The sequence below is a fragment of the Vanellus vanellus genome (genome assembly GCF_965231255.1).
Source record: "Vanellus vanellus genome assembly, chromosome: 11".
Classification (NCBI taxonomy): Eukaryota; Metazoa; Chordata; class Aves; order Charadriiformes; family Charadriidae; genus Vanellus; species Vanellus vanellus.
The window spans coordinates 13,332,974-13,405,062 of NC_138916.1; the positions used below are offsets into that span (position 1 = coordinate 13,332,974).

At 35.7% G+C, this 72,089-nt stretch overlaps 3 protein-coding genes across 5 annotated transcripts in view; 2 read left to right on the plus strand and 1 right to left on the minus strand.

Moving 5' to 3' along the window:
* The first annotated feature begins 9,631 nt into the window (after positions 1–9,631).
* On the plus strand, positions 9,632–39,328 carry FGF7 (fibroblast growth factor 7). The gene is made up of 3 exons (XM_082488985.1): positions 9,632–10,030; positions 37,788–37,891; positions 38,293–39,328. The coding sequence occupies exons 1-3, from the start codon at positions 9,745–9,747 to the stop codon at positions 38,485–38,487; spliced, it is 585 nt and encodes a 194-aa protein (XP_082345111.1). The 5' UTR covers positions 9,632–9,744; the 3' UTR covers positions 38,488–39,328.
* Positions 39,329–49,908: 10,580 nt separating this feature from the next.
* Positions 49,909–53,779, minus strand: FAM227B (family with sequence similarity 227 member B; the record flags this gene model as incomplete). The annotated part of the gene is made up of 4 exons (XM_082488959.1): positions 49,909–50,004; positions 50,669–50,773; positions 52,214–52,287; positions 53,719–53,779. The coding sequence occupies 4 exons, from the start codon at positions 53,777–53,779 to the stop codon at positions 49,909–49,911; spliced, it is 336 nt and encodes a 111-aa protein (XP_082345085.1).
* A 4,135-nt stretch (positions 53,780–57,914) lies between these two features.
* Positions 57,915–72,089, plus strand: part of DTWD1 (DTW domain containing 1) — a 15,615-nt gene continuing 1,440 nt past the window's right edge. For 2 of the 3 annotated variants that reach the window (XM_082488897.1, XM_082488898.1), the window contains exons 1-5: positions 57,915–58,008; positions 60,437–60,718; positions 61,792–61,935; positions 63,191–63,467; positions 68,619–68,863. In XM_082488897.1, coding sequence (XP_082345023.1) covers positions 60,443–60,718; positions 61,792–61,935; positions 63,191–63,467; positions 68,619–68,848 — 927 coding nt within the window. In that variant the 5' untranslated portion in view covers positions 57,915–58,008; positions 60,437–60,442 and the 3' untranslated portion in view covers positions 68,849–68,863. Of the gene's footprint in view, positions 58,009–60,436; positions 60,719–61,791; positions 61,936–63,190; positions 63,468–68,618; positions 68,864–70,301; positions 70,427–72,089 lie in introns of those variants that run through there. The other variant, XM_082488899.1, reaches the window with a different exon arrangement.

The window sequence follows — 72,089 nt, forward strand, 5'->3', positions numbered from 1 at the left end:
TCTTCCCCAGCCTTCTCAATCAAGAAGAGAGATAAAAAGTTTTAGTTGCCAACAGGAGCAATCATGAAGAGCACAGCCCATTTACTCAAGCAGAAAAACTAATCTGTAACTCAAGATTATAGAATACATGTTAAATTTGATAAACTATTCACCAGAGACTTTTTAGAGACCAAGAATTCATCCCAGGCACTGCCAATGTATTGTTCATGTCTAACAATGCTATCAAACAAACAAATAAACAATGGCATGATCTTCAGAGAGGAATTTTATTCAAGTGTGGTTAACTAGCAAAAAACTGCTTGTTAAAATCCTTAAAAAAGGCTTTTCAGTAACTTTCTTAAATATTTATATCTTCTTATTCTGCGGTTTTCAGTCAACTGTATTAAAAAATAAACTTGTTCAGCTGACTGCCATGTTCTGTACCTCAACATGATGTAGTTCAACACAGTAGCTTCAGCACTGGAGCTGATACACCTACTTGCTGTGGAAAAAAAAGTTCTCACAAAAGCTTTTGTTTCTGGGGGAAAAAGGGGTTTGGACTTTTGGTGACTTTTTTTTTTTTCATTTAGAAAGTATCTGGAAAAATCAACCTTGTGTATGTATATTTATGGAATAGATATGAAAAGCAATTTTCTGGGTACTGGTTACTTATGAATTGTTTTATGGACTTACTATTTGTGGTCAATAGCCTCCAAAATCACCTTATTTCTACTGCCTAAGTGAACAACTAGCATTCTTAGGAACAGCTATTCCTCAAACTTGTTCTTCACACATATGCCACAGTTTTTCACCCATAATGCACAGGGCAAGGCAATCTGTACCGTTTGAGTCCTTGGAGCAAAAGGGTTGTATTCGTACAGTCTGATGACAAAGTCAGGTCAGAAAAAGTTTTCCACTACAGAAAAGGTCTCTGCTGCAGTAACACACTGTCAAGTACGGCAGAGCCAACAGAGATGTAAGAGGTACAAACTAGACAGATGTTGCAGATACACTCAACCCAATATCATAAAAAGCTGAAAAAGAAAAGTTACCACTACACTAGACAAATTCCTATCACGGAATCAAGTTTTCCCTCCTCTTTTATAGGATTAAAAAGTTGTCTGCCATGGGGAAGAAGGGAATACGCAGATCCCTTAGCCCTAGCTTTCCCCCCTACCCCCCTCCCTTCCTCTCTATCATCTCCCAAATGTTCTGCATTCCAGCTTCACATAACAGTAATGTTTAGGTTTGGGTGGAGAATATTTTAGTTGCAATGGACAGTCTTTGTCAAAAGTACGTGTGAAAAACTAGCAACCAGAATTAATGGTTAATCTACTAAAAGAGTAGAAATTATTCTAGTAACGTGATAGATACCATAAGCAAAGTAAGCCAGAAGTAGAAGCAGATCGGAACAACATCAGTTCCGATTAAGATCTGTTTCAAAGCCTGACCTTCATCAGTTGCTGACAAAATTCAATTCTTGCTGATGCCACGAGCCAGGCAAATAACCTTCTAACAGAGCAACAGCTGCACCGGGAGACATTTAAACTCTTGGAAGTACAGCTGTTCACAGATAGAAGAGATCACTCCTTCAGTCTACAGAACTACATGTACAGAGGAGCAGGATGGGGCTATTTACTTGCAATATAAACTATCTGGTAATCCTCAGTCTAGGCATCTTTAAATTACAGTCAGTTTGAAATCAATAGCATCCCATCTTGCCTAACTCTCTTGCGGGAGCTCTGAAAGAAATTCTGCAGTTTTAACGCAGTCTCATTTTGCCCTGCTACTTCGAATGCAAAGGTATTGTCACGCCTTCTTTTCTTCTTTTTATAATTAGAAGAAGCTGGCTCACCAGTCTGCGCCCACACTAGATGCCTCAGGAATGATGCCGACATGTGCTTGTTCTAACCCTGCGCTCCTTACGGTGAACTGCATGCAGATCCCCAGCACTTTACATCCTCCTTTCACACCCTTACTAGATTATCAAGTGACTATTCTGGCCTGAATTTACATAGATTTAGTAGGATATCATGGACTTCCTTATCAGTAAGTGAGGGAATGGAAAAAGTGAGGAAATGTGGTGGAGCTCACTTTGTAAACCAATTACTAACACAGATTCTCTAGTAAAGACACCCTCTTATTAGATTCCCTCAGTTCAGCAAATGCTTATCTACCATTCAAATGGTAAACAGTGGAAAACCTTACATTTTTGTGACTAAGTGGTGTCCCTGTCTCTGACAGATGGGTAATAAATAGTGCAATCATTACAGAGAATTGCTTTTGTTCCGAATCTATTGGTGAGTTTTTAACTCTCTGCAAACAGCACAGCTTTGCAGGGGAACAGGGCACTTTTTCCCTACATTGTTTTGCTTTCAGAACTCGTGTAATAATAGGCCATATAACGACCTGAAGGTTAGGAAAGGTTTTACTCCAGCTGTTTCCTAGAATCAAATATTAGATACACAGTAGTAATCCAGTAGCATTTCTGCCATATAGTCTCACATTTTGTTATTTTGCATTTGTACTGATTGTACTAACCTGCTTTATTGCCACTGAAAAAAGATGTGGTTAAATCTAATGACATAAGACACTTGCTAATAACAGAATGATGAAGAAAGAATCTACGTTAAATCTCAGGTGAAATCCTGGACTTGCCAAAGAATACGGAGATGCCAAGAGCTTGCTTTGACAACATTGGTTTGTTTGTGTCTGTGAGTATGTACTATGATACAGACTTTAATTTTTATCATCATTCTTTTCTTCACAAGTTCCCTCCCTGGTTTAGTGCACGAGATGGGTAACTAGTATTTTGTGCTTTTTGAGTATTTTACTTCACAGCGTTAATAATGTTTCAATGTGGAGTGTGTACGTGTGTGAGCATAGGTTTTTAAAATTCCATCACAGGAGCATTTTTACACCTCCGGTATGCAATAGGGGCAGTATGGATTGGATCTATCATGCTGATTTAATTGGAGAAACTCACAGCTGTAGAAAGCGGCTGTAAGCACCCAGAGGCACCTGATGTTCTGGGCCATGCCAGAAGATTTGCAATGTAGGCCCGTGGGCAGCCAAAGAAATTGCTTCTCTGTAAAGCTTCATTTCACTTGAGGATTTTGGAAGTGTTCCCGTTTTATTTTCCTTGTCTAGTGACTCTCAACCTGCATACTTAGGTCCCTGTACCTTCCTTAAATTTCCCCAGTTCCCTTTCCGAACTTTCTCTCTTCAGTGCTGGCCTCTCTTTTTCTCTGCACGCTCCTGGGAGTGCCCGGTCCCAATCTCCTGACTAAATCCTAGGGCTTTCCCACCCAAAGCATTTTTCCCCAAATTCTGACCAATCGCTCTCTCTTCTCTTTGCACAGCCAGCTCACTTTCAGTAATACGTGTAAGGTTACCTACTACTAAGCGATATTGCAAGCCCTTCCGTTACATACAGGTATATACCTATGTAAGATGTTAAGTCACGTGCCATTATACTTGCCGTACATTTTTACTAATCCTTTGGTAGCATCTTTATCGGAAAATGCAGTGCTTGGTGCACTGCCGTCTAACTAGATGCCAACGGGTAGTTACTGGAAGTCTACTAATAATTTCAGCTCTATTGTGGTTTAATCAAGGAGTGCAACTTGTGGTGCAAATCAAAGAGAGGACCATGTAATTTGCACAATCTAGTTCTTTTCCATGACTAGATTTTAATTAGAGATGTAAAGAAATATTTGAGTAAGAGGATAATTTTCCATTCTTATTCTCAATCAACCTTTGTTCAATGAGGTACATAGGTAGTATAAGCAGATCAATGAAGCCACAGTTTCAAAACTATAAAAAACCAAAAAAGGTTGAAAACTCTCCTCCAAAATCTGCCTTCAGGTAGACTCCAATTAGAAGGAACTAAAATTGTTTTCTAAGATTAAAAGAGCAGCAGATAGACAGGATAATAATGGATATATATTATCATGGCAACAAAGCTTTATTCTTGCTTTAGATGTTATTCATAAATTACTTTTATATGGTCCATAAAACGTTTAACCACCACGTAAATTACAATAATAGCTATGCTATATACGGACCTATGTGAAGGGTTAAAAATGGCTAGCTTGTTTGACCACTTAAAAATTAAAAAACAGAAGTAATTTGCATAATCCAGTCTTGAATTATATGCAATAGTCATAGGTAGGTATAGCTACAATGAGTTAAAATGAAAGCATGAATACCTTATTTTATATTTATTGCTACTAATGTAAAATTTAATGATTACATCTAAAGTCATAGGAACAATAGTTTTCTGCAAGTTTTTAAGACGATACTTCAGCAAAATGCCACAAATCTAGGTCTTAAAGCTGATTCTTATGCAATGACCTGTGTATATAAAAAGACACTATTTTTTTTTTAAGAATATATTTAAAATCAGTCAGAAAAAATGACTACATGGGAAGTATTTTGGTAAAAGGAAAATCTGAATAAAAACATATGGATCAGTTCAGAGAGAAAGAGCTCTGAACTTCATACCTGGTAACAAATAAGATAAACCAAACGGTTCTCCTCACTATTTTATCATATCGGTTCTATATTTTTTTTGTATCTCCACCAAAATTTTACTGTTACAATTCAAGTCTGCAACAACATCTTAGGTTATGATAATCACACGATAATCACATGGATAATCTGAGTGTCCTGATGTCATCGCAAATAGGGATTCCCTGAAGTGGAGGGTTTTCAAGCTAAGAATAACAAGGAGACCAATCATAACCATATACTGCGCAAGCTCCATTCAGAAAGGAAGGATTCATCTGACTGCCATCACATTCCTTTTTTTATTCTATCCCCTTCAAAGTCAGTATCGTGATATTCCATTGCCCTAGTGAAAAAAGCCTGGATGGCTCTACCTTTAGAGTTTATTACTGACTGAGCTAAGGTATTCCCAGCCTTTGTTTTCCCTAAAATAAGCAATATAAAAAACATTTGCTGTAGCTAATTGACAAAAAAAGGAAGTTGTTTATATAGTTGTCAACTGTTTGATAGTTTGGACTTTTTTAGTATCTACTGCATCCCATTTCCAGTTTTCCTTTAGATTTAAATCAGCTCAATATGATCTGGATGAATAGGAGGAAACAAAGAAATGAATTATGTTTAAGGGATCTGTTTTGAAAATTAGTAGGAAAAAATGATTGTTGTCTTTTCAATACGATTTTAATAACCCATACCAGTTACCAAAAACAAAAGGACATTCTTATAGTCAGGCAGACGAAGGATTCATAATTATGGCTTTTAATCTTAAGTTTACACTTAAGCTTACAACCTGAAAAGATAAACCTAACAAGTGCTATATTCCTCATCTCTCTTTTGTTTTTACTGCCTTGTTAAATGAGTTTATTTTGCATGCACGTTGCAGCGTTTCTCAGATCTCAATGTTGACAGAAGATTTGCACAAACAGTAGCACTTTTCTTGTATCTTTTGCATGTAGCAAAAGTCAACGTTGATCTTATCCCGATTTCTGCGATCAAGGAACTAAGCATAAGGATTTAACCATGAGAACATTTAGCACCTTCACATAGGTGGAATTTTTTCCATAGGACCTTCCAATCCCACTTTAGCTGTTGCTGCAGGGCATTAAAACCTATCTCAGGTTTTAAGTCTGATACAGAGATTTTTATCTTCCTACTGTCTTAAATTCTGAAGGTTCTGGAAGATGTTCTAAGGCAAATTTGAAATGGAGCAGGGAACAAGGAGCAGCAGAAGGACAGTTTCTTAGCAGGTATGTGTAGCCCTGAGGGCAAGCTGGATGAAATGGAGTTGTTTTTTTTTTTAAAAAAAAAAGTCGCATTCATGACCCAGTGCCAAACCTGAGCAGTACGTATTACAACAGGCCAGCCTGGAGATGAGGAAAGCATGGATCCCCATAGTCATGTTTTCATCTAAAAGGACAAAAAGTAATTTCCTATGTGAGGGAAAAGGGAATAGACTTTATTAAGCTGTTTGTATTTGAACCGGAGGCCTATGCACAAGATTGGAAGCAAAGTGCTTGCAGTTAGCTTCCACTTTTTTCTTTTCAGTGTATGCACTGTAGCAATGCTGTGGACAACTGTCTATCAACTGGGAAGCCGGAACCAATGCATGGATTAACGTAAACGTGGACAATTTCTATATATCATTACAGACTTGCCTGGGATTGGATTTACCCCGAGCATGCACATTTGTAAGAAGACAGAGGAAGAAATGCCAGTCAAGCTAAATTTTCCGTAAAACTAAACCAGTTCAATTTGAGAGAGAGATTAGCTATGGTTGGTTTAAAAAAAAGTGGGTTGGATCATTCAAGGGATCAGATTTATGCAAAGAATCCTGACTTGTATATGCAGATCAAGATGGCATCCTTTCATTAAAAGATATGTAGTTGTACTTGTAGTATAGCAAGACATAGAACTGTGCGATTAAACAAAACTGCAGTTAAAGCATTGTGGAAAAAAGTTATTCTACAATCAGAAAATGTGAGGATATGAATGTTATTAGCAGTAATTAAAGATTAACTGCATTGCTTACTGACTAAACTTACAGCTAGTGCCTTATTTAAACTGCTTTTCATTTATTCTAAATACAGAACTTCACGAAGATCTGAACTGAAGCAGCACTTAAAATCACACTTGCAGCAAGTGATTTAATTTTTCAAAGCCAACAGAAATACATGCCTATGCCTGGAGCAGGAGTAGCTCCAGCTTTCTGGAACCAAAACCTCAGGTATGTATTTTTTCTGCTGTTACTAACTGTCAGAAATAATACGTTAGCAAGGAAAAAGAAAAATTAGAAAGAGTATGGATCCGAAAGTGAAAGTTGGTACTGCACATAAAAGACCCAGAATATTTACAAAAACATTTCTACTTGCATCCTACTTTGCTGAGTAAAACACAGATTACCTTTTATCCTCAATTGCTTTCTTTATAATACACAACAGATAAGCCTTTTGAATACCACAAATTTTTTTCATTGCTATCATTCTGAATACAGACTGTGGAATGGATCAGAGAACATACTGATATAAATCCAGCAAATGTACTGGCAAAAGCCACGACTGGCATAAATCATTTCAGTCCCCACTTCTTTTCAGAACGGTGGTCGTGGGTTGACAAGATACAAGTGAAACTGGAAATCGCTGTAATCACAGTTTACGAGGGTTAACTTAACGAAGGCCACTTCTTTGTGTATCTACTGCAGGCATCCAGCCTTTGAAAGCGCGAAGCGCCATACCTTTCATATCGTAAAGGTGCATATACTGAGCCTTTTGCTGAACTAGGAAAGTTAGACTGAGCCACAGGATGTAGGGAACAGCCCAATATGCTGAAATGGAGATAATGACAAGAAAAGTTGATCATCTTCAGGCTTTGAGTGAAAATGGTTGAAAAAAGAATGTAAAGTGAGTCACAAATGGGATTAATCCAAGTGAGTGCTGAGAAGGAAGCTGGGGATGCTAAGGAAGGAAATGACTCATTCTCTGTGCTTGTGTATAGGAAAGGCTGAGTAATACAAGGTCGCCTGGTGCCATACACCTTTATGCTTATTTTGGATCACCCCAGTGAAAAAACCCAATTTACTTATGTCCCCCTCACCACAAGGTGGCACATATGTACTCCCTATGATTTTTAACTGCCTCTACAGTTCACTTCATTTTTAAAAATGAACTGTTATCCATTTCTACACTGCATTATATTATCAAGTATAGACAACTGAAGGTAAGAAAACTATTCTTAATACGTGGATTAATTCCAAACTTTCCTCGTTACTATTATTTACTGAAGAGTCTGAGGTGTATTCACATCAACTGTGCGGAAATCAAACAGGATAGGGAGCTATTGAAAACTTAGCTTCAGTATGTTTTACAAACACATTCACCAGAAACTTAACAGAATATAAGGGTGAAATGGCACATGGTCTTTGCGTAGCAGACTGGTGCCAAAGATAGAAATAAGCATACAGAAGCAGAAAACCAGGCAAATCCACCCAGTATTTTGATTATCTGTATTTTAAGCCTGCTGCTCACCCATTGGCTGGTATGCAGTATAAGGGGTTTTCTTGCATTGCCACCACTTTTCCTTCTTGTGTTGTGAGTTTCAAGAACTAATAACTACATATGCTAAGGAAGGCTGTTCCCTAGTAGTAATTTCTCCTTCATGCTGATAAAGGTTGTGTTTGAATGTCAGCCTTTGAAACATCCAAATATACGTTCCCTTTTTCACCTAGTCGCTGATCAAATAAAAGTCTCAGTGCATTTGTTCCTCTTTGCAAGCCCACGATATAAAAATACACTGCATGATCTATAATGGCCTCAGCACACCCTTCTCCACGGTACATAATGGACCCACATGTTTCACATATCCATCAGAAAGGCACTAAGCAGCCTATGAATCCACCAAACTGCAGAAGAGATTTGAAAGCAAACTGAGATAAGCGTGCGAGTACAAAAGAGAGAAGGAGGAATTTTTTAAGGACAGAAAAATACTGACCTAAATCAAAGCACAGAAACACTAGCTAGCATGCAAAGCGATTCTACCCACACACCACGGAATATATGTTTTTAGAGAGTAGATTCTTGGAGATTTAAAGCATAAACTATGTACATAGCTCCCTCTGATGACCATTGGACACGATACAATGCAAGTCTCCTTTTATTTTTGTTCGTGCATTCAACTGACAGCTGACTGGTTAAATTCTAATTGCTTCCAAGTGAGGTCAGCAAAGGTATTTATCGAAAAGGACTGAACAACAGGCTCAACACACACATGCACGCGCACGCATAAGCACATACACACCATCTCTCCAGCGTGTTGATTTATGGAAACAATTATAATTCTGGTGGAGTCTCTCTGAGCTGAGAAAGTTTGTAGCTACAGTAGAGTGTCTCATGTTGCAAAAAGCAGACAACAGAAATGGAATACTGGGGTATCCAGCTCTTGTCAACAGGAACAAGTAAGTTCTGTCCTTTACAAGAACATTCAACGGTTTCTAATAGCTAATAACTTTTATCTTCGTTTGTATATGCTAGACGCTAGAAAAGCATTAAGAAAACTATGTCTATTAATAAACTGAAAAGGGTAGGAGTATAAATACAGGGCTAAGACTATTAGGTCTGTTTTGAAATTCGAACTAGAGAAAAGTTATCGGATAATTGTGCTATTAGTGAATATATAGGCACAAAGTACTCAGCGGAATTTTACCATGCATGAGTAAGTAGTTCAACTGAATCAATAAGGGATTTTTGGAAGGACTTAATACTGAAGACAGAACTATGTTTACAATCAGTTTAAATGTCTGTTTATGTAAAAAGTTGTTTGAGTGATATCTATTGTATTTACATTTGCATATTTTTAAAAATCAGCTTATGTCATACATTTATGTATAGTACTTTTTAGTAGCATAATGTATCCTTGCATGTTTGTAACAATTGAGCATAAAGACTTATACATGCACCTTTTCTCGCAGATCTTTTACTTTCAGTGCCAGCAGCAAATTCAAGTAGTACAGAAGGTCATGACAACAAAGGTTTTTATAACTTGTGTCTTTAAAGGATATTCTGACTGAAGAGATATTTAAGAAGCTCTTCTATTTCGCCATTAACTATTAAGGAATAACGATCAGAATTCTAGAAGAGGGAACAATCCCATTTAAATGAATCTGTAACTCGTAAAGACAGAAGGCAGGTCGGTGACCTAAGAGCAACAGCCTACTTGAGATTTAATTTTCATTATGTTGTTCATGAACACCCAGAACACTGCACTATAATGCACAAATGGATACTGACATGGATCCTGCCAATTTTGCTCTACAGATCATACTTTTACATTATCTTTCTAATGGGCACTATATCTTTAGCTTGCAATGACATGACTCCAGAGCAAATGGCTACAAATGTGAACTGTTCCAGCCCTGAGCGACATACCAGAAGCTATGATTATATGGAAGGGGGGGATGTAAGAGTGAGAAGACTTTTCTGTCGAACTCAGTGGTATATGAGGATTGATAAACGAGGCAAAGTAAAAGGGACAAGAGAAGCAAACAACAACTACAGTAAGTAATATTTTTGCTTTTCTTATTTCTAAGTTTTTAGAAATTTACACATTATTGTTTCCTATTCCTTGTTTTATAGTAATTTCAAAAGAATTTTGTATAGTGTAATGACCATTGTATAAGACAAGTTTTCCAATTAATCCTACAGCAGGACATTTGTTATTGATTTTGAAATGCGTCACTTTAAATACTACATTGTAGATCTGCTAATGTATTAGTTTCAGCTGGTAACTATTAGCAAACAGAGAGCCTATTTTAACAAGTGAATTAAGGTTGTAAGTATGAAAACGTATAACCACAAACTCTGCTCATAAAATACTTATGAAACATTAAACCACATTTATGTAGTCCACAAACTACCTAAAAGTTTGGTGTGTTTGAGTTAACAATTAAAATGTATGCAATACTAGAAAGTTCAATGGAAAGAATTATGTAAACTCTCTTGCAAAATCTTTTAGATAGTTTGCCAAGCCAGGAACAAAATCTATTATAGTTTCTGCAGTTCATTATTACAATGATCATGATGTTGAAAAAAATACTCTCTCCCCTTTCTTCCAAAAACATGACTCATCTAGAGAGAATGGACATATTATATTTTGCAAAACTGTACCAAATACAATTTTTGAACTGGCAAAAGAACTGTTGTACTAATCTGTATTTTTCACATAAATACCTATATATCTTCCATTTACACTTGAAGGCATCGATTTCACAGTCACTGTTTTTGCCACTTTGGGATTCTTGTTATTACAAACATATTGTTTATATAGAGAATTATTGCATCTACTAGAAAAGACGTTACTTTATTAAGATACCACAGGGAAATATAAAGGATTATATTGCATATTTCAAAACAAAATTATAAGGAAAAGGGGCCAGAGACACGCTGGTCTAGTGTTTATAGTCAACTGAAAGGACAAATGTATTTCCAACAATGCTATTAAATATAGTTGCAATGTAGGTTGTACATATTACTGTGCTTTTTGCAACAGCAGCAACAAAAGAAATCAATACATCAAACTTCCAGAACTGTTAGTGTGATTCAGCTTTCAACTGAAGTCGACTGCTTATTTTCTATAAGAAGAGCACTTTTGCATGCTATGCGCCTGGCTAGTTGGCTTCATAATTTATTTCTTTACTTCATGACTACATTAAGTGCTTGGCAACTTGCGTGGTTACAACTTCATTGACTAATGTTACTGTTTCTTTTAAAATTTGTTTCCATATGTCTCCTTTCTTCCTACACTATTACGCAGTGAACACCCATATTCCTCTAAAAGACAACACATGGCCAGCAGCCAAATAAATTATTTGGTCCATATTCAAGAAGACTCCCATTGAGTTTCAGGAGGACATTGCTACAATAGAGATCCACAGGGCTAGTTCCAAAGTGAAATGTTGCTCCCATAAAAATCACTGGGAAAAACTGTTACTGACTGTTGAAATAGTTTCTTTCAAATTTTTGCAGATAAGTGAGTACCCACTGTACCAAATTTCTTCTGTTATTTACAAACACTTTAAAGAGATTATGACAGCATATAGAGCTGAATAATTATATACATTTGCCTTTTTTACGTCCACGCTGCTTAAGCAAACCCTTTGTTAGTAATTTAGCATTACTTCAGATTCAAGTAAAGGCTATCAATGGTGAGAGAGAGGTTAGCCTAAACCACGACAATGGTCTGCAGGATCCCATGCTGCTGAAGCACACTAATGACACCCTGAAACGTTCTGTAGCGAAGCCATTGGAGAATATCAGATCATCTTGTGCCAAAGCCAATCCATTTTCTTGTAGTTTTCTGTAGTGATGGTAACTAAATATTACAAATTACAGAAAGGCATCCTTGAGTTGTTTGGCCCTTACGTTTACATTGCAGTGAAAAAAAATCTGAATTCTTTTTCTGGTAAATGCAACAAGTATCAGGCAAAAAACCAATCAATACTTGAATGGTTTATCTGGTAACTGACGGGCGATATGATGAACTGTCTCCACTAAATTTAACAAAAGTATGTGGGATGTCTTCCACCATCTTAAGTTTAAGTCTCTTGCTGTAATTTATCTATTGTACACTAGGAAATAATATCTGAACGTGTTTGTTGGACAAGTAGAATAGGGAAACACAGACAAGGACTGCAAAAATGTAAACGTTGATAACTTAGATTTTCTGAGAAACTAAAAAAAACAGTATTGTGAAAAACTTCTTTTATGTCATACCAACAGAATATGTAAGAAGCCTTTTGAAGATGTGTTTATGGCTCTATACTAAAATATCCATAAAGAAAATAATATCACATGAGGGGGAAAAACAAAACAAAACAAAAACCCGAAAAATTCCCACCTGGACAAATACACTTTCTCTAAGAAAATATTTTTAGCATTAGAAGACTAAACAGGCTATTTTTATCCAGGGCCTCTGAAAAGCATCATTTTAAAATCACACCCATTACAAAGACGTACTAATCTGGGTGTTCAAATATTCTTGGTCTGTGATTTCTAGTTCTGAGAGTTACTAAAAGGTAAATCAGACCTGTTTCTCAGGATGGAATTCCAGAACAGTTGCAGCCAAATTAATCAATGGGTACGAAAAGTGCTTCTCCGAGATGCAGCTTCTTATTTTATACTAATTTTCCACTTACATAATAAATAAAAGGAATCTTTTTCCCCTTTGAATCACTACCATGTGCAACTAAAATGAAAACAAGAAAAGAATTCCTATTTTAAGCTATCATAACTCAGCTTCATAAAGGCAGCTGCATTGACAGTTTTGCAGACAGAGTCAACTACTTGTTTTCAGTCCGTGAACTGTGAAGCGTGAATAATGTGAAGAGCAATCTTCACATTGAGAAGTATCTGTAGAATGATAACTTCATCATAACTTTGGCAAGTGCCAAAATTCACAGAGCTTCTCTCATCAGTTGAGACGATAAATGTAAGAATGCCAAGACCGTTAGGAATGAGGGTCTTTGTATTTCAAACTTCTCTGGTAAATTACAGAAGAAAATATATATACACATCCTCTGAAAGTAACAGCAAAAATGTTAAAATTTCCTAAGATTTCGATTCAAAAGCCACTGTATTAAGTGTATGTGGGCTGAAATTCCATGACAAAATTAAATACTGAACCAAATCCTCATTCACCAATTGTAATTAGTCTGTGTTTACCCTTCACTTGTTTCTAAACGCCTTAGAAGTTACCTGCTTAGTCCAAGAAAAACGTGTGTACTGTTCCAGTGAAAGCAAATTGTTGAATCCTGTTTACAACTGTGAGGAGTTTGTTACGTACCCAAAGAATATTATTCTGTGCACATTTCTGAAAGCAGTAGAGCCTTCTGGTGGACATAGAGGTGATAACTCAAGAGTAAACTAAGCGAATCAGGGGACAGTGATCTCCACTGAGCAGAGGAAATCACTGTGCACCTGACAGCTTTGCTTTCATTGTTAAAACTAAAAGGCAGAGTGAGAACTGACGGTCACATATTGAAAAACTAAAGCAAGAATTAGGAAGCAGCCAAGAGATGAGGTCACCCAGAAAAATCTGTCATTATTCATAAAAAATTTTCTCCTTGACAATTACTTCTTATACCTTGTCTAAGCTCAATTATATATAAACTATATATATATAAACTATATAGTTGGAAATAAATTTTCTATCTTGTTCATCTAAAACAATCTAAGTGGGCACATAAAGCAGACTTTTTGAATTTGCTATTGTAAAAAGTGAGAGTGACTGAACAAATCTTGGAGATAATATGGCAATTTGTTAACTCTTTATCTTTGATAGAAAATAAATCTCTCCTCATTACTGCTTAATCCTTCTTTCATTTCAGTTTCTGTTTATGAATTTTGCCAGATTTTATTTGATTTTCTTCAGAAAAAAAGGCAGCAAAAATCAGAGTTTATTTTGACTCTATCCAAGAGGATTTACAACTACGACTGGATGATGCTTTAGGACTTTCCACGCTCTGTTGCCTTTGGAATCTCATTTTAAAGACTTCAAAGGGTCTCTTAGTTACTAAAAAAGCCTTCCTGGAACCTGAATCCTAAGATGTCTGATCCTATCATATTCTGTGCATGCTCGAAACCCAGAAAATGCCTATTTCCTCTTCTTTTCAGTGGATAAAGCCAACAACAAAAAAGAAAAGAAAAGAAAAGGATAGCCTAGTGAGATCTTGACACAAAACGGCTGAAATCTTGATTAAAATTTGTTTCTTGGAAAACAACTATTTTGATCAAAATCCAACAAGTCATAGTTTTTAGCAATATTAAGTGAACTCCTAATCAGTTTTGTTCAGACCTAACCACTAACTGATGACAAAATACACTTTATATGCACCTTAGTGGTTAAATACTCAAACTTGCTTAGTAATCAAAATTATTTCCAATAGTATTTTATATATGCTTCTCAGGGTAAATCAAATATTGGACTATGTATGCTGTGCCACTATATAAATTTTATTTCTGTTGCTTAAATACATATTACATAGAGTAGTAAGAAGATTCAGTATCTAAAAATCAGGTATTTCAAGGCAGATATTGATGTACCGGATTCAGTTAAGGGTTATGTATTCAACCAAACAGAAAGTTTGTCTTTGCAATTGCATTCTTGATTTTTCAAGTGGTTGTCGGTTCAACCAGTATGTTGATGTCAGGAGAAGACAAACCTTCACTAATGTGAAAGTGCTTTTGCTTCACGTTAGTACTCTGCTAATCTTCTAAGTTATAACAAAAAGAGATTTAATTTGCACGGCAATATATGTGCATCCTCTCAAAACTTATCCTACGGTGCCAAGGATGACATTCTCTCCTACAGTGATTAACCAGATCTAAATATAACAGATTTTCCTGCTCCCTCTCTAGCTCTTTGTCTAGTACTGGTGGTAGATACCACCCCCTAAGTTTCAACCAGCAGAAGAGACTCTATACCTATACCTTAGCCTACACCTTATCACAAATCCCAGCTTTTCACCATCAACTGCTGCTGAAGATAGGTTTTAGCAAAGATGCAGATAACAGAAGCAGCTGAGTTATGCCTGTCTTACAGCTTCTATTGACTTTTCAATAAGAGTACCCTTTGGGGGAAGCGAGAAGAAAGGAGCGAGTAAAGTCTTGAACCATTGCAACAAGAGTCTTCAGATCTCATGCATCAATGTCCAGATCCGTGACCAACTGACACAGTATGACAGAGGTGCCACAAAACACAATTAAAATTGTTCATCACTTCTCAGTTTACCTCCCCAATCTTCATCACCTTGTCTATTCTGTGGTATTTACCAGCTGAAAAACATGTGTAAAGTCAGAATGGTAGCAGTTTATATTCACTTTCTTCTCGCTCTGAACACAAAGCGATTGCATAAGCTCTGTGAGGGGGGAACCAAACCTCTGGGCTTAGGCACAGGCAGCAGCTTCACAAGTCAACGTACACCAACAGGGCTACACCTGCCTCTGTGTGCTTCAGAACTGGGGTATGGGCAGTGAAAAATATCTAAGCTGAATCTATACGCATTGTGCTTAAACCGCTTCATTTGACCTTGACACACCTTTGTAATTCAGCTGTGACTGGGCAGTTTTTCTGACTCTCTCAATGTTGAGATTTATCAGAAATGAGTCATGTTACATTTTTATGGAACCATCAATCAAGTTTAGCAGCTGACTGCAGAAGCAGTTACAGGATACATTTAGAGTGATAAATTGCAGCCCCTTCTCCCCCACAGCTTTTTTCCCCCCACTGTTTACAATTTCTGAATGTACAAAAAATTCAGTATTGTATCATTAAGCATGTTATTGCTCCATCCTGAAGAAAATGTGCTGAAGTGGCCCTGACCTGAGACTCAAGAGACTTGAGGCTAATCCAAACTTTTAAGCAACTTCTTACAGACTTTGGGAAAATTCTTCAAACTCGCTGTGCCTCAATGAGAAAGAATTATTCACCTCTGTGTAAAAAGCTGTAAAAGTTACTAGTGAAAAAACTTCCAAACCTATGAAATAATTGTGTGTCAATGTTATAGATATTAAATAGTTTTATTATAGAATATTAATTAAAATAAATGAAGTCAGTAGCTAGACAGAAAAATACAGAGCTCAGATGAATCTTAAGCAAGCAATTTACCATACAGGCAAATAGAATTTGGCCGAAAATTTAATTCCTTATACAGTCAGTCTTGCAAAACAAAACCAAAATCCAGATACCTCCCTTCACAGCTTCCAGCTTTCTGTATTGTTTGAGTATCTGAAAGTGATTTTTTTTAGATTTCTAGGATCCCAGAATACAGAACAAAGCTGCTTTTCCCCTCCATCTTCCTTAAAGCTCAGGAAGATCAAGACACCCTAAAGCCTATAATTATACTGTTCCACACAACAAGATGTATCAACTAGTAGTATATTTTGGAACACTTTCCTCATCAAAACAGAATAAGCTTAGGCCAATGAAGGCTGTTACTCTTCTTGGGTGGCACATTGCTTTCATTGCATAATTGACTGTCTATGACTATATTTGGCAACTGTATTTCAATTGTCTTCTTTGACCTTTGACTTTATTTTTAATTTTTAATTCTGGATATGAGCTGACAGAAAGGTCAAGTTAGCCTTCTGGTGTATGTAGTTTAGAAACATTATTAAAAAAAGTTAACAGTGAAAATTCCTATGGCAATAACATAATAGAGGTTAACAATCATAGCACTGACTTGTCACACTTTAAAACTTTCATAACACATGACATCATTTATACAAATGGAAAAAATTCTTTGTAACAATTGGTGCTGAAAAGTTGGAAGTGGATATTCACAGATGTGGCCCACAACTTCATGAAAACACACCAAAAAAGCAATAAAAATACCAATGCAATCAATACGCTCTCTTGACTGTTATTTAGCTTTTGAAACAAAGAACAAAATGAGGATTAAATTGGAACATTTTTGTTGGTGTTTTTTTTTTTTACAGTATGCACACACTGCCTATGACGTGAATCTAGTACCTGCACAGCTTATCAACAGAAAACTACAATATTCTAAACAGGCCGAATCAGATGATCAGACAGGTAAAGCCAGGTTAACATCAGCAAAGCTGTGTCAATTTATTCCAACTGAGCATTTGCTCTTTTAAAGTTATAGTGTGATCTGACAATTCAAAAACAGGATGAAATGATTAAAAAGTCTAGATATTCAGTTAAAAACACTGAAATTTTCCTTCAGCATGCAATCTTTCAAATTTAAGCATAGTCAGAACAATGATAGCTCAACGCAAAACCATAAACAGAACCACAGAAAACTCAAGCATTTCATAGCATTTATAACCACAATAACTTCAACAGGAAGTAAAAAACACTGCTCATCTCCATCACTTCAATCAAAACACTTTTTGAAAATCCTTATTACCTGTGGGGTTTTTTGAAGGAGTTTCCTAGCGTTAGTACTTCAACCTTTGACAGCATACATGCCGCACTTTACTTCCATTTTTGGTAAGCTGGCTTGCTTTCTTTTAAACGTGTTAATACACACTGGCAGGTGCTATAGACTATATGAAGCAGCTGATCAGACTTGTCCTTGGCCATTTTCATACCTTGGAATTTTGATATTTGTCTAACTAGAAGGTAATGTATTTCAAAACAGAAGAAACCCCACCTGCTAACAAGAAGCATATTTTCATTACTAACCTGTGCTAATTTCATAAGATTTTATTATGACCTTTAAATGTCAAGGGGGATTTGATATTTCAATCAGAAGTAACTGTTTAGAGGAAAGAAAAATGGCAAATAAAGAACTTGAAAGACAGAAATTATTGTAGATAAACATACGTCTAGACATACATCTAGAGCTGAAGATATTAGGGGGGAAAAAAAACAATCATAATCAACAACAAATTTTGAAAAGTTTGCACGTGAACTTGTGCTGAAGTTCCAGAGCTGCTCAGGTGAACTGGTGCCATAGTTCTGTGGGCTGTTAGTGCGCACAGCTGTAAGCAATGTAGTGGCAAACCTGAAGTTTTAGATGCATGCCAGGTGTGCGGAAACGCTCACTACAAGAGCCTTCTGGCTTCTTGCATAACACATGCACAACACTGCATTAATGATGAAAGATTTGCCCTTGGAGTGGTCTATGTGAACTCTAAGGGTGGCAATGTTCAGGCTCTCTAGCTAGCCACTAAGCAGATGGATTTGGGAGAAAATGTGGATGTAGCTAAGTCAAGGGAAGAAGGCAGCAGAGTGGGGAACAGACTGATTCCATCTAGTGCTCATGTAGCTCCTGCAGCAAAGACCTTGTGAAAACAAGAGTTGTACTCCCTGAAAGAAACTCTGAAGTAAAATAGAAAGGATAACTGAATCCCCGAGTGTGCAGCCAGTACTAGTACAATTGGAAAGTGCAACTTGCACCAGCAAAAGCAACTTCAATTCCACCTGCTTATTTATTTCCTTTGGAATTGCCTATGCAGCTTAGGGACTGCACATAATGTGCCGGATGACACAAAGAAATCCAAGCAATTCTTGAGTGCTTATTGGTGAGATTTTACAAGGATTTAGGGAAGTAGCTATGTAAATCCAGCACATAACGACTCAAATAATGAGACTTGCTTGCTAGGGCCACCTTGCAACAAGAGACAGATTTACAGTGTGGGAGAGGTCAGTACAAGATCTTCCTCTGCAGCAGTTCTTTATGTTTGCTTACGAGGGGAAACCGCACCTGAGAAGCCTTGAAGTCATCACAGCCATGTAACTTTCCAATGGTACAGCAAAAAAACTGTAATACTACCTTTACATAAGGACCAGGACAAATACCTGTGCCCAACATGAGATTCATCCAAGTTGAATTCCCCACCCAGCACTGGTGCTTGCATTAGTTTAGCACCATCTTACCAATACTGTGCTAAAACATAGTACAAAAAGAAATCTCTGCCATGCACTAAGCCCATGTCTGACAACTGCAAGCATGACAAATATTCAAAGAGTACTCTGCCTACAAATGTTGTTACTAATCAAAAACTAAATTGGATGCAAATTCAAGAGGCTAACTAACTGGTGACAAAAAGCCAGTCTTCCAACTAAAGTAAGCTCCATTCTTCTAACTGAACCTTTTACATTTTTTACTGAGTGTGGAGATTCTGGTCAGTGTTTCCAACAAAGACTGAAAACCAAAACCAAAGAAAAAGGTACATAATTTCCAGGGCAAGCAAATTCTTCTTTAGAGCACTCTAAAATACTGTATACAAGTCACAAAAAAAGAAAGAAACTTTCTTATACCTTATGTCCAAATTACAATTCCAAAAACCCGCTCAGGAAACAAATACTACCACCTACCTCATCAGGTAAGAGACAACATAAGAAACACAGAGAGCCTGTAAGGAACCCTCCTTTCCTGCTGCTGGCCAGCTACAAGGGGCTGGCCGTGCCCTCCTTCCTCCTGCTTACGACTGCAATCAACTACACAGCTGGTTTAGGCTCTCGCTCTTTTCCACCCTGCCACCCCTGCAGTGCTAGTACTATGTTTTAGAGTGCTGAGCATTCTGCTGAGCATCTGTTTCAGCAATCATGAAGGAAATTTTCTTAGTAAGGCTGTCAAAGACAAACAGTCTGGCCTGTTTCCTACCTTACTAACAGTGTAACAGACACATATTTGGGTGAATTGACATTGGAGTTTTTAGTTAATATTTATTACTTCAAAGGAAACCAAATGTTACATGACTTTTGAGAGTAGCCTTAGGAGAATCTGCTGAAATTATAAAGTAAATGGCAAGAGTCCTAGGTCACTTATACAGGTCCCTTTAAATGACTCTTAAGTTGAGCAATGAAAATAATACAGCTATTAATAAAACAATTCTTTTAAAATTATTATACACCAACCCCAATCAGAATGTTCAAATTAGCAAACCAGTGCTCCAGCTACTGGATTATAAATACCAAACTAATATTACTTAATATACTTTCATTTCTGACTGCAACTTTGTGTGACTTGGGGAATTCAGTCTATATTACTAAACATAACGGTCATGCAATAAAATTAAAGAAAAAAAAAAGATTACCACATCTTTCTAGGAAACTATTACCACATTTTTCAAGGAAATCACACACTGCTAATTTTTTTAGCTAAGTAATCCGGTGTTTTGAATTTGAATTCATCTATTTTAATCATATTGTTCTAGGACACGATCTGAATGATTTAGTGAGACTTTCTGAAATGGCACTTTCTTCCAGAAGGAGCACTGGAAGCAAAACCAGTCTATACCAAAATCATAAAACTAGCACTAGACCAAACTAGACCAAAAGCAGAATTTTTCAGGTGATTCATAACAGATGAGTTATAAACCCCCTAATTTAGTAAGGTGGTGAATCACAGCCTAGCTCTGATCCAACTAGATTATTTAAGAGGACATGATGAGTTTCAATGGGTATATCATTTAAGTAGAAAATGATGTAGTGATAGAAGATATATTTATCATAATTATTGTGAGAAATTATTGCATAGATTATTCAGAACTGTTTAACATGTGGAATGTAATAAATACCTATCTTTGCCCAAATAATACTAAATACTAATCCCACTTTTTCTTCTTACGTAACAAAGTACTTCATAAACACAAGTAGGCGTTCTGTACATTGTTCTTTTCAGATAGGATCTGTAGACATCCCAGAGACAATTTTCTAAAAGTGCTGACAAGTACCCAAGGGACATTTTAAGTTACATTTCAAAAAGCAATACTTAGGCCTAAACCCCATAGCGTATATATGGTACTTACATTTCTAAATCACTTCAGATATTTTCAAAAATGTGCAAGTAGCCACTGTTATGCAACTGTGTGAGTCAAAATAAATAACAGAACCCATATTTCCTAACTTTCTGCTAATCACTTGCAAGTGATCATATTGTATCCATAAGATAGACATTTTTTTTTTTTTCCTGCTAAGGCTAAATTAAAATGTATGACTGTCATTCCAGAAGTCTTTTTTCCCTTTCTCCATTTTCACATTAGCTGTTCACTTTTTTCCTGTCTGTGATACCATTTTGTTTGGGGTATCCTTATCCGTATATGAGAATATTTAACAAGCATTAGTTTTGTTCAAATTGCACATGAAAATAATCACGCTTATTTCCCCAAACAATTAACTACGTGAATTCCAAAACTAGCATGTATCCTAACCCCACTGTGGGCGATGCAGGATGTTTCTGCCTGTATACAGCACTGTAAATATTGAAGATTTTGGATCACAACTTATTATATTGTCTTCTTGTTTGTACTTCAACAATGCAGTCGTGGGTACTTTCAGTTGAACTCAGCTTAGCAAAATAGAATTGCTAGTTACAGCTCCTGTTTCATGATTTTACTCTTTTCCGGCTCCAGACCCATCACAGTGGGATGGTTTCTTTCTTTGTTTTCCCCATAGCAGCTAGCTGGCAGCTGCATCCCAAACCAGCCTCTGTTAGCGGATCCCTAAAGAATTATATATATATATATATATATATATATATATATACATATATATATATAATCTATTGTAATCATATGTGCTGCAATTTACCTCACAGGTGGTATTGTTCAAAAAAGCCTGATTTGAGCTCAGACTGTGCCATATTTATTTAATTAACAGATTTCCACATGAAAAAAAAAATTTCCTTCTCTGTGTGCATGGTATTTGATTGAAATACATTTTCAACAACACGGAGATGTAATCAACAGGAGAAAGTAATCGAGAAATACAGTATTAGCTCTTTTCAACATACAGTCAAAATATGACTGTCCTATTCATACTGACTTACTGATGAACTATAGAGAACTATCACTAATAGGCTAAATAGTTGCTGTTGAAAGTAAAAAATATTGCACAGCTGTGGAGGAGTTAAGTTACTGACTAGTGGAAAAGCTATCTAACCCTGTGATTCATTAGGAAAAGTTTGCTCAAGAGTTGAAAGACCCATATTAGGAAAGAGAAAAATATATGCCATTTGTAAAAGTCTGGCTCTACTGAAATCAGTAAGAATTTTGTTGCTGATGCCTACCAATGGCTTGAGGAGTCAATTTTAAAAGATGCCAAATAATAACTATTGCTTCTGCAAATCTGTGTGCTTTTACTTTAAGATATGGTTTCATAACATTGGTAATACAGACTGGGCATAAAGAAAAATTAAGTTCCTGTTCCACCATTAATCCCTTCCTGAACTTCAAGTCAGAATGATTTATCTGTATCTTACCAACATGTATCTAGGAGTAAAGTTGCGATCTCTATTTACTCTACTCAAGATACAGGCTTAAGAGCACAATACACCAGAATATACCCAATTTAGGGTATTCAACTTGAAAAACAGTTAGCTATTCCTTTTCAAATATATGTGCAAATTTTATATTTCTGTATGAAAGATACAAATAGAAGTTTATTCTAAGTTTTTTTGAGCTATATTAAAACCACAGATCCACATTTCTATACGGAGTAGAAACTGATTGCATCATTTGTAGTGAATACATATTTAATAGTTTAAATATAATCTATTTTTGTAACATTTTTTCTACCATATAACATTTGCATTCATGTATGAATCAAGAATACCTTAAGAGTCTTGAAGGAATTAAGGTGGCACAAAAAGACCAAGCTAAGAACAGGAGAAACACTTTGTTTCGTTTTGTGTGGTAAAAAACAATTGTCTTCTCAGTCAACTTTAGTACTTTTTCTCCAGCTCCTTGCTGCAATACAGCTGAAGTCACGAACATTTTACACAAAGACAGAAAGAGTTTCTTCACCACTTTAAGTGCTTGGAATAGCCATAATTGTTTCAGTCAGAGCAAAAAGCATAGCAAATTCTTTACCAAGAAGAGGGGCTTTGTATATATTTTAGAAAGTACCACTATGAGTACAGCCAAGCTCTGTGCTGTTGCAACTTCAGGGTCTTCAAGGCAGTTCTAAAATTTCCTGCTGAGTTCAATGTTACACAGTAACTTTTCTTTTACTTTTATGCTTCAAACACTAGGGGAAAACAGTACCATAAGGAGTAGAAATTATCATAAATACAATGCAGAATCAAAAAAGGCAGGCAAACTGAGTCTGCTGATAACAAAATTATGCAAGCTTAATGCAAATCCTTCACAAAATCAAAATGTAAGAGCTGCAAACCCTTTATTTGCACATACAGCTTGTGCTACCCAGCCCATAGTCTAATATTAAAAACCTTTATCTGAGTCTCTAGCCCTGAGAACCCATGGAAGAAATCTCTACCACGTTACTCTGCATCCTTACAGGGAACATTTTACTCTTCCTTGCTCGAACAAGGTCCTTGTTTAAAGCCCATTAGCCGAAATGCATGTTTTAAAACATCTACAAATCATAGATCAGCTGTTTTGCAGATTTTAAGGGGTCCATATATTCTGCTACAGTTTGCTTACGTATTACCTCTGTGGAGCTCATCAAAACGTCATGACACCAATGCATATAAAAATCAAAAGAATTATGTGAACTGTAGCAGAGAAATTGAAAAGTGAAGCATTCCCAAAGGCCCCTGTCTGAAGCTGTTATCAAATGCTTGAGTGGTATGAAATCTTCCGTTCGTCTCAAGATCAAGAGAAAAGTACGTCTTTATGGTTACGCCAGTGCACTGCACTGTAGCCTATCAAAGAGGTTGTTCGATCATTGTCAGAGATGGAAATTTGGGATTCTGCCAATATAATAATATGGCTGCCAGGATGGATCTGAATTTAAGATATCAAATCCCTTCGCAGGCTGGTCACAGGTAACGTTATTATAAACAGTCACCATATAGTGATATAGTAGTACCCGTGTGCCCTGAGAGCCAAGAAAACCACTGCCGTTTACAGGCACAGGAGAGCTCACATCCTTCCTTCTGCAGTCCAGGGCCACAAGAAACTTTCCTTAGTTGGTAAAGAAAGTGAAGTAATCTCTATCACATTTTAAACACTTTCCTCTGGTTAATTGAGAGATGACTGTTAGGGCATACCGATTTTACTAACGGTTCTAAATTTAGGTTAATTGGTTTAGGGCAATTTCTGTCAAAACGTTTAAAGAATCTTTTTTAAGATACTTGAGCTGCTAAGTCACTAAGGGCTAGGTTTTTAAGAATGTTTCAGTAACTAAAGGTGGAGTTAAGCAGCATTCGATATATATGAAAATCCTTTGTTTAAACCAGCCTGTAGGTGGGGTTATTGGTGATAGGAACAGTGCGTAACAACCCAAGGCCGCTTTCTAACTTCATCGTTTCCCTTTTGTATATCCCCTTTATATATCTTTAGCTCATATAAACAATGATAATTTAATTGAAATAAACATAACTGCACCAATTCACACATGGGGATATGAAAATAAGAACAGCAACAATGGGAAACTGGGTTGTGTACAAACCAATAACACATAATAAAAATGTGTCAAAGTTAATAAAAAAGTTTAAAGAAACTTCTCATATAATTTGGCTAATCCTATGCTCTGTTAACTGTTCAGTACCGTTATCTCTATTCCATGACTTTTTACATTTTAGCTATGACTGATAAATTCTCTTCAGAAGATAGAACATCGTATTGTTCTATCACAACACACTGGAATGTGTGGAACCCTTAGTTCTAGAGTCCTCCTTTTCTACTTTTAGGGTACAAGTAACTTTCACTAAAAAGGTAGGATGCTACCTCTGCGTAACACTTGAGAAAAGCAAAGCACAGAATGGCTGTGGACTCTAGAAAATATTTCCACGACACTAGTTACAATAGTTTTCTCACTGACTTCCTGATATTACAGTCATGGGCAAACCTAAGTGCGTGCAACAATATTTGTATCATCAGACTCAAAATCATGAGCACCTGATTTCCTCTACATCCTAGTGTTTGAAGTCAAAACTGAACACCCCCTCCAATTTTAAAATTGGATAATTCAGCTGTATTTATAAAGGCAGATTAAAAATCACACAAATAAATACAAAATAAAAGAGAAATTTGGCTACAACTCCCATAGTATATTTGCTCTGGTAATAGCAATTGGTCCTGAATCAGAGGAACAAGTTTCTCCACAGCTGCTGATGCTGCTGTTTTTCTGTTTGGATATGGAATTGCAACGCTAGAAGACGACTAAAAATTAACTGGATGACAGCAACAAATTTATAAATGTCTGATCATGTAAACAGAGAGGTTTCAAAGTGTTGCCTGTGTGTAATGGCAAATATTCTATTAATTTCCCTAAAGTCAGGCTTTTATCTTAGATAAAATTTTTAGGCAAAATTAAGACAAGGAATTATTAAGCTGTTTGAAAAAAAAAAAAAAGATTGTTGGATAATTGACATGCATTTTGATCCCTATACTGAGCAAGACAGAGGAAATATCAGGTACAAAATTCGCAATTTATTTATCAGAATTGAATTAAATTATTAGATTGGTTTTTATTTCGAGGGTTTTTTCATTTTCTCCTGCTATTAGTTTATATTTCAGTGTTTGGTCTGATACAGATTTTGAAAGTTCAACTAAATCTGAATTATTTGTCGGCAGCAAACCAGAACAATTTGAGAGACCATATTATATAAATATATGTCCAGTAGTGTTTTGAAGGCAGAAAGAGTAAGCCAGATGGTTTCTATCAATTCCCAGTCTGTGGTGCAGCAAGAGGTTAGTATGATTTTCTTAGCAGCTTCTTGCATTTTGTACCTTGAAAGGAATTACGCACTGCCTGCTTGTGTTCTTGTAGACGCTGTAATTGATATATTTAGATGTCTGACTTCAGCTCTTCCTGCACCAAGTAGCAGATCTGATTTGGAAATTGAACTGAAACGTATTCAGTTGTGTAGTGCTTGCCCTACATTTAACGTAACTACTTAGAGTGGGAAAAGATGTCTATATCTCTTGCAATAAGGGTTCAAGTGTTTATGAATGAAATGCTCTCTTAACTGTGTGAAACAAAATTTTACTGTCCAAAATTTCAAACCATTTAAAACTATTTGCTCCTATGCCAGAGGCCTCCAAGCATACGTTCAAGCTCCAGAATGCTGCAGCCATCTTCTTTCTTATGTATCTACTTTTTGAATTTTACTTACTTTAAATGATTTGGTTATTAGCTACATCTGGGAACATTTTCACTATTAAAAATGCATTTTACTGTACATTTAAACTGATAATACAGTTTTCAGCACCATGAATGTCATTATGGTCATTCTATGAGAATTTAATAATAGATCTTAGTAATATTTGTCAGCAATGTATAATTCTAATTTATCCTGAGAGAACAGGAAGGCAGTTCTTAGATTCAGTTTGTCTCCAGAATATGGCTGTGCTACTCCTTCTGTCGAGCCTGTTTCAGGGACCAGAAAAGCTGCCACAGGAATGGCTGGAGACAGTACAATATGCAGAACAAAACAGCTAGACCTTGAAGGGCAAGCAACGCTTCACATAAAAAAGAACAGGTTCTGTCTCAGCTGTATTTTTGCCCCCTTTGAGTGAGTAAGTCCAGCACACAGTGCCATCTTCTATTTATGCCATCTTTGCAGCTGCCTGCAGCCAACTGATACAGGTGATAAGCCATAATAGCACATGAAATGCACCTGGAATTGAAGTTCTTCAGAACACAATTCAGATAACGAATCATTCAATTTCTCATACAATTAAAAGGTATGTGAATATGCACTCCTCTTTTCCCTAGAAAAACAGAAAAGTCTTGCATAGAAATGACATGACTAATTTTATGTCAACTATGCTCACTAATTCTACCCAGGAAAGGGGGGAGGAAATGTAACCAGCAATGATGCTGGGGCAAAACACCAAGACGGCAGTTCTTTACTAGATGAAAACACAAAATAGCATAGAAACAAATATTAAAGAACAAATTAATTTATTTAAAGACTTTTGCATTACGGAAGAATTTGGAGAGACGGAGGCTCTGGTCCCATGTGGAATTTTCCAAGTTTCAGATAATCAAAATAGCTGTAGGCACTGAAACTCTATATTTGGGAAGCTTTGCACCACTAAATAGATGTATCTCATTTTGCTGTAAAAAGGTTTATTAGCAGCCTTTTACATTTACTCTGGCTATTTTGCAGCTAGATTCTAAAAGTCTGCAAAGCTTGACAAGATAATTTATTCTAGTGAAACTGGCACAAAAGATTTAAATACTAGAAATACCCTTCATCTGAGCTGTAGAGAAAGCATTTGTTGCACAAGTTTAGCTCTAAACTATTAAATCCTTAATTTTCTTACTGCTTGGAAACAATTAGATTTTGAAAACAGTCATTCCACCCTTTTTTTCCATTTTTAATATCTGTAAATTATTAATGCTGTAATAAGAGAGTACTTTTTCAGACTAAGGATTAAGACTTGGATTTTACATGACACTATTAATTCTAAAAAATAATATTATTTTTCATTATAACCATATGTTTAGCTCCAAGGCAATTTTTATTGGAGGGAAATGCAGTTTCCTGTAAAAATGAGAAATGACTATGTGCTGTACAAGAGGCTGATCAAGAAAATATTTATATGAAATGCACAGTGGAGATCAGCAAAGTGAAGGGTTCTAATAAGTTTAACGAGAAATACACAAGCGAACGACTGCCTGGGGCAGCACGTTATTCAGTTGTTACTATATGCTGCTATTCACGAGTCAGACTTCTAATTGAAAAGTTCCATAGTTTTACAATCTACTTCCGTGAAAAAAGTCACACCATTTTGGTTTTGAAGATCAAATCAAGAGAAATATTGGAAAGACAGGGGTCCAAAGTGCTAATGTTCCAAAGAGACATACACAGAAGGAGAGAAGGCAAGTTAGAGTCAGAATATCCTAGACCAATTCTTATTACACTACCATTTAGAACAAAGCATTTGATTTAAAAACCTGCCTAACTCACCAACATTAGCCAGAGTTAATATAAAACTGAGGCCAAACAGGTTGTACCATAAGGAAAAATACTCAGAAATTCTAAAGTATTTCTCTTCAGCAATAATTCATTGCAATATGGTCACTGAAATCCTCATCGCATTAATCAGCGGAGGTAAGCTTTACTGAGTGTTGTAAACTGATGAGCACTGCTTTACATTTATTCACTTTGAAAAGTAACTAGAAAAGTTATTATGGCTTTTAATATTTCCTACTGCAGATCAAATGTGGTAAGTTTGTAAGTAAAAAGGAAGGTGCATTTCCTAAACATCAATTGGAAAGTTCAAACCAGACTTTTCTTTTCATGCTGTGGTACCAGTAATACTTATTCAGCAGGCCAGATTACACCTTCGATGACACATGTGACACTGTGTGAATACTTTGAACAATGCAGACTTAAAGCGCAACTTAGCTTACTCCTTCCTTTTCTGTCATAAAGGTAAACACCCACAAGTCCAAGTACACATGCAAAGAACAGATCTTGTAAGTAAAATAAGAGCATTTCTAAACAGTCATTTTAGTTCCCTGTTGTACCTTCTCTCTTCTGTTTGGTTCTCATCTTGCAATTTTTATACTATCTTCCCGGAGTAATCAAGTTAGCAGTTTCTTTCAGAAACCTTGACATGGCTCAAATTCCATAAATAACTTATCTGTCAACTGTTAAACACCACCAGGACAATGGTTTATTATACAGTTATTCTATCTAGTAATGCATGTATGAATCATTTCGTAAGATTGGCAAACAGTACAGAAATTAATGGATAATGTAATGTCAAGTAAGGAATCTTTAAAATGATCAATAAATGAAAATCCACTGAACTACAAAAATACTTTGATGGACTTCTGTTTAGCAATTAATTGACTTTTTTTTTTTTAATACAGTATGCCTACTGTTTCTGTGCCCAATGAATTGCGAAAAGTTAATTAAACATCAGCTACTTATGCTTAACCAAACATGTTCTGCACATGGATTAAATCTGATAAACAAATTCGTCTACTTGAGGATGCATGAAAAAGATGCTGCATCAAGTTCTCAAGGAATATCTCTCTATCACTAATCATGGTTCCTAAGACAACAACAATTCTTCCTGCTTGGAAATTACACATGGGACAAACCAGGAGTTTTGAGTGCTTTGAATATTTGTCCATGATATCCAGATGTCTGGCACCTCACTGAAGCAGTAGCTTCAACTGTTCTACTGAAAATCCTTGATAGATTCATTGTTTATGTGCAGATCACTTTTACAGTCACTTTCATATCTAGAGTACTTCAAATAGTCTACACATGCACAGCAAATGCACACAGAGACACAGCACAAAGCCTCTAAATAAAAGTTTTTTTAGCCTTTCATATTGGTTCATGCCATAAAAAGCAACATATTTTATATGTGTTTATGCCATGAATCCAAATTCTGAGCATCACAAGGAGAAGCAAATATATGACAGTTAAAAAAAGAAAGTGATAGTGAATGTATGTACCAGCTTGTTTTCTGTTACCATAATTAATTGTTTATTTAAACCATATCCATAGACAGAAAATTCCTGGGGTGAAACAATCTCATCTCGGCTTTGAAAACTATTATAACATATACTTGTATAACTATTTCTATTTACAAAGTTTATGAACGTAAATTCTATGAGGTACCATCTGGGAAACTCTTTCACTCTCTTGATAAGGGGAGTACTTGCAAATTCTACATTCTATCAATTTTAATTTAATAAGTTGGAAGGGTAAAAATAGAATTAAATCATATTAGAATATCTCTTAAATTAATATCTTTATTTGCAGTAAAGTTTTTACCATTAGATTTTATATTTGAGACAGAATGAGCACACAAATTGCTCTACCTAAAAATTAACTTTAAGACACATCCATTTAAAAGTATTATTAAGAATAAAAATAACTTAAGCACAAACAAATACTTCACAATATACATGCTATTTTTTTAAAACAGATAGAAAAAGGTAATGTTCCCTGAAACCAGTGACTTACAAAACTATCCAATGAAAGTATTCATTAACTTTCAGAAAACAAATACTGATAGACTCCTCTGGAAAAACATTTCAAGTGTAATAAGCCAGCTAATGAATGTATTTACTGTGCTGGCTCACCAAATGCACACACACACTTATAACACCATGAAAGTTTTCCAAAATACTGTATGATCGACCATCATGACTTGTACTTCCTTGCTTTAAGAGGCACAAAAATTAACTTATTAAATCACAGAACAGAAGAACAAATTGCATCAAATACCATTAAATGCTGTCTTGCAAGCAATGACGAGAACATTTTTCTTGGCCTTGAATCATCTGCAAAGGTCAGTAGAATTCATAATTATGTGCTCCAAATTTAATTGATTAGAAACACGAGTTAGTGAAATTTAGAAGATTTACTGTGTTTCGACTTATTCTCCATCTAAGTTTTTTCTGCTCCCTCTTTCCCTATTTGAGATTCCACATACTTTATCTTAAGACAATTCTGCCTAGGAAAGGGTGTTTCTCGCGAGTGCCTGACTGCAAGATGACTGAAAGATGTTCCTCGCGAGTGCCTGACTGCCGGTGCCAGCCTCCCTACCCCTAAAAACCAGCAACAGACTATTTTTTTCAACTTTAGTGCACAGAGAGGCCACAAGAAATAAAGTGCTGTAAATACCACACAAAATTTGGTATTGTAAAACATTTAGAATATTTTAAAAATAAGCATTAGATATATTATATCAGCTGTTTTTTAAAAAAAGGAAATAATAAGAATGTAAAACCATAACTGGCTTCTGGGCATTTGCTTTTACTTTTCTTTCCTTAAAAAACATACTTTTCCTGTTCTTCTTCTTCCCTTCTTTCCAGTATTTAGAAGACTACAGAAGTCTTCTTAGCTGTTTCTATCCTACCCTTAAACATTTTCTCATAACGTATACACCTGACAGAACAGAAAAATACTGGGATGAAATTGCTGTTGGCCTTGCTGAAAAATGTAATTGATGCCAAAATTTCTCACTGAATTAATGTCTACAAAACTCTGACACTACAAATCGAGAAGCAGTGACCAGAACCATTATGAGATAGATGCTGAGGGGATATCGGCAACTTATAAAATGTTTGGAAAAAGAACCAGCTGATGAGGGACTGAACACAACATGTAGTTTAAAACCTCTTCTGAAATCATCCTGAACAATCTTATCACCCAACATACTGGGGCTGTTCCCTCATGTGTGAAAAGATATCAAACTCGGTGGTTCTGCTCTGTCTTCTCTTCCAAAGATCCATTGGATAGAGGTTGTTACCACCTGCTGGATCTTCAGTAATATGTTGCACTTACTGGTTTCCTTACAGCTCTCAGAAGAATTGCAATTGCTCTTTCAGCCTCTTGGCTGCAAAATTATTAAAGACAAAATGCCCCAGTTTTGCTAAATCACAGGGCTCTCACTTCTCTGTTATAGATAGGCTATTGTTATTTGAGGGCAAACACAAAGACAATCTGCCTATTCAGCTATGGCTGCATACAGTTAGAAATTAGTAAACAGATTGTGTAGCGAAGATTTACTAAAACAAATAAAATGTCACAGTATTATTGTGTTGTAAAATCAAAAAAAGACTAACAAATAAAAAGAAGATTAATATGTTAATGTGAAAATATTAATTAAATCAGAAAAAGATACTTAATATCTGGTGATTAAAAACAAAATTATCAAATACCACTTGCCAGGAAAGAATTATCTCACATGAGAATGCTCAATTTTGTACCAATAATGTAGCTAAATGCCAATTCTTCTACATAAATTTCCAGCCTCAGGTACTGTCCTGTCTTCTAGGCCACAGTCACGTAATATGTCCGGACATAAAAGCGTCTACTTGTAAAGTTCTGAGCAACTGTCACTCTAGACCAGAACGCCAGGAAACTCACCTCATTTATTAGGTAAATTGTCCCCCCCAAAAGATATATAATTCACCCACTAAAACTGTTGTGTCAACTAAAGGGTTGTTTTGCTGCTTTGGGTTTTCTTTTCTGCTGGATTTTATATCAACTGCCTGTTATTTAATTTGCACCAAGTGGTTAAAAAGGCTGCTGCCAGCATCCGTAGTCATCTTCTAAATAGATCCCATCTAGACTGACTGTCTTTTATGTACAGTGGACAGAATTTCAGCTCTGTAGGAAACTTAATTCACTTCAGGAATTTTAAGCTACATTTGTTACACTGACCATGCAACCATATAAAATTGTTTGGAATTTCATGCTGATTTTATAGAAATTACAGTTGTTTTCAATTTTGTATGCCCATTTTCAGTTTTTTTTCTCTTTCTGGCTTTAACCTGACCTCTTTCCCAGTTACTTCATGGTATATTCAAGTCTTCTCTTAGACCTCTTCTGAACTTTTATGTGGATGCTTTAGATAAAGTAACTGAAAAACATAGTTTACATTTTCATCTTTAAACCAAGGATATTTAAGACCTTGTTGAAGTTTGGCCTTCTGAACTTCTCGTAATGAGCATCTTACCAATTTAAGCATGTCTTTAAAGCAATTTTGAAGTTATTTAAATATTAAAAGAGTATTGAAATGAAACAATCTACATATATAAGAATTTTCTCTTTCCCATTCTAGCTTGGTGACTTTTTCCTTTTCATGAATGGAGCTTGAAAGGATTAGAACTTTTTACTTCAAAAGGAAGCACATAAGAATGGACTTGCTAATGTAAAACACTATTAGGCTGAGGCGGTTTTCTTTAGTAGAATTTCTGACTGTAGATTTTAGTTCTTTATCATTTCACTAGAGTATCTGGTGCTACATAAACTAACGCTTAGAAACTGCACAGACAAATCTCACGCGTGTGCCTGTTCAGCATTTTCCTCTATTTCTGTGTAGGGAGCTTTCTGAAAAGATTTTAGCTTACTATACATCTCCTGCCTCACTGAAGGAACTACCTTAGGGATAAAATCCTGGCTCCACTGAGGTAGCTGAAGTCTTACTATTCACTTTAATGAGGGCAGAATTTTTGGCTTTATGTATAAAACAGCCTACAAACATAACACAACATAGTAGGTTTACTTCTATTACCATTTTCTATGGATTTACCTCCTTCCAATTAATCAGTTAACAAGAATTAGCATGAACACTGAAGCTCAGCTACACAGGCTCAGAGCAGAAGAGCAATGAAACTAATCCATGTTAATTCAGTTCATGTCTTAAAGGCAGTCAAATAATGGTATACTAGAAAAAGACACTCTTTAGCTTTGTTGAGTCGCTTAACTCAGGTCAACATCCTTATAAAGCTAATCTTTAGCGCATATTATTGTTTCGTTGTTGATTTTAATACCATCAATTACTCAGAAGCAAAGTTCTTCCTGCATTTATAGAAAAATGAGATTATTGGGTTACTTTCACATACATGAAATGTTGTTCCTGGCTAGTCTTATTAAAGATATTGCAATGATACAGAATTTCAAAATGAAAGAGCAGAGGAAAAAAAAGAAGAGTTGTTTTTGGTTTGCTTTGTTTTTTAAACCAAACTAACTAAAAAGATCACATTCACAAACTTGGCTGAATGTAACAGTCACAACTGTGTAACAAACCATATACACCAAGAGCATGAGGATAACTGTATATCAGCTCAGATCCAAATTGAATTTAGCCCAACATCCTGTTGGCAAGAATTGCCAGTAGCAGATGATTACAGAAAGTAGAGAAGAAACAGGAAATATCTGTAGTTGGTCAAAATTCTGGTTGAACAGTTTTATTACCTCTTGACGCCTACTAATGGATTAGGTTCCTATCTGCAACAACACATCCTAGTGTCTATTTACCATTATGTAACTTCTCTTACAGTCATTGAGTACCAGAAACACATACAAAATAAAGAGAGATCAATATAACTATAACGTCACACAGTGTAATATAATGTGATATCCTGACTTAACAGAGATACTGAAAGAAAATGGAACAAAGAGGGAAAAATACAACTTACTTTCTCTATTTTATGGATTTATTATTTTATTCTTTAGTATATGCTTTAGGGATTTCTTGCTTTGGTGCTATAATTACAATATAAAAGCTCATTTTTATATTTAAATATAAGTTATAAAATTATAATTGGAAGAGACAGTGATTTCTATTATCCACATGTCTCTAACCTCAAAGTTTGTGTTGAGGTTTTATATATCAAGCCGAGTATTAAAAAAATAGAAAAGTCGTTTAGATGTTTTCACAGTGAGATTGTGTTGTTTATAAGTGTTAAAGATTCCATTAACTAGTTCATCAAAGAACTTGTGCTGTGAGAATTATGCAGTGCATTATAGGTGTGCATGAAAAAGCTGGTCAGCTTATAAATCTTGTATGATCAGAAGCACCTTGTAAAACACTTAAAGTACCGAAATCTCTGGCTGTATTAAATTGAATAGTACTCAAAAATCATTCTTCCTGGTCTGTGAGAGACTTCTGATATCGGGTACTAAATTTAAGCATGTGATACAACTGCAATGCTGACCCTGATAAACTAATAAATGTTCAGTGTATGACTTCTGAACCTTAATAGTCTCTTTCAATAGTTTCTGTACATAAAGGAAGACATTTTAAATTCATATATGTACGTGACATTTTGCAATTAACAAAATGAGCGAGTTCCATACAAAAGAGCATATACAGAAAGATCATAAATTCTCAGCTAAAATCAGCTACCACAGTTCTAACTACACAGTAGTCTTACTTTTCCCAGTTTGCTAAAAATCGTGTTTCCATTTCCTATATAATTTATTTAATTTAAAGAAAAAAATATGCTGCAATACTGTATTTCTGAAATGAACAGAACTACCGATGCACAGCCTCCAGAAGAAGGAAAGGGAGCTTACACTATGCTGTCTTATTGCTTAAGGAACTTCTGACATATGCCTTAAAATAGAGAGAGGGGAGGGACTCAGTGATGATTCACTTGCACATCAAATACAAAAGTGCATGTGAGATGCTGCCTCAGGGACCTAAATCACATAAATGCTTTGCCGAAAAGGGAAAAAATCATGCTTTCTTTCTCCTGTGGGGATATGTTAAGATGCATCAGAACAGATGAGACATGATCTAGAACTGGGAATAGAAAAACGGGCACATGCAGTTTATGATAGGCCATTTAATTCTGAGATAGACATGTTCTGAGCAAAGAATCAAGGATACACAAGCCCTGTTTCCACTGAATGCTCCATGGTCTTTTTTCTTTCTCTTTAACATCACTAATATTACAACATTTTTGATGTGACATAGTTATTTGGAGAGTTCATGTGGTATTCCCTCGCTAAACTTTATGGAGAGATGCACAGAGACAGTATCTTTAGAAAAGTGCCATTCAAAGACCTAAAAAAATCTTTGGATTTTATATCACCTCTGAGTCAGGGTGTGAAATGTTATTTATGTGAGAGCTAGCCCTAATTCTGGAGGTGAATAATTGCTTAAAATTGTGAAAAGCACATAATAATACAGCAAATAGTACTGGATATGCATAACAATTTATGAATCTCAAATTATCTGACTTTAATTAAAATGCATTGCTTTTTAGGCACAATGGAATTTTAACAAATAAGATGAAAAACCATGTAAAGATCTGAATACAATAAATCTATCACACATAGTGCCCTTGTAAATTGTAAGTAGAATATAACTTTGATAGATAACATTTCATTTGCCATTCATATTTGTAGTACAGGAGGCTTATAAAATATTTTTAAATCCCCAATTTCTATCCTATATCAAATTATATATGGATAGTGTATCATTTCCACGTGAAAGACATTTATGTCTCAACTGAAAATAAAGCAGAGCAACAAGCACCCAAAATAAAAATAAAATAATTCCTACAAGTTAGTATGAATGTCATCTACTTCAGAAAAAAAAAAAAAAAGCTAAAAAATAATGTAAAAATTTTAATAATAATAATATTGCCTTGGACAAAAGCTTTTGGCATTTCCTCTTTAAAAGTAGTAGGATTTCTTACTACTGAAACTTCAGCCAACATCAGTTTACTCAAGGAAATCTCAATTCCTATTAGCATGACTTGTTTTAAAAAGTCACTTTGAATCTTTCATTTTTTTAATTGTGTATAAATAGAAAACTCAAACATAGATTTTTTTAAAAAAAACTCTCCTTAAGTTAATGGCCAGCACAGGCAGAAGAACAAATGGATATAAGCTGTCGTTGAAAAAATGCAGATTGCAAATTACTACAGAGTCCCTAGCCATTAAAATAAATCAAACTCTGGAACAGCCTTTGGCGGAAACACTGGGGGCAAAGAAATAACAACTCCAATTTAGTATTGGCAAAGTTTATGAAAAGAGAATTATCTGATGCAATTCCCAGGCTAGCAGAGCACTGGACTTGATGACCTAGAGATCCCTTCCACTGTTATGTTCTTTGTTTGGCTAGATGCAGATGTTCATCTGTTTTTCAGCCTCACTGTGGTTTTTCCAAAGTGAAATTTAAATGAAAGTTAATATAATTTTTGTAAGTTTCAGTTAGAAATTACCCTCTGTAAGAATTGCTGCTGGGCCTGCAGCTGAGTGGAACTTGACAAAGAATTCTAAAAGCTTAAAGCTGGCTTAGCATTATAGAGAAGTACAGAAGAGCAAGTGTTCAGAGATGAACGCCCAGCAGGGCACACGCCATGTGAAGAGGTAACTGATCTACTGGTGGGGAAAATAGGAGGAAAAAAGTAAGCAATACAGGCTAGGACTGATATGCCAGTAACATGAAGGAAGAAAGCAAAACGGTACAGTAAAGAAAGCAAAGGACATCTGGATATATATAAAAAAAAAGTATAGGGAAGGAGAAATAACATGCCTTTCTGAAAAAAACTAATTATTGAAAAATTCTTATCACGTGTGGTGGTTGTGGAGAGTCAATACAACTTGAAAGAGGAAAAAAAAATGTTTTGCTCAAGAGGAAGGTTGTATTTCAGGTGACAATGTAACACAAGCCTCTCTCTCCCTCACTTCTCTCCCCCGTGCTTAGCTATTGGAATTTGCCTGGAGTTGGCTGGCTTTGAAAGACCCATTTTGGAGAACGAGTGACAGTACAGATGCTACTGCATGCAGTTCTGTAGGTGATTCAATATGGAAGAAAACAGCTCAAACTCTGCTATTGCTTAAAACAACAGTAATAATATTTAAGCTTGAAAACAACTTGGTGTTCCTTAATAACTTGCACCATCCTCCTGCCTTCTTTTTTTTAATCGACATGAGACTATTTTTTATGTTGCACGCAGGTAACTTCCATGTATCATAGTGACTACAGAAAGCTATCGCAGATACACATCAGAGAGATGAAAATAATTTATAGAAAACAACTCTAAATGTTTTCTGGTTTTGAGTAAATAAGTTCTCAGAGCAGCTTTTAATGATTTTCAAATACACGTATCTTTACAGCTCTGATCAGTCATAAAAGCAGACAAAGGTCAAGCAAATACTTTATCTTATTTAAGACACTGTGGTCTGTTTTCTATCACTCGCAAGTTCTAAGGTTTACACTCTTTCAAGGAGACGATACTGCTACACAAGTCTTCAAAATAAAGGCTTTACACAAATTCTGTGAACCTTGATAGCTATGTATATAATTCTTCGAAATGAAACCCTAAGCGTCATAAATTCTAAGATACGCTGATTCTTTGAAAATAGAAAAATTACTTATACTAACACCACAACTTCAATATATACTTAAAAATTATCACCATACAACTTTTTGAGTGGCTGTATGCAGACATGATCACACACAGACAATTTTTAAAGTCTAGCCCTTTCTCCACATGAATAAATACATAATTTTTCTGGTTTTTTAAGAATGATTGCTGCAGGTTTTCAATAAACACGGAAGTATTATAGAGTATTAGTTCAACTAAACCTTCTAAGCTGACTGGAGAACAAACAAACATTTTACAGCCCTTACTGTGTGCCTTTGCAGGTATTCTAGAAATCCGAACAGTAGCAGTTGGAATAGTGGCAATCAAAGGAGTGGAAAGTGAATACTTTCTGGCAATGAACAAGTCAGGAAGACTCTATGGAAAGGTATGGATGCAAACTTCTCTTGTGTGCAAAATCATCACGTACAATCTTAAAGATACATATTTTTAGATGTAGCATTTGTATACTTTGTATAAAATAAGATTCCGAAAAAATTAAAATGTATCCTCTACTTAACCCATACATCCTATACTAGACTTTCATGTCCATTTAATAAATTAGAGTGATTAGAGCTTACATACTTTTCTAAAATGTGGAATACTAAGGGGGAATAGACAAAGCTAAAATATTGAATACTCAGATTTCAGCAGTCCAATTTATGTATTAAAAATATTAATAATATGTGGGGTTTATACTGCATATTCTTCTCCCATCTTCCCTAATCTAAGTATTTTAAAAAAACACTTGTACTTATTTTATGCTATTTTATTATTTACTCTCAACAGAAAGTATGCAATGAGGACTGCAACTTCATAGAACTGATTGAAGAAAACCATTATAATACATATGCTTCTGCAAAATGGACACACAAAGGAAAGGAGATGTTTGTTACATTAAACCACAAAGGGGTCCCCATGAAAGGTAAAAAAACAAAGAAAGAACACAGAGCATCCCACTTTCTTCCTCTGGCAATATCCTAATCACAAATGATCTATAAAGAACTAGTTCCAGCAGGAAGATTATTTTTAAGATGACTATTTGACAAGATATCAAGAAAGGCTGGAATACTACTGAGAAACTGAACAAGCTGGACTTGCGCATTTATGTTTATTTTTAAGAGACTACATGAAAAAGATTTGAAAATATACACAAAACCAGATTTACTAACTAAAAGTTGTAAAAAGTTCTAAAGAGTTGTACAATCATTATCTTAGTCATTGTAACTGGGTAGTTTCTTAAATTAATTTACCCTGAAGAATAAGTCATGACTTGATTATCTGATAATATTTTATTTAAAAAAACCTATCTGCTTCTTAAATATGGCTGCTATAATAATAATAAGCAGATGATAATGTTGTGTAAAATATGTCAGACTTTAAGGCTGCTGGAATGAGTTGTCAGATTATCAAGTCAATAGTAAATGTGGAGGCTGAGCAGTATTTTAAATACTTCCCCCAGGAAACTGATATCCTATACATAAACTATATGATCAGAAAAAAAAATATATAATCTTGTAAATGTTTATTGTTGTATTCAGATAAAAGAGTTAGTTTGGAAAAATTAAGTTTACTCTACTACAAAATGTTCCTATCTATTAATGAAACAAATACCTAATGCTGCTCTAAAAGATGTTTCAAATAGTGTATGTAAAATAAGAATAGGAATAAATAATGTACTTCATCTCACTCTTCACAAATTAACATTTTATATAACGATGAAGCAAAATTTCAGACATATTAAGGTTTTTTATGTAACATATCCTATCTTTTGTATAATTCCTGTTAGGGCATACAGCTTTCAATATTGTTTTTCCATCCTTATACATGCTTTTTCTGTTGTTACAGCATTAAACTTTATTTTAAGTTGTATTTGAACTTTATTGTTCTAAGTTATTTAAATGTTATTTATAAAAAAAAATACTTATTAAGCTGCATCTGTTTCATATGCTTTTAATTCTAAAGGAATAACAAAATGGTCTGGCTGAGACGCATGAATTTTTTTCTGTGACCAGACACAAAGACTAGTACACAACACTCTTGCCAACATACATTGGATGGCAGACAAAAATGACAGCCTGCAGCAAATCGCACAATGGACATCTCAAAAGAAACAATGCAAAAATGTAAAAAATCTTTGCCACATACTCTTGCTAACTGAATTTAATAGCATGCTCAGAGTTACACCAGGTAAAAGACAGTTACGGTTCCAGCAGGTACTGGAATTAATCCTCAGATGGTAGAACCTATACTCACAGATACAGAAATATGCGAGAGCCTACATGACCAGTTCGAAACTTCAGCCAAAATCAATGTGACCTGATGAAGAAAAGACATCTCAATTTTCTAGCTATTAAAGTGTTCAGCTAAGCCCTACATGACTAATGCATTATATCATTTCATTCTATTCAGTTTGCCTACAGGTTTTCTCGGTATTTGTGATAATTGCTCTTAGATAAAGATCATCAAAAATTAGCTAAAACAGCTGCTAGATGACTGGGATGGAGTCAAGTTAATTCCTACAGGTCTTAAATCCTCTGCTTTGCATTACAAGTGTCTAAGGTCATCCATTTTTTTCCTACTTGAGACACTTTCTTTGTAACAGTGCTCACAGAAAACGGCAACAATTCTCTTAAATATTTCTTTTTTTAAAAAATACTTGTTTATCAAATACTATAATTTGGAAATCATTTATGATTGTTGACTTGCTAATATCAAACATCAAACCGTAGATATAAAGTGGTCCATGCAGAAAAAATTGTCAATGCAGCTATATCAGTAAACCCTCATTGTGCTTTTGCTGATTTATCTATTACTTGGTCACTGAACACAATAGACTGTACTATCAAAGAGACTTTTTTGCTGATAACTGTCTGCACTACTTTCTGTAACTATATAAACACCGAAACAAAGTTCACACTCATTATCAACATTAACACACAAGCAACAGTTTCTAGATCTAAAATAGGTTAGTTGAAGCTTTGAAATAAAATTTAGAAGAACAAAATCCCATTAAGATTTTCCTTAAAAGCTTTACTGGCTTGAATTAAAATGTGAACACCCATATTAATATATGAATATATATGCCAAAAAAGCTTAAAATTAAATCCAGATACAGACAAGCTCATCTAAAGATCTTTTGATTATGTAATTCAAGAACACAGGAATACAGTCAAACAATTCCCGAAACCCAATGGCAACTAGTCTTTACTGCTGTAGGCTTTATCTAATGGATCACTATATTACCACCATTACCAGTTATGCCAAGGCTGCTTTATGTTTTACAGCTGTCACATCCGAAATGCATGCTATGAGGGAATGGTTCACTAGAAGACACCTGAGTGCAAATGATACAATCCTTCAGTAGCAGAGTCATACGGGCTTATGTGTTGCAATACCTTGCAATACCTCATGTGGTTTAGCAGAGGAAGAGATGTATTTGAGAAAAAAAAACAGTATTTTGCCTTTCTTGTATGCATTCTCTTTCATTTCTTCTGGCATTTTAATAGTAAAACAGACTTAAAGGTTAGAGCATATCCTGGGTTACTCTATTCCAATACATAATGGAAAAGGCAAACAGAAAAGCAAGATCAGATCAACCCAGTTGAGCAATTTTCAATGTATCTTTAAATCAGAAGATGTCTTTTGAAATAAAATATATTTCTTTTCACCTGTCTCCAAAAAAATATTGAGTACTAAAAACAGAGAATAATAATCAGAAATTTTATAGTGATGATCTACAGTAACAAACTATTAAAAGATAAGGATAAAAAAAAGAAGAACCTGTTAGATTTTAACAGGTATCCTTCAAATAGATGTCGGATATCCTCACAACAGCCTTTTATATCAATTACATCACAATCCAATCTCAACATCAAACATGCAATATAACATGTGGGAGGAAAACAGGTTTGTATGAAAAGAAACAGATATACTTGTCAGGGTATGGCTCATTACTAACCTTTACACTACTAAAGGTTCAACAAAATCCAAACAAAGTGGGCTATAAAAGCCACTCTCAATTGTAATTTCTTTGGTTTTCCTTCAGATGCCTTGGCTTTCATCTAGCTTTTTTTCTTTGTTTACCACAGATTCTACAAAGTGTAAATAGACTGCGGTTTAGAACTGAAACGCAAGTTCCTGTGCTTTAAATAGCCATTCTACTTAGCCACCTTCAATAACCATTCACATTTCCCAGAAACTGCTCCATTATGCAGGCTCTTTAAATTTAATTAACAGGGTTCTACTCACTTATCCATTGTATTAGTGCTGATAAACACTCTGTGATACAGAAATGAGCTAATCTCACCCGGGAAATCTCATAGAAAGCTGCAGAATCTCCATTCTTGGAGGCTTTCAAGACCTGACTGGACAAAGCCCTAAGCAAATCAGTCTAAAATCAGTGTGGGCCCTACTTTGAGCAGGAGATTGGACAAGAAACTTGCAGCACCCTTCCAACTCAAATGAGTCTATGTTTCCATATGAAAGTTATTTTTCTTAAAACAGCCATTTAGAGTGCAGTTCAACCTCTTTGAACAGCTACACAAAACACATTTTCCATGTTAGGGTGATAATTACCCATCTGACTCATAGTTTATCTAAAACTTATATGCCACTAAAAGGATACAAAATAGTGTAAATACATTCCATAACACAATAAAAAATGACAATTGGACAATTTCCATGACCTTTAAAAGACATGATATGGTACAATATGGTCTCACTTTTAGTCCTGTTGCAAGTGCTTTAAAACATCACTGTGCATAGCACCTGTAATAACCAGGTTACTAAATGATTAATCAATTGAGTAATTATTAAAATAGTTGTTTGTGTTTTAAATTACTTTTCAAGAAAAAATCTGTATTGCTTTTGAACGAGCTGAAGTGAAATGTAAGTTAACGTTAAATCCATAAAGTAATAAGAGAACAACAGTATTTCACTTCACTGAACAACCAGTATCCAAGCAGTTTAAATACTTCATAAGCCTATGCGATCTCGCTCCTCAATACTAAATTATATAAAAAAAAAAATAGTTTCATAATATCTAACATATGTAGAAAATAAATATGAGAGGTTAGATGATCTTCCCCAAATTAGGGAAACAGTCATCATCAGAGTTGAGATCCATACTTAGAACTAATATTATAAATTATATTTTTTAAAAATAACATTTAATAACACGCACACAAAAAATCACTCGATGAATTTTGAAAGGTAACAGTTATTTAAATCACATGTTGACTTATAACAGGGGAGAAGGTGAATTTATTAGCAGAATAAAAAGCTAACTTCTCTGTGCTGTTAGAATAATTTTGAAGACTAGGACTGCCTTTAAAGCAGAAACTCAGATGGGAAAACATTCAAGGGGTTGCATGAAGTTTTTAACATGACATTTACATTAACTTCAATGATATTTACACAGCAAAATTTCTTTAAAATGTTTTTTAACACCATACATTTAAATTCATATTCTTACATAAAATACAACTGCAGAATTTAATTATAAAAATTTGGGGAAAAAAAAGCATATAGTATTAAAACTACCAAGTGTTAAAACTTGAGCTCTGTAAATAAATTCACAATACCTGGCTGAGGAAAGCTAGCTTGTAAATCTCAAGCATTCCAGACACTGAAATTCTATAACCGCTAACATTCCAGACCTAAAAAGGGAGATTTTCTTCAATTCTGTTTGTAAGGCAGATCCTAGCTTACCAAGATTGCTTGTTTCATTACGAAAACTCTTTCATTTAGAGGCCTGGCACTTGAAAAGATTGACTCTTAACACAGAGGAGAAAAAAAGAACTCAGTTCAGAGGAAATTACTTCCTCATGAAAATAAACTATTTTCCTTCAGTGCTAACCAGAAAAGCAGAGGAATTTGAATGAAGATGCATAAACTTGTCACATAGAGGTTGCAGTGTTTTCAGACTGAAGTCCAATATCAAGTAAGAATCCTTACTTTTAAGATCATTTCTAAAATAATGGTTTAGCAAAGATGGTTAAAGACCTGAACACCAAGCATTCTTCAACGAAGTGAATATCTTAAAGGATACCAGGTTCCTAAAAGGTGGATATTGGTACCTAGTGAGAACTTGAAGGTGTCAGGTCAAGTAGGCTATTATAGTTCAACAGATTTAAATTGGAAGTAGATATCTAGATACCTAATACCCAGATTGCTTTGTGAAACTCATTACAAGTTCACTTTAAATATATCAACAGCTTCTTTCAGGAGTTAGGCTGGTCAGTTTTAAGGGCTGAGTCCTCTGCAGACTAAACTCTTTCTGAATCTAATAGAGTCTGTGAAATTAGGAAGCATTTGCATCACTTGGATGTTCAGAATTTTGTAAGACTAAAAGACACAAAAAAATCATTTTCTAGCTTTGCAAGGCAAACACTGAAAACAGCTCATCCTAGAGACCAGTCTTCACTGGTTGGCACCTCTGTTTACTGACCATATGCCAACAACGGACTGACATATCTATGGTGTGATGATAACCGAACAACTCATGCAAATCCTTATGTAATGTCTTATTTATATATTTCTGGATTTATACAGCAGCAAAGGTAGTACTTCTAGCCTATATGCCTCTTCCTGAAGGAATAACCTCAAACAAAGATGTTTCGTTGTCCCACCTTTATTTAAAAGAATCTCTGTCTCACTTTATTCACTGAATCACAGAACGGTTGAGGATGGAAGGGACCTCTGGAGGTCATCTAGTCCAAACCCCTGCTCAAGCAGGGCCACCTGGAGCCAGTTGCCCAACACCATGTCCAGATGGTTTTTTTAATATCTCCAAGGAGAGAGACTCTACCTCTCTGCGCAACCTAAGATCCCCCCTGAACCTTCTCTTCTCCAGGCTAAACAGTCCCAGCAGTCTCAGCCTTTCCTCACAGGAGAGAGGCACCAGTCCCTTAACCATCTTCGCAGCCCTTCATTGGACTCCCCCCAGTATGTCCATGCCTCTCTTGTACTAAGGAGCCCAGAACTGAACACAGCATTCTAGGTGTGGCATCACCAGTGCTGGGTAGAGGGGAAGAATCACCCCCACTGTTCTTCCAACTAATTCAGTAATACCTTTTATGACCGCTAGAAATGTTTTTATAATAATAATGTTATGTGGTATAATTTTGGTCAGAATTCAGGACTCACTCCCCTTACAATTACAATTGGCTGCCTAAGCAGAAACACAATTTACTATTACCTTGGACAGCACCAGTTTTGATGGACAAGAATCAAGTCATCGGCTAGTGACTGCTGAGCTTTCATGGTTCATCTACTGGCATTCAAAACCTGGTTCTGCTACAGATTTCTTATATGACTTTAAGCAAGCCACTTTCATTGTCCTATTTGATAAGTAAGAAAATGAAGTTCGAGCCTGGTACGTGCTGCTAATATATCAAACATACACCCACACTAGCTTTAAATTACCAGACTAATCTCAATAGGGCACATGTCACCGGAGGAGATGTAGCTGCTTCTACCCACACTCATAGTGACTTCTGTTGCTACACAGGACACAATACTGTCACAGCTAGATTGTTTTCTCTGTACAAGCCAGCTAACAAGGTTAGCTTGTTTGTGCCTATATGAGTTGCTGTGATATTAGTGCACAGTACAGGAACACTGGATGAGACCTCTAGAGGAACGGGAACATTTGGAAGCCATGGACATTCAATTATTGTGTAAGACATGACACGTTAATATGACAGCTAGCTTGCCTATTCAGTGTAATCCTATTGCTTTCAGTGAAAACAAGGCACCAAAGTGGATCCAGACAAGCAACTAACTTCTCAGTGATCATAAAAGACAACAAGTGATTACTGAGCAAAACTGTGAGCATCCTGCAAGCCTAAAGCAATAGGGCAGATCACAGAATAGGATATTAACAGGAAGAGCTAAAGTAGTAAGGCTTCTCCCTTTTATTTTATTGTCATAGGAAAAAAACAAGTCATTATATCTTGAAAGAAACATCAAGATAACAATAGCTTCAGTGACTTGAAAAATTACTGTCATTGAAACAGACTCACTTAGGTCAGAAGTGTTACTATAATCACAGCTGAGGTGATTTCCTGAACTTGCTTCACAAATAATCACTTTCTACTCCGTTTCATATTCTTGTTTTCATATACAAGTAAAGTACTACAATGACCAAGATCCGAAAGGAAATATGATTACACCAGAACAAAACCATTGGAATTTATAAAAATCATCCAAATGTTTCCACTGGTTTTAGGTTTTATAAAAGCATATTATTTTTTAAACCTAAATGTTCCTCTGTTCAAAAACACAGACATATTTCTGTTTCTAAAAACTTACTTCAAACTGAGCAACATACAAAAAAACCCTCTGTATTCTGTAAACAAGAATTTCAGGACTGCAACTTGATGAGAGTAACACTGACTTTCAACTTTAAAGAAACCACATTTCATTTTTTTTAATTGTACTTGAAAAGAAATACTAGAGTGAAAAAGGAAAATTATTCAGGAAAGCTAACAGGCATTACATAATGACAGTAAAATAATTCACTTTATTAAGTTACACATGTGCATAGCCAATCCATACAAAGATTCTACAAAGCTGTATTCATTTGTAGAGACCAAATCCTCAAGCTAGGTCTGAAAAGCAACTGTCCTCTTTGCTCAGATAGCCTGTTCCACTGGGGAAAACCCACGCAGTTCTCTTACATCTACATTACAAGAGAAAGCTTTGTGGGAATCATGGCACATGCCAGAACACTTCCCTTCCTCTGACATGTCTGCAGTACTTCGCTAATTCAGGATTTCCTGAGTACAGCATGTTCCAAACCTTCTCTCTTTAATATTAGCAGATACAAGAGACAACCCTTGATCTTTTTTCTAAGCATTTAACATAACTGTAGAGAAAACTTGTAAGAGTGATATCATTGAAAATGGTAGAGGCTGAGGAGTGGGAAGACTTATCAATAGAGCAGGTTGAAAATTTGCACAGAGATATCTTTTTAAAAATCATAAACTGTTCAGGTAGATTCCATCACTAAAGAATTTATAAAATAATTCTTCATCTTATCTTTAACACTAGCAATGAATACCCCTATTTTATATAGCCAATTATACTCTAGAAAATGGAAAATCAAAGAATCACAGACTTCACTGCCTTAAATGACACCTATGATGCAATTTTATGAATTTTCTCCCAGATATTTTCCACCGAAATATTTTGCAACAAAAATAAGGTTTTCCTACCTTGGTGTCTGGAGAATGATCTAAATCCAGAAAACGGGCCAATGGAAAAAAGGATGGGAGGGGGGGAAGGCAACGATGGGAAAAGTTGTTTGGTTATGGTTGAGGCAGAAAGAAGACAAAAACGAGTAAGAGAAGATTGGTAGCATAAAATGATGACTGTAGTTGTTAGAAAGAGAACAGTGATTTCAGGAAGACAGAAGAAGCTGGCTAGCTTAAAGAAACAAAACAGATAACATTCTAGCACGCTAGAAGCAACATGAGCACAAAAAGCTTGAGAAAAGATGTTAAAATGGCAATAAGAAAGAACAGCAGGCTAGTATGAAAGAATTAAAGTCAAAGACCTGATCCATCGGGACAGGGAAGACCAGGGGAGTAGAAGTTAGAGGCTAGAATGTAGGACATACTTAAAATGGGAGCCAGGTGCCAGAGAAAGGAGTAGAAAAAAGTGTAGTTAGTATTAGAGGAACTGGCATATTGAAACTATCAGATTTTCCTAGATGGAGTATCAGCAGCTTCTTTAAATACCTTGTAAAATTGTTTACAGCTTAATCAAATGGAATTATCCATGTATTGGGAGGATATATGTTTAGAATCGACCAAAATATACAATTAATTTTTAATTGCTATAATACTTTGATTTTGTGCAATACAAAATGAAAATATTACTAATAACTTATGTTGACAATTAGATTTTGCAATGTATTATCAGTTTCAGTCCAAAATGCATAAAGTAATGTGCATGATGTGTTTAAAAATATTTACAAGACTTACTGGGTGCTGCAGGATGGGCAGATGAGCTAGCTAGTATGTTAGCAGTACTCCTATGATTTACTGTGGAAGTCTTAAAGCTCTCAAGATTCCATATTCCCATAAACATTTCCTTGGGTTTAGATCTGAAAATAAAAAAAAAGATTTATTTTATTTTATTTGTTTATTTTAATTTTGAAAATCACCCTATGAATCTTCCCAAATGAAATTAAAACTGCTTTCTTTCCTTTCTCCAATGTGCAAAATTTTTATGCCCATGGTCAACATTAGGCTTGGGATCCAAGCCTGTTAACTGAAATAATTATATTCATACACTTAAAGTCAATCAGGACAGTTTTTGCTATCTCTCTTCTGCTTCTGCTTGGTTTTGCACATGGGTGAATATCCTTACTTTGTGGTTGTTCCAACTCTGGTAATTTAATACATCTGCACATGTTTTGTTGAGGTTGTGAATTATTCTGGCAGCAATACGTAATTCACTTTATTCAGTGGTTTTCAATATTGATTCCAGTAGAATTTTGCGAAGCTCCCACACCATAAGTTTCATGCAGATACAGAATCTATGCCACAGCAATGGTCTCTGAGTTTCTTGGGATTTTTTCCTGGTCTGACTAAATTTCAGTTAATTCTATCCATTATCTATTTATAGTGGTTACACATTACAGAGTATACCGTGGGTTTACCAAGCTCTTCCAAGTTACAGGCCCATTCGGAGTTTGGTGCATATATAACATTGAAGTATGCAAACCTCCTCTAAATTAAATTTTTCAGGGTTATCTTTTTCTACATACAATGTTCTCTGTAACTAAAAAGAAAATTCTGCCCAACAAATAGTGACTGACACAGAGAAAGGTTTTGAGAAAATATTTCTGTATTTTATAACTACTTCAAAAACATGTATCTATAGCATTTGTCAATTGGCTTCAACATACAAGATAATGAAACCCACATTGTCATGAAATCTAAATAAATGAACACTAAAGATAGAAATCTGCTCTAAATCTAAGTTTTTGAATGGGTATTAAATGACATATACAATCTAAAAATCATAAACTGTTACTATTAATACATGCAGATATTTAATGGCATAATACTACTTCCAATAGAAACTTCTAGGACAGGTACAGTCTGAATCCTGTAAGAATATTTATACAAAGTGACCATTTTTTACAGAGAGATACCTCCAAGGCCACCTATAAATAGTTAGTAGGGAAGATTTCCTAGTCTTCTGTTTTAATAAAAAAAAAAAAAAAAGAAATCCTCACTATGTTCAGCAGCTTTTCCAGGAATCAGCACAGCTTTGCTTAGGGCTTGAATTTTAAGTCTTCCTTCCTGATTGCATTTATGTGCCTACCATAGATTCTTCCAGAATACTTCTCCTACTCAGTATCGTGAAGAAAGCAGTGAAATTAAATCTGCATTAATCGGTGCAATTATAAGTTATATCTCTGGGTATGATTATATCTTGCTTGCTAATTCTGCAATAGCAAAGTACTTTCACAGCTAAAAGAACTGCTCCAGAACACAGTCACTGCTGTAAGGCAATGACTGGACTGGATTAGAGCCTATATATAACCTTAAAAATACTATACTTTTTTTTTTCAGTATCATCCTGATACATCCAACTCTAAAGAGATTATCAATTCTCCCATCCACTCAAACTCTGAGGCATATAAGTTTTTAAACACCAAGTGACATCAAAGCTTAATTTAGTGGGGAAAAACATTTAACTAAATCCAACTGAAAAATGCCAGTTTAGCTTCATCCTCAGTCATCTTACACGGGAACAGTTCCAAAATGGGATATATCATGATAGAAAGATAGAAACACAAGCAGGTTTTCAGAAATGTCTCATATTTGCAGTAAGACTATATCATTATTGAGCACTGGGAGGTCCAGTCCAGCTAATCTTGCTACACGAATAATTAGAATGCAGCATGCTTCCACTGTGTCAGCTGTGGGATTCTAAACAGGTTTATCAGGACAGATTTATACAGCATAGTTTAACAATTAAAGCAGGTTACATACTTTGTTTGACATGCTTTTGCCAAACACATTTTGAAATGTCAGATCCAGTTTCAAGTTCCTTAAAGAGAAATAATGTCATGGATAGACAGCTCAGATTCTTTGTCTCCTTTCCAGGCCAGTGTTTTAAACTATTTATCCATATTTATATACCAACTTTCAGAATTAAGATCTTATCATCATCATTATTATTATTACACTTGAGCAGAGAAAGCCAGCTTTGACAATAGTATTCCTAGTACTGATCTTTTTATGTATGTATATATATTTATCCAATTACCAGGGGAAAAAGCAATAGATTCTCACTGAAAGGCAGAGCCTGTGGTCCAGACAAACTCTGCCTCAAGGAGAAGGAAAAAAAACCTACCAGTACCTGGTATCTACTGAAAAATTAAGTCTTAAAATCATTATTAAAACATTTAATGGATTCAGGAAGTGCTTCATAGAAAGTGACATAAATGACTTGTGACAAACAATTAGGATATAACTGCCAAAATAAGAACAACACTGTATCTAAAAAGGCTACAAAAGAGATTTCATATTACAATTTTATTAGTAAATGTAAAAATATCCAAGTGAACTGTAGTAATTACAAAGCCATTCTGCTAAAAAAAAAACCCAACAGTACAACCTTTTATTACTTGTGTGAAACATCAGGCAACTGTATCAACAATAGGGGAATTCACATCTCAAAAAATTTGCTTAATCCATGTATAAGTCAAAGTTCCCATTTAAGCCTGAACTGGAGCATACTGATTTCAACAAATGACATACTTTGAACAAGTCACTTAGGGTTAAAATTAGGGTGTAGAATAAAGTATTATTTGTTAATATTTAACTAATCTTTATATTTAATGAGAAGATATTTTAAAAAATCCCATCCTGTATTATTATCATTAAATTTTACTACTCACACATTATATGAGCCAAAAATATTCACTTCTGATTGCCCATGATAATTTCTATCTTTTCCTTGTCATTTCTGATTGTTCTCTCTCTGGTATTTATATACATGGGCTTCCAACTCTCTTGCGGAGCCAAATGCTGCCTAACGGGATACACGTAAATTGGTTTATGTGACATGTTAATACTTTTATGAGCTGAAATACAGCACCTATCCATCTACCACTGAAAATGCTAAGTAATTGTACTATTATCTGAAAAAAAGCATCTTTAGCATCCCTGGGAACAAGAAGAAAAAGTGCCACAAAATCTGCAATTCTGCCAAACAAGTGGTCTTGATCTTCTTGGTTAGGCTTCAAAGGGGGAAAAAAAAAATCAGGAAAAAGCATAAATCAGATATCACTATAAATTCAGATATAGTTCTGTGTTAATATACAGATGCATGACATTATTAAAGCTCATGTTTATCTATCTTATGCTGTGAGGTATTGACAACACAAAGGAATACCGCTGAAACATACATTCTTAAATTAGTTCCACCTCTTACTCCTATATGATGTTGTTCTAAATGTATTAACAGATTTTTTTTTAGTATATTGCAGTAGTTCGTGATTCAGAATAGCACTTAAGAACATGCCTTATTTGAAGCATATGTTAAGTCTATCAGCCAAAAATTAAGATGGAATCTAAGTGCTGTACTGAATCAAAGCCAGTGTGCATAATCACAGTCTCCTGCCACATCAGTATTTTCCTTCTCTTCTTAATAAAGAACATAGCGATCACCTGAGGTAACAGAATCCATACAGTTTTGATTTATGTTCTTAACCTAAATATTCCAAACTCAAACCTTTTATAAATCCTAGCACCATTATGCAAAGTACACAAAGTAAAATAAAGTCAATTTCATCTAAAGGTTTATTTTAAGCTTCATGGTATAAATCTGCTAACCAATTTAGTTCTTCATATGTTCAACTACTGCTCTTTAAAGTTACATAAAAAGTTAGTCTTGGGCGTACACTTGATGCAGTTGAGCTTAAACAGTAGAACACTTGCATTTTTGTACTTGTGGAATATGCAGCTTATTTGTTTGATAATTACAGATCTAAGAATGCTTATGTACATACTGCTGCTGACACTACTGCTACAAGATCAGTTTCACAACCTTGAGGTTCATGCCCACCAGCTGTGGAGTAAAAGTGAATGATCACCCACTGAAGAAATTGATTTGAAATTCATTTGCATAATAGCATTCAAGTGTTTTACATACTTGCTGCAAACTCCTACTTTACTGATCCTACAATTCCTTCAGCAAATCAGATGTAGGTGTTAAAAACACTTTTCTCACTGCACAATCTTAAATCACTCCCTGAGCATTGTCAGATTTGTGTACTTAATGATACATTAAAAAACAAAAGATCATGTAATTTAAGATGATGTGTAACATATGCCAAAGAAGACCGCAATAAAATTACATATTCTACATTCTAATTCTGGGTTTACCTTACTTTTGAGATTCTTCTCAAGTTTAATACTAGTTTAACATTATTTATTTCAGTACTTTAATTATTGGTCAACTCTGGGGCATAAGGACAGGGTAGCAAGAAAAATCCTTCAAAAATAATGGCTCCTAACAATAAGCGACTACTAGATTTCTCAATTTTGTAGCTTCATGAAATGCTAAAAGTGATACTAAAAGGAGTATGAAAATGGAATGTAAAGACAAATGTGTCAAAATATTTGCAATACTCCTATCAGCAGCTTCTGTTTAGGACACTGGAAGAACGAATACGCACTTGGAAACGCTGAGCTTTTACAACTAAGTCCCAAAGTTTTGGAGCTTCCAAATCTCTTGGTAATTCTGAAAGCTCTAAAACGAAAAGAAAAACATTTGGCAATTAAAGCTAATTATTATGTTCCCTTTGTGTTAAGTAGCTGCTCTGATGAGAAAATACTATTTCAAACATATAACCAATTTTTTTCTGAAGTAAAATTTAAAAATTATTCTACAACAGAAGCATACACTTGCTGGTGACCCCCATTTTATAAAAATATTTTCTTTAGCAGTTGCTTTCTTTTATTACCCTTAAGAGCCTGTCAAAGCATATGAAATTATTACCTCAGTCTATCAGAAAATGACTAAACCCATGCCAAAATTCTGAGTTGTCTCAGAAGAATCTAACAAAGGATTTGTTATTTTCTTGAATAGAAACTTTAATTGCCAAATTACAAATATGATACAGCCTTACATTAAAAATTTTGAATCACTTAACATATTAACTCAATGGGTTATTAATAGTTTAGGGCACAGTTTTGTCAGTATTCACATTAATATACCAAATAAAGAACCTGTTCATGCTCGGTTATGCATGAAGTGTAACCAACATCCAAGAAATACCAGGATCAAGACATTCCAAACTACCAGACACATTTGTTCTCCTTCAAGTCCCTCATATAACATATTGGAAATTCCCAGACACTGGGCTCCAAAGATTTGACCATAATGTGCCAAATGAATAAAACTAATCATCATATTTACACAGTATTTGGAATTTCCATTAGCCCATATATCTAAATTCATGCAGTCTTAGAAAAATTGACTGACTGTTGAATGAGTGAATCTCAAAACTTTTCCTCCCTTGGTTTGGTATCAGAGGTATTTCTTCGACTTCCAATTCAAAGCATATTCGTAAGACAGAATGCTGTGTACTTTTTTACATGTAGCGTAAAAAAGGTCACCTCTACATTTCTACCCTTCGACTCCTCAACAATGTATTTGGCAACCTGAAAAATGTTTAAATACTTAATTCCTAACTGATGCCATTTCACACAATGATATAAATAGTATTTTCATCTAAGAAAATTCCTCCTATGAACTGTGAATGGACTTCAGATAAGGAGCAATGGTCTGAAATTGAGACTTTAGGTGACTACAAACTACCTTTGCAGATCTAAAGAAAAAACAGTACTTTTTCAGGTTGGGTTTTTCTTCCCCCCCGCAACAAACATACAGCGATAGGTGTAATCCCACTTCTGAATCCAAGAGAAAAACTTGAAAATGGGGTCTTTCTTGTCTAATCCAGAATTAAAAATATGTAATATACTTTTGCTTTCCCCATCTCACTTGTCTGAGTCAGAACTTCCTCTGCACCAATTTTCTCTGTAGCAATGTCTTAAAAAATATTAGCAAGGTTTGGCTAGAAATAGAGCCTGGACTGATGATTTTATTGATTAAAAGCTCTAGTTGGGCAAAGACTTTTTATACATCTAGATCTACATCTAAACATGTATGTGCACAAACTTAACACACTGTATAGTTCTACTGCATCACTGGAATGATCAGAAGGCTTAAAAATCACCATTTTCGACTTTCTATACGTCTCTCCTTTTTAACACCAAGATCTTTTTGCGAACAACGTGTTTTCATAGACTTTTGCCTGCACTTTGACTGGGCCTGAAACAAAACATTCCTAAACCCAGGAAGAATTGGGACTTTAGCTTATTAGATTTTTTAAAATCATAAACTTGACACTTCACACTTTTAAACTGAGGAAAAGCGGTGAACACTTATCTGGGCCAATGTCTGTCAGTTCCTCTGTTCAAGGGCAGTAAGATGTTCCTCTAGATAGGCTGGCTCACGTTGTAATGAAAATATTTTTTCAGCATGTTTCTCTAGTTCAGTGATACATGTGTTCTCTTCTCCAAATCTGAGAGTGGACTGATGTTCAATGGAACATGTTCATACAGATATTTACATACAGCATTGAAGAAATAATCTTTTTGCCACTTATGCACCAAAGAACAAGGCACATCAAGAGATACAACTTGACCACTCCTTCTGCAATCAGTACATAGTAAAAACAGTTATTTCTGAAAATTATACAAATACAAAGATTAAGGTAGGCAATATGTGGATTTTATTTTGCATAAAGAATTGTAATACTAGTATAAATGCATTTTGCATATACCTTCTCTAATTTCTAATCTCTAATTTCAGCAACACTGTTAACGTAGACTAAGATTTCCTCCTTTCCCGTGAACTGCATTCAGACATGATTACATCACCTCAAAAAGACAGAAAAAAACAGAAATAGGCCAGGAAGGCCCATTATAGCATACACAGAGTAATTAAAAAGACTATAACTTTTTAGTTAGAAAAGGAGATAACTCAAGAAAAAAAGGGTTATTATGTTTCTAAAGAGACAAATAAAATCATGTGCAATTTAAGTTCTCGGAAAGGACAGTAATGCCTTCCATCTGTCGAGGACAGCCTTGGAAGCATAGGAAGAAACTCTGTTCCTTGGTCTAGCACAGAATTTAAACTAGCAGCTCAAACATTTGAGCAAATTGTTGAAACCAACGATAGTCACTCAAAGTTAATCATCAAATTGGTCACTTTCCTGAAATAACCTAGTAAGTGTTAATAAAGAGTAATCAATGTGTTTTTAAACCCTCTAGTATACCTGAAAGACAATTACATGTTCTGTCTTAATAGTAGGACAGCAAGACAAATTATTTCTTTAAAAACCTATCAAATTAAATGCAAACTATTAATACATGTATGTTCACTTTAGGGTTAAAAGGGAAAAGGCAAGTAAAACCAATTAGAAAATGAAAATATATTAATATTTTGGTTTTATATTATCCCAAATTAAAATGCTTCCATTTTAATGTCAGAATGCTCTTCTTAAAAATATATCTTTTAAAGCAAAATTTAAATTTCACAACGAAATGTTTCACCCATCAAAATACTTTTAAACATTTTTTGTTTCTTTGTTCCTGTGAGAGAAAAAGTTCTGACTCAAAGCAAAAGAACAATTTTTTCTCATAGCTCTGTAGTTAAAGGCTTTGAGTGAATCAATACTTGCAAATAATGTAGGCAGGTCAGAAGGAATGTTCTGTTTCCTCCAAAAAGAATGTAATTTCAACAAATCACTGGTACCCACATTATATTAAATTTTTTAACAAAATACAAAGGCATATTCAAAGATTTCCCTACCAGTCTTATCAGTACAAAAAAAAAAAAAGCAAGCTCATTAAAAAGCAAAACTAGCTATTCCCCTTTTCATACTCATCAGAACTTTTTGCCTCAGGGTTCCAGCAGGACTTTCTGTTACATTAGTAATGCTGTGGACTGATCCAGTATTTTAAACAGTGCTTGATTCAGTGTCATCACTCAAGCATGCTTCCAACAACAGAAAATTTCTGTACAGCAAGCAAAAAATTTCCTCCATGGTTTACCTTTGAAAAAAAGGGAAGTTAACAACAGAGGGACTGCTCTCGTAAAGGTTTGCCATTTCTATGAACCTCTTGGTTTCCAGTGCCTGAGGGTCTTCGAAATACAATCTATGCTCAAACTCAAATCTTAATATTTACATTCATATGGCTTCGCTCAGGACCTGACTCCGGCCTGTTCACCTCACCATACACATGGGTAGTTAAAATAATAAGCGGTTGGACTCACCAAATCTTGAGACCGCAAGAATTCTTCAGAAGTAAAAGGAGGTTTTTGCATTTTCTACTGACACAAAGTAAGAATTGTTCTCACCAGAATGCCTTAAAAGATAACATATATTAGCAAATATTTAAACTTAAGATAAAACTGACAGTCAAATGTATCACTATAGCATATATAAAGCACGTTCACTGTAATTTCTTCCAATAAACAGAATACTACTACACATTCTTAGATGTCACGAAACATGCTAAAAATGTGAAAGATATGTAAGGACACTTAATCATAAAGGCAGAACTTCCATTTTCTTCTCAGTACCTCCATACAAAATATTTATACTATTATTATTTATGTACTTTTAAAATACATACTGAAGAAAAAGTGAATGTCCAATCACCTGGCAAATCTGCTCTGTTCTTACATATTCAGTTTTTGTTTAGAAGCTGAAAGAAATGTGAGGATTGCAGATTACCAGAAGTCTTAACGATATCAATCACCTGGTATCTTCTGAGTTCATGCAATTAAAATCTCAAACTTTACACTGGTACATCCAAGCAGAAACCAAGTGTGGGAAATAATGGTTTGAAAAGAATTATCTTTTTAGCAAATTGTGAAATCAAGAACCCCCCCAGAAAATGATATAGGAACTGTTCCTAAAAATTTTCTTTTTAATATCACAGCTTTTATGAAAATAACTGTAGAGAATAAAAGTATACAAAGGAGAAATTCAGATTTCAGAGCTTGCTTTTAAATGATGACCAAGTTCTGTTTGTTCCCAAACATGAAGTTCTGGATTCAGTACCCAAAGAAATCATTCAAACAAAGTAAGAGATGGTGCATTTAGTAAAACCTAATATAATTAAGTTCGGCAAGAAAGAATTTTAGAAACTATTACAAAAGTCTTCTTTGTGTCCAATAAACATTTTGTTATTTTGACGTAATTAACTACTGCACATAAAGACCTATTGTCACAGTGTAAGAAGATAAGAAATATGGATGATGAAATTAATATTTTTTTCTTACTACTGCAATGTATTACATACTGCTAGCATGAAAAAAAAAGGATCAAGTCAAAACAAAACAAATAACAATAGAATGCTGGTAGAAATCCTCTGCCACTATATGTAATACCGCTGAAGTTAGTGAGGGTTTTGGGGTGTAACTGAGATGGAAGTTTGGTATAAAATCTGCCTACTATGTCAACTATTTCCCCTAAGGCTATTACAACTAATATATCACAGACTTTATTTCACCAAGTTGAGAGAAATATCCTCTATACCAAAATTACTGTTTTAGTTTAGCCACTTCAACCTAAAAATGCAGTTACTGAACACTGAATATTGGGTAAATGCTACTGTAGAGCTGGATCCTCAACCAGGCCAAGGAATTCCACAGAAAAGATCCTATTTCCTATTCAGAGAGAGATGCAAAACAAGAAAGGAACTTGGCCACACAATTCTTCCAGCGCTTGCTGTCAAATGTAAGTATGCAGTAAGTACACTACTAGGTGGGGGAAAAAGTACAGGTGAAAAAATCTAAGCAATCTGCTTCCCCTGGAGTTAACAAGGGAGCAAAACAAAACCTCCAACCTCCCATCACAAGCCATAGTCCCCAGCGACTTCTACCCAGCGGACAGGCCCCGCAGGGCAGCACCACATCCCACGGAGGAACCGCCTCAGGGAGCGGGAAAGGCTGGGGACGTTTCACAGGGGATGGGGAAACCTGGGATGGGGCGGGTTTCTCCCCTGCAGGTAACAGGATGTGGTTTCCGTTCAGGGTATTTTTTTTATTGCAGGGTCCTCGGGCCAGCCGGCTGTCTGTCAGTCTGTGATTCAGTCAGTCCGAGGGCCAATCCGTGAGTTAGTCAGTGAGTCAGTCTGCTAGTCCGTCAGTCCGTCGTTTATCAGAGTCTGCAAGTCCGTCAGTCAGTCAGTCCCGTGGGGCTGTCGCTAAGGGCCCTTAGCAACCGTTCCCCGCCAAAAAGCACTCTCCCCGCCACGCTCTTCCGGCCCCCTCCTCCCCGCGGCGCCCGAGCCCGACACTTTCGTTCCGGGACCTCTGAGGGCCGGGGAAGAACCGGGCGGCCCTCTGCGGCGAGCGCCACGGCCCGACGAGGGGTTGGAGCCGAGGGAGCGGGTGAGGAGCGGTGCGGAGTTCCCTGCCTGACCGCGAGGGCTGGGAGAAGGAGAGAGGAGGGAGCGCGGCGGGGAGGCAGCGCGTCTCTGGCAGCCCCGCGGCCGTATGGGGGCCGCGGGGCTGCCAGAGACGCGCTGCCTCCCCGCCGCGCTCCCCCTTCTCTCCAGGTGGCGGATCCGTTCATGGGGGGGGGGGGCTGGCAAAGCTCTCTCCGCGGCGTTGGGCGGCCCGGCGGTAGGACGTCCGGCGGTAGGAGGCGGCTTTCCGCCGTTTCAGGCCTGGGTGTCCCTGCGGGGCCGGTCGGTCGTGCCTAGGCAGGAGAATCGCTTTGTTATTTTTTTTGCGAGACATGACAACGGCAAAGGTCCGTGCGTACCCTAAGCCCTTCTTGCCACGGAAAGTCCTCGTCCCGTAAACGGCCCGACCGCGATCTTCCCCCATCGATGGAGGTTGAGGGCATCTGGTGCCTCCTCAGCAGCTGTTACCACCGCCCGCTGAGGCCCGACAGCCTTCATCAGACATTGGTGACTGCCCAGCGGTGCCCCAGATGGGCGCACTGTCCGGCACTTCATGAACTCGTCCTGACTGAGATTTTAAGTTGTCTTAGAATTGCAGTTGGAACGTGGAGGGTACCCTCCAGCAGCAGTGATGTATCCGGGTTTTGGAGATTGAGGTGTAGATGGAATTGTTATTTACAGCCTTACCCTTTTCTGTCTGAATCAAGATTTGGATCTTACAAGTTGTGTAAACTCTATTGCTGTCTTTTTTTGAAAAGTATACTGCAGTAACTTTGTGAACAGCTATTGAGGCCACAAAGGTTTTTCTGTGCCATTAGAGCAGCACCTCTGTTGTCAGTATCACTAATGGAAGTGCTTGGGGGTGTCACTGTTGAACACCACAGTGCCACCAGACATTATATTGAGCAGAATGAGTTTGCAGGCTGGGAACGCGTGTCAAACCACAGGGCCTCTCGCACTCTTTGCTTCTTGAGGAAATTTGATAATAGTATGGGTTAGTCTGAGGTGTAGTGTATATTTGCTTTATCTCAGAGATACTTAAAAGCAAATTGCACTATAAAATTTGCATGCATATTAGATTTCGTGTTTATTTGAATGGACATCCCTGACCTTTCAAAAGTTAGACCTTGTTGCGGGGGAGGGAAAGGTATCATAACATGCATGAGTATTTAATTTTACCAGAAAATAACAACTAATTTTTCTGGAATTAATTTTAAATTTTTACTGGAAAGTTAACCAAGTATTTTGTTTTTGTTATTTTTCAATTAACTTAGACTTGGTTTTATTTAAACACTTAATTTTAGATCACATCTCAGGAATTATTGTTTGTTTGTTTTTGTTAAACATGGATGTTTTGTTACATCATTTCACAAGTGTGATCCCTGACATGAAAAAGTAAACCTAAATTAGCTGAAAGTAAATACTAAGAATTACTTTTTTCATTATAAGTGATGCAGCACAGAGTACAAAAAGCAGTTTATAACTACCGCAGGCCATGCAGGCTCCTGACCGTGGATTGCTTCGAAGACCAAAGAGGAGCCCTGAGTCGGAAGGGTTTCGCTAGAACTGTGACTGTGAACCTCTGCACACAGCAATTCTAATTCTGTCTGGATTGGCTATGGGCATACAGTCATGTTTCTGATATGTTACTCAGAGTACGCAATGAAAACTTTATGCTGGCTGCAGAGCATGAGACACCATCTGTCCTGAAGAAAGCCTGGAAAAAATCCATCAATGTTATTAAATAAATACAAACTTGCAGAATGAGTCCAGTATGGGTCAGCCCATACTATCTGGTATATGGAGCACCACAGCTGTGCTTTAGCTCTCGAGACTAATTTTTCAGCCTCCAGCATTGCTCCTGGAAGATTTCTTTTATCTCACAAAGTTCTGTCAACAGAGTTTGCATTCAGGTAGTTTGGTTTGCCCCCACACAACGAGTTGCAGGATAGAGATCTAAATTTGTACAATTAACTTTTCTCTTACGGATTTCTGTCATGTAGACATTTGTCAGTAGTCATGCTGAAGACTAACGGGACTGGTCATCCAGGTAAATAGTGTCTACCAGTGTTTTCAAAAGCTTTTAGACGCTGATAATAAAAAAGATAATTCTGCACGAGTTAAGCGAGTGGGATAACTTACCTTAGTAAAATGATGAGTGTGCATATATGTCCATTAAGGATACAGATCTCAAGTTCTTTCTAGCTGTTTATAACATGCTGTCCTGAAATCTGTTTGGAGTTCTTGGTGCTAGAACAACTGAATCAGATTATTTCATTATTCTTTCTGTTATAGGAAATAACCTTTGACGAGTATTTTTTGCTAAATAGGATCATAAAGAATAATTTCCAATAAATTAGTTCATAGTCCTGGATTGTTATTTAATAGCTACCACATATTGTCTGTTTCAGCTAACCATGTCTTTGAATTCATCTACACTTTTAAATGAAGAAAAGTCTCAAGGACCAAAAAGAAATAGTGAATGTTTGGAAAGTCTAGAATTGCAGACTCCATCATCGTTTCAAGATAACCCACTTCAACGATTGCAGTTAGCATCGCAGGAAGTACTTGAAAAAGCAAAAAAGAGTGGGAGATCAAAATGCCCCCGATGCAGTAGTTCAAGGATGTTTTATTGTTATACGTGCTTTGTTCCTGTTGAAACTGTCCCAACCAAAGAAATTCCAACTGTGAAGGTTAATATTTCTTACGATTTTTTTAATCATATTCTTGTGCCTTTTAGTTACTGGGTATAGAGAACAGTCTGTCTGTGACCATTTCTTTTCTGATTCATTCTTTATGGACACATAAAGCTTTAACACAGCTATAAATATGAATAAACTACAGTTAGATAAAATTATTGTTCTTATTTGAGGAGTTACATGTACAAACACTGACAATATTCCAGTTCTCACATAAACATGTGTCTACTAGATGAGATCAGCTGGTCACTCAGCTTTGCATGCAAATGACTATGTTTTCACTTAGTTCTTAAAAGTTTCTTTACAGTGCTGTTACCTTCATTCATTTCTAAAAACTCTGGCCAGAACAGAGTATATTGTGAACAAAAAATATGATTTGTCCATAACCAAGAGTGAATTTTACATAATATGTGAGCTAAAAGGCATTCTAAATATCATGGTTGCATAATTCAGATAACCACTCTTAAAATATAAATAAAGAGTAAAAAGTGTAATGCCCTTCAGCTATAATACTTGGAGAAACCATCAAAGAGGACTGAGAGACAGTTTGCAAAATCACGCATGAACTAAAATGCATTTTGAAGACACGCTGTACTTTGAAAGCATTGTGAAAATACTTTAGAAGTATTTTGAAAATTTGACCTAGTGGATTTAGGTGTATTTTCATTGCAATGGACATTCTTGCAATAGGATAAATACCTAATACAGATACGTATTCATAATTTAGAACCGTTGTATTGCTTAAATTAAGACCACATCTTACTTACCTTATTGATACTATTTCTAGAGGTTTTACCACACTACTACTGCAGCATTCCGAATTGCATTCATTGCGTACTTAGGTATTTGTATTAATTGAAAGAATTAACAGGTGCTTCTTATCACTTGTCTCTAGTTTAGGTCTAAACTTCTTAAAAGAAAAACATTGTCGAAAATTGTCAAATATGTCTTAATTACATGCCCATAGGGACTTCTCCTGGATTTTGCATAATTTTTTGTACAAACTTTTGTACCTGTATATATGGTCATAAATACTGCTTTTTCTTTTTTTTTCTTTCTTACTGTAGTTACCTTTGAAGATTGACATTATTAAACACCCAAATGAAACAGATGGCAAAAGTACTGCTGTGCATGCTAAGCTCCTGGCACCTGATGATGTTACAATTTATAAATACCCTTGCATTCCAGAATACGAAGAAAAAAGACATGAAGTAAGAAATTCTATATAGATCGCAGCGCTTTGTGCTGGGGAGATGCAGAGGTATTTTCTGTACTCGCTCCTGCAGTGGTACTGCACTCTGCTGGGAGGGAGCGGGAGGAAAGCACTAGTCTATTAATCCACTCCATCTTGAGCTCTCTCAAAGCTTGGGCCTACAACTGTACAGTGGTTATGGTCTGTCCTCCAAAGCATGGAAAAACCGTAGCACTATCTAACCACCTCGGATTTCCTATGTTCACCACCTTAGATAACGGGTAATTTGAGTCATTGTGTATCACAAGTATTTTGCACAAATGTATGAAAATATTCAACTTAGAGCAAGTTAAACAGCGCTTAGAAGTTGTGCTCATCATATTCAGCAGCTGCAGTGTTTAAACTTCCTTAAAATTTTTAACATTTGCTATTACAGAGAAAACCTATTGAAACACAACTGTTTTCTATCACAGTCAGCGCAGACCCTGAAAAAAGTGAGCTGTGAACTTGGATTTATATGCTCATTTAAATGGTGTGATTAATCTGAAATCTAATATTTACACAGCTGATTAATTAACACTTCCGTTATTGTTTGACTACATGAAGGTTAATATTCATATCTCAGAGAGGTGTTATTTTCTTCAAGGAATGAGCCATGAAGGAAAGCATAGGTGGCAGAAAAGCAGGAAGCTGAAAAAAAGCAGAAAGAGCAATGGGGAAGGCAGGCAGAAGTGGGACGAGATTGCAGCGGCTTTGTATTGTCCAGGCTTTCCAAGTCACAGATACTGAATGCTGCACTACTACTGAGTAAGGCCATCACTGCTTTTCCTCATGCAAGATATTTGTGGGACCTGCAGTAGGCACAAGGACAGAAGAGATTATTTCTTCTGATCTTAAATTTGTGAATGAAATTAGAAACTATTCTTTATGGCCTTCCTGCCCCATATACTGAAATCACAAGTGAAATTTGGACTTCCTCAGGGCTGACACCATTGACTTGGCTGAAAAAAAACTTTTTACAATAGTATTAGAGTTAGTAGTAGAGGCATGGAGGTGACATTTAATTAAAGATCTCTAATAAGTATCTTTATTCATTATTTTAACATCATCTTCTATCCTTTTAGACAATAGAATATTGTTTAAGAGATACTTTTTAGTCTTCTGACTTAAATGTTTGCAGGTGGGCATAGAAAATTTCTGTTCTTTAATGAAACAATTCCTGGTGTTTTATTACGTTTTGTTGACACTCAGATTTCTTTCTTTTCTTTATTTAGATAGCACTTGTATTTCCTGGCCCCAATTCAGTTTCAGTAAAAGATATTGCCTTCCATCTCCAAAAATACAGTAAGAAAGGTGTTTGTGATAAGGATGATGACTGCTCCAGAGAGCCATTCCTTAAGCAAGCAAAAATAGAACCTAAAGAAGAAGAAAAACATCTAACTGAATGCATCTTGAACAACAGGAGTGAAGGCACTAGACTGAAGAAAATAATATTTATTGACAGTACCTGGAATCAAACTAACAAAATAATAACTGATGAACGACTTCAAGGTAAAAAAGAAGTTGATATTGAGATGTTATTGCTACAGAAATGATTAAGGGAAATACATGTCTATATAACAGCATGATATAAGCGCTAACCTTGTATCTGAGTATATATGAAAGATTCAGCAGCCTATTTCAGTGCTGTAACAGGCTTCCTGAGCCAAAGACTCCATTACTTTTCATGTCATATACTTTGTTTTGCAAAATGATAAGACCAGTATTAAGAGAGCGTTTACATTTATTTCTCCTACTTCTCTATTGGAACAAATTTCCTCAATTGCACAGAATGGAAGCTGTCATGTTAGACAATAGAACAGAAGTTTGAATGGCTTCTGAAAGGAAGCCAGAAAGATTTCCTTTGCAGGTGGCTATCTGCTTTTTCAGGAGACCCAGGAGAGAATTTTTGTACACACTAGTGGCAGACAGGCTACTGGAAGGTGAAAGAGGGGTCTAGGAGATACAGTGCAAGTATGTCATGGCTTGGTTTCTTTTCCTAGTAGAGTTCTTTGTTTCATGGTCATTCCATGACCTCACTACTTTCCAGACAAAAGGGGAATGCCTGCTTGCCCTCCACACTTTCCCATCTCTGAAAGCAAAAACTTGTAATTCTGCAAAGGTTTTTATTTGTCTTAGGTTCATTACAAGAAGTTTACGGTTAAGTATTCTAAATAAAACCACAAAAGATAAAACATTTTAGCAATAGCATTCCATTTCCTTTGAGATAAATAGGAGTTTTAAAATACTTTTTCATTAGTGAAAAAGGTGCACTTAGCTGGGAGGCAGGCTATCAAGTTTATGCGTAATATATATAACTGCTTACTAGTGCCTGCTTTGCACTGGACCCTACAAGGAATTTCACAGACTTGTTACACACAAGATGACTGTTGCCTTGCTGTCTAGTCAGTTCATTAAAGAATCCCACATGTTAGTATAATGTATTGCCTAATTTAAATCCTGTTACTAAATATTTAGTTTAACACAAAACATACTCTATCAAATAAATTGAAATATTACTGTAAAGATTAAAGTAATTGCATGTTGCAAGTTACTGTAAAGCATTTGGAACTTATTTTAAAAGGATGAATTTAAGAAAAGTAACAGGCAGCCAGAGGAACTGAAGATTTCCATGGAAGCTTAGGCAGTATATCAGTCAAAAATTTGTGATTGTTGTTACTTTGGAGCTCTTAAAGACTGGTTTCCAGTTACCCCATGTGAATGCTGATCGGGTGGAATCTTCCCTTCTTTCTGTAACTTCATCTCTGTTCCAGCTGTATTCCAGTCCGCTGCCTCCCTGAGCACCTTTCAGGATTGCTGTAAGGTGTGACTAGTGTCACGCATGTCAGTCTCTTTTATCCACACCCAGAAGAGAATTTTGCTCTCTATGCAGCAGGTACAACAGCCTCAAACTGGAAGAGGGGAGATTTAGAATAGATATTAGGAAAAAAAAAATTTCACTACGAGAGTGGTAAGGCACTGGAACAATTTGCCCAGGGAAATCGTGGATGCCCCATCCCTGGAACTGTTCAAGGCCAGGTTGGATGGGGCTTTGAGCAACTTGGTCTAATGAAAGGTGTCCCTGCCCAGGGCAAGGGGGTTGGAACTAGATGATCTTTAAGGTCCCTTCCAACCTAAACCATTCTATGATTCTATGAACAGTGAGCACAACCCGTGTATTCATTGGTTTTCTTAGTGCCGGTTATAAAGGATGTAAGTTGCACTAATACTCCTTTTAGAGATTGCAATTTTGCTTTCCAAGATGAATGGGGCAGAGTTTCCTTAGGCATAAACTGATGAAATTGTTATGTTGTACACACATGAAAAATAGAGAACAGTTGTCATTTTTCAGTTCAACTACAAGTGAAGTCATCATCCAACAAAATATTTCTCATATATTAAAGTTCAAAAATGAGTGTTTGTAATTCCAAATGAAAAGTAATTGGCCGCAGTTTATCAGAAAGATGAAGTTTAGAAATACTGGATGGAAGCATTAACGAAGCCAAGAAATGCAAATAAAAGCCTTGTGTTTTGTAAGCCTGCATTTATATAGAGAGTAAATCTAGCTAATTGTACTGCAAGAGAAAGCAAATGAGCACATCAATCTTAAAAAAAAAAAAAAAACAAAACAACAAAACAGCCTAGAAAACTTGGAAAAAAAATACTTCTATATCTTTTTGGAAAAGTGGTGTAATACATCTTTAGAGAGCAAAACTAAATCAGTTCTGTTAAAGACAGGAAATATTTGAAAGTTGGTAATGTCTAGGATTGATTACTTCATTAAAAGTGATCACTAGATCAGAAAGGAAACAGTTGCATCAGTGTTAATGATTACTTTCTTATATGAGTGATGAACCTTATTGGCAACATCAACATGGTTGTTAAAGAAACGTATTACTGTGGTATTTTTTCCTATAAGTTTGATCCACTTTGCATTAGCCAAAGGTTTTATTTTATTAGCTTCCACATTCTCTTGTACAAGGCTGAATCATACATCTCCTTTCGTAGTTTGGGTTAAGTTTCTGTGTTTGCTTTCATTTCTGCAAGAAAATGAGAACCTTTGCCTATTCACAGCTAGGATATCTGAGAGCAGTAAGCTAATGTTCTCTGAGGTAAACGACCCTCTTTCTCTTTTTCTGACAAATCTCTTGTCCTCTTCTCATATTTTGATCTTTCTGCTTCTCTCAAAAATCACAATTGGGGGTGTGATGCAAACAAAAAGTGGGAGTTCTCTCATGAGTTTACGCATTCTTTCTAAAATAACATATGAAGGGGGCCATAGCAGAGGCAAGGTGAGTCCAAGGTATGTAAACCTTGGGAATCTAAAAGATAAGGAAAGGAGCAGAATTCCTGCCTGAAATAGCATTTTCAAGCTGCTACCTCTTCAGGAAATTAACAGTATAATTAAAATAACAATAGGGCTACTAGTAAGAGCTTAGACTCTTACTAGCTACCATAGGTACAAACCATAATTACTCATTACTTAAGATTTTCAACACTGGTATTTCTTGAACCTGGTACACTGTACAAACTATTGGGATGAAGAGGTGATGGAAGGCTCAGAGTAAGCAACAGGCTTCAGCACATATGTAACATCTTGTTGATAAGAACTTAGAATCTCTCTTAGATGTAACATCAGTGACCAAATGATTAATATAGGAACCTACAGGTTTGAGCATTTGAATATTATAGTGGAGGGAGCACAGGGACTATGCTGCGATAATAGCATCCAGCGCATCAGGAAAAAAAATGGAGACTTAAGGAAAGGTGGGAGATCTCTCTGAAAAGTGTTGTCTGCTATAAGACACATATGCAGGAGAATAACTTACGTAGGGGAAATTTGGTTACATTACTTAAGTAGATTTAAAGGTAGCTGCACTTCTGTTTCACTTGATCTCAGATTCATAGAAACATTTATTTCTAATGAGCTCAAAGTATGTGGATGCTAAGAAAGCAAAACCGACATGTTGAGTTCCTTAGTATTGTAAGCTTTCACACGAACAATCAGTATTTGTAATAAAACATTGCCTTTGGCTGTATAAATACAAATACAGTACAGGTGATATAGAAACATGCTTAGTAAACTGTAACCCTTAACCCCCTCTTTTTTTTTTGTTACAAAACTCCTAATATTCTGTGCTTGAAAATAACTGACCCTGCATTTGTGGTAAGGTCAGTAGTGTCAGCGGTCTTGCCTTCATTGAACTTTTGTTTGGATTCAAGCCACAAATAAGTGGGAGTTTACATGGGAGGAATCATCCCCTAAATTTAGTTCACTGCTGTTAAGGAGGAAACATTCCTGAATTTGATGAAACTTTTCACGTTGGTTAGGGCTGAGAATTCAAGTATTAAAACCTCTTGAGGGAAACAAGCTCACTGCAGTTTCCTATTACTATTTTGAATACACATGTATAGGATTATTAGAAGTAATAATTAGACTACATTATTTTGAATTTTTAGTTCCAAAATGCCAACAATAACATCTAAATTCAGTGATGGAATCTCCTGTCCAGTTTTTTTAAAAGCACTGTGGGAGAGATTTCTTTTACTGTGCAAGATATCATACGTTCATAACTGCAAAGCAAAAATCCATCTTGCAATTACACTAGAAAGAATTAAACATAGTTGGACGGTAAAAAGTATAGAATTACAAGTGCTGGGCTCTAGGCCATTTTGCACTCCTGAATTTGGACCTCACTGAAACTTCCCTGTCCATAACTTCCAAGCATTCTTAAACCATATTGTTATTTATACTATTACTTTTTTACTTTTTTTTTAACTTTTACTATACCATCCCATGACACACACTTAGTATCCGATTTTAACATTTATAAAAAGATAATTTTACAACCTGATCCTGGTACTGACAGATGTATATGCTATTCTTTATAATCCAGCTGTCCATCCAATTTACAAAGTGATTACACATTAAGGTGTTTTTAATTTTGAGTAGTTTGTGCACCTTAAGGAACATAAACATCAAGATACATGTTTAAAATTCATCTGAATAATAAAACAATTACAGACACTATAGTAGATAAAAGATTTTCGTAGGCCATGCAGAGACCAAATTTTTTTCTTTCATCTCAAGTGGGAATGCTTTTAGTTAGTAATAAAATTAATGACCAGATTCTGTCATGCTTACTCCTGAGTAATCCCAGTGAAATTTCAGTTACTTAACAAGCATAAGTGAAAAGTGTCTGGCTCTTAGCAAATACTCCTCAGTTCAGCAAAACTAACAGTCTGAGAGATTCTGTTTTACACTTGAAAGGTATTAGCTTTGCAAAAGACGAAGTTTATCAGTCATTTTATGAACATTGATGAGTCTTTGTGGGTGTGGGTTTCACTCTTCCCATCTGAAGAGACCCTGCAGTTTACTGAGGGCTGTGAGGCTGTTTTGAATGCAAGGATAACCTGTAAGTTTTAATTGCAAATACCAGGATTGTAACCTAGAACTTACAACACTTTTTCATCAAATTTCAAAGTGGTCCACAAAGGAGGATAAAATTATTGCCTCCAATTTACAGATGAAAAATGGAGGTACAGGAAGAGAAATTTACTACTAGCCTGCGTGCAAATAATTCAGAAAACAAAACTAAAGCCTTGTTTGGCATTCCATCCACCAATCCACGCTGTCTAATATGGCACCTTTTTTCTTGACAGGGTTGCTGCAAATTGAGTTGAAGACAAGGAAAACTTGCTTTTGGCGTCATCAGAAGGGAAAGCCAGATACATACCTTTCCACAATAGAAGCAATTTATTATTTCCTTGTGGACTATCATCAGGAGATTTTGAAAGAGAACTACAAAGGACAATATGATAATCTGCTTTTTTTCTTTTCATTTATGCACACATTGATTAAAAATGCAAAGTGTTGTGCAGGGAAAGAGTAAGATGTCTGTCTATAGGTAAGTATTTTGTTTCTTTTGTAATGATAAACTGCACAAACATAACTATCTTTAACTAACTGAAATCTGGAAGTAGATTGTACTCTTAATAATGGCTATGGTGTTTGTCCAAAAGTAAGCTGCAAACCTCATGTCCTGCACGCTTGAGGTTGCAGAGCTACTCAGATGAGCAGTCTGATTAGAATTACTTATTTGAAAACAGTTATGCTTTGCTAAATATTGCTGTGTTTGAACTTACAGACATGATATGCTCATTACAGTGAGAGTATTTCCTGAGGTGAGGATAGGAGGACTTGGCCCCTCCTGCCATAAGGCGTGATCTCTCTAACTGTAAAAAGGAATTAGCATGACAGCTTTTTATTATTAATAATGCTTTGTTTCAGCTGTTTTCTTTGTGCTTTACCCAGTAATACTGATTTCACTTTCATGACATCAAAAGCTTACTGAAATTATGGGGGGGGGGGAGCAGTACAAAATGAAAGACCACATTAAATGAATAGAATATGTTATGTACTTTCAAGATTAATTCTGGAAAATTGTCCTAGTAATAGAAAATAGCAATTTCTTTAAACATCATTCATTATAAAGTGCATGATTTCTATAGTGCCATTCACATACTGTTATATAAAGATTATTCTCAACTTCTTGGATAATTTTAGACTACTTCAAACAAGTTAATTTAGTTAATTGTTTATTGTTATTGTATAATATCATTATTATTTGGGGGAACACTAACTTAACAAGTGTCACTATGGATAAAATTTTGTAGATGCCACACACTTGTATTCTAAGTGGCAGAAAGAGCTCATTGCACCATAGGAGTTGTCTGAAAATGTAGATCTTTTTGCAGGAACTAAGACAAAGTAATTTGCAGAGAGAAGAAATAGGAAAGAAGGTGGTTCTGACCACAAAATTTCTGACAAGACTACCTTAAATTAGGCAGACTATGAATCTGCTGTGTATTTTCTTCTACAGTAGTAGTGCAAATTTAAGCATCATAAATAAGACTTCGTCTATGCTGATGAAATTTTTGCTGGTATGTCTAGCACTGCGGGCAGAGTCATCACATGTGAATGTAATTATACAAGTGTGTCTTTGCCAAGCTATACCAGTACAGCTAATGCTGGCAGAGGTAATAGAACTAAGCTGTATATTTACAAGCAGAGTGATACGAATGTATTTTTATCATACTAGGATGTTCTGCCAGAAAAATTGACATTGGTAAAAAATATAGTCTTAAGGTAGAAAAAAAAGGTTTCATTAGAGGTACGATGTAAGATGGATAAATATTTCTGAATATTCTCAGAAGGGTGTTACTTAAGGAAAAAACTAAATCTTGTCAAAGTGACACAGATTGAAAAATTACAATAGATTCTTTTTTAAACAAAAAAAATCTGATTTTTTTCCTCAACAAATCTGACTAAATTATCACCTGTAGCGTACTCTCCAGGAGGACACTGTCACACCAGGGTGAACACAGAAACAGTGCCTTGAAAAAGACTTCAAGAAGATCTTTTTACGCTTACACAGCAATCCGTACAACTGATCTGTACTATGTTTTTTAATGCTTCAAGATACTGAAATCAAAGTTAATATCGCTTAAAACACAAGATATAAATGTACTCTGCAAGTCATACTTACCTTCAGATTTGTATGCTTATCTGCACAAATGAACGCATATAAAAATGCATTTCAGTGGACAACCAGAACACATCTCCTCCATTTGCAAATAGAGATGCTAGTTAAGTTTCAAGTGTATGTGAAGCAGGCATGAACTATAACAGCACAAGAAACACAGGCTTGAAGTCAGAATGAGAAAGGTTGTTTTTAAATACGCATATATAATGGCACAGCTGTTCAGTATATTGTGAGTTCATGTGCCAGGCAATGAGAAAAAATTAGCAATCATGTCTCAGTACTATAGAAACAATACATTTCTTATTCATTTGGTTCTTATTGCTATTGAGAGGTTATTTTGGCTTTTTACAATGATTAATGCTATTTCCTTTGGTATGAATTTTGATAGTCTTTTGACATTTCCATCTGTTCTTGTATTTCTTAAACAAGGATTGCTGTAATATTTAAAAAAAAAAAATCACACAAGTGTAACAGCTTGAGAAGGAAACTTTCACCCACTTTAAACAAACAAAAATAAAATGAACCCACTGACCTAATGTTTTACAAGAACCAGAGAGAAATCAGGAGTGGGGGGAGTTACTTCCAAGACACATTTCCCTGAAAACATGTTTTTTTATTTAAGAAGCAGAGGTCAGATAAAAGCTTATATAAGCTGTTCTTTGTTACTTTTGGAAAATAGTTTCATAAGGTTAAAAATGGTTTCCAAATTTAAGTTTTGTGTACCTCACTTTATTTGAACGATGGGAATTAGGAATCTATTCCAAAAGTAAGTTAGCTTTAATTCTCAGGTGAAATCAATGTACAGAAAAGATTTTAAATCTGGAACACTGTGTCCAGGAATTGGGTTAAGATTATTTTTCTTGCAGTGCAACCTCAGTCTAATGCAAGAGCCATTCTTATACCAAGTGACAGAGGCACATCTAATATCCATAATTAATTATGGTCTGTTGATATTCCTGTGATAACCTTTTATGAGGGTAGGAAGGAGGTTATTGTTAACTTCTGCTGCAAATCTGTTCTGTCTGAGCAGCAGATGTAGTTCCCCCTTCTCTCCCATCTCCTGCACTCCCCTCTGTAAAAATATTTAAATCTTCTGTTTAATTTCAGTACTGGTATAAGAAGCCAAACCAAGTCATCCACTTCATACTGAAAATGTCTCACTGATACATTTTTCCAGCTTTGAGACTAAAGAATAGTTTTGTTCCACCAAAATGAAAGCAATCGAGTGGTTAATCCTTTCAAGTGCAATTAGCAGCACTGACCTCCCTGTTCTTTAAAATGAGGGTCATGGGGAGGTAAAGGCCAGTTCTGGGCCTTTTCTTTCATATCAGAATACCCCTTCTCTAACTATCTCTTCTGTTTCCAAAAACATCAGAGAGCAAGGGGGAAAACAGGCTTCCACTTCCATTAGCAGTAACTTAAACAGCCATAAGTTAAAGGGGGAGGAAAAGGAAGAGCATCTCTATCTATCTTCTTTCACAACAGAAGACATCTGGCCTCCTGTGGGGAGGCCCCAGATAACAAAGAACCTGTCATTACAAACCTCCGCGATGTGTTCAGAGAACCATTTTACCTGCAGTCTGGCTCA

Excerpts from the sequence above, each read along its gene's own strand:
- FGF7 (XM_082488985.1), top strand. The coding sequence starts at position 9,745 with ATGCACAAATGGATACTGACATGGATCCTGCCAATTTTGCTCTACAGA. Across the intron at positions 10,031-37,787 it reads AGAAGCAAACAACAACTACA|GTATTCTAGAAATCCGAACA; the intron begins GTAAGTAATATT and ends GTGCCTTTGCAG. Across the intron at positions 37,892-38,292 it reads CAGGAAGACTCTATGGAAAG|AAAGTATGCAATGAGGACTG; the intron begins GTATGGATGCAA and ends TACTCTCAACAG.